Source organism: Prunus persica, chromosome G4 (assembly GCF_000346465.2).
Source record: "Prunus persica cultivar Lovell chromosome G4, Prunus_persica_NCBIv2, whole genome shotgun sequence".
Taxonomy (NCBI): domain Eukaryota; kingdom Viridiplantae; phylum Streptophyta; class Magnoliopsida; order Rosales; family Rosaceae; genus Prunus; species Prunus persica.
In genome coordinates, this window is record NC_034012.1 from 20,301,846 (window position 1) to 20,373,934 (window position 72,089).

The following is a 72,089-nucleotide window of genomic DNA, read 5'->3' on the forward strand; positions in this document are numbered from 1 at the left end:
AGGTAGTACGCACTAGAGTATACGGTATCGTTGATTTGGTACTTGATCTGGGGGGAATGACCTCGCAATACCTCGTCGAACACCGGGGATTGACCAAGGACATTGAGGTCATTCTGAGATCTGGCAACCCCAAAGAAGGCATGCCAAACCCAACAGTCGAATGAAGCTACGGCCTCCAAAATTATACTTTTTTGGCCCTTCCGATTCCCGTACTCTCATTGCCAAGCAGTAGGACAATTCTTCCACTGCCAATGCATGCAATCAATGCTTCCAATCATGCCTGGAAAACCTCGAGTCTCTGCTTTTTGTAGCAGCCTTTGCAGATCCCTCGGCGTGGGTCTGCGAAGGTGCTCCCTCATGTACAAATTTTCCACTGCATCACAGAATCTCACCAAGCACTCTAGGATAGTTGATTTTCCCATCCTTGCAATCTCATCCACCTGCTCTGCAGATGCCCCATAAGCAAGCATCCGCAAAGCAGCTGTAAGTTTTTGCTCCGGGATAAGACCCAAAACTCCAACAGCGTCATGCTTTTAAATGAAGTATGTGTCGTAATTACAAATATCATGCATGATTTTTTGAAACAAATGTGGATGCATTCTATATCTCTCTCGAAACTTATGACCAGGATATAACGAATTTGGGATAAAGTAATCCTCCAAGAGATTCTTACCCCGAGACTCCCTACGTCTGTCCACATTTGGGGCACGAGGACGACGGTGTTGCCTTGATTGATTAAGCATACACACCACTGCTGCAAGCATTTGTTCCTCTTCTTCATCGGTGTCCATATCTTCTTCAGCACGTCTATGCCGGATTTCTTACCTTTCTTTCTGTTGCCTCTCCAACACCCTCCTCAAGTTTGACATTGAGAGTAGAATGTGTTTTGTAAAATCTGGTAAATGAAGGAATAGATAAGAGATGGTGTGAGAGGTATGAGTTGATGGTGTAGTTTTATAGAGGGATTCAGAAGATAGAGATGACACGTGGCACAATTTTAGAGGGTGAAAATCTTATCTGAAATCTGAGATTATAATTTTAAAAAAAATATTTGAAAATCTTATCTGACAGAGATGACATGTGGCACAATTTTAGAGGGTGAAAATCTTATTTGAAATATGAGATTATAATTTTTTTTTTAAATATCTGAAAATCTTATCTGACATGGGACACGTGGCACAATTTTAGAGGGTGAAAATGTTATCTGAAATCTGAGATTATAATTTTTTTTAATGAATATCTGAAAATTTTATCTAGAATAAGACACGTGGCAACCGAGATTCTCATCCGAAAATCTTTTCAGAAAAATAAGGGACACGTGACAACCAAAAATCTTATTCGAAAATTTAATTACAAAAGATTATCAAAATTAATGATTTAAAGTATAAAAAAAATAGGAAATAAAGTACAATGAATAATATTTGCCTTAGACTTGTCCTAGACTTAGCCCTCATGGGTGGAACCACAAATGGCAAGGCTGCCACTATTCATGTGAATAGTGGCAGCCCTTGCTTGCCCTTGCCCTAGACTTAGCCCTTATGGGTGGAGTTGCTCTAAGGGGTGGGCTGGGTAGAGGAGAGAGAGAGAGGAAGAGTTTGCAAGTAGTGGCTTCGGAATTAGTGGCCAGACGGCGGCGTTCTAGCCGTCTAAAAATCGGCTAAAAAAATGGGGGGAAGGGCTCTCGCCGCACGGGAGGAGAGAGAGAGAGAGAGAAAATTCTGACTTTAAAACTGAACTTCAAAATATTTACGGTTATGCCACTGGGCTTCCATAGATCGTAACTTCTTTATTAAAACTCCGATTTGAGCCCACTACGTGTCTACGGACTCATCTCGATGTGCTCTACGCAACGGTACTACTAAAATCCCCAATTTCTTTCATGAACAAAAAGTCAATTTTTAAACCCATTAAAATATTCTCGAGATAAAATTTTATTTTTCTTGAATAATTTAATAATTAAATATTAATTTAGGATCATGTTATTACATAAATAATGGCATTAGATGTCAAATTACTGCATTTTGATTTTTGAGGAAAAAAAAAAGTTAAGTGGGCCATTCCCTGGTCACGCAGTATCGTTTGTAGGAGTTCGTCTGTGGTGCATCGGCTGTACCGGTACGCCGATCACATGCTAGTCACGTGGGCTTTTTTTTTAAAACAATTGAAACTGGTTGTTTTGGTTAACCAGTTAAAATGAGGAAAAAAAATCATGCTCCTTCAAAACCTAGGATGCGTACTCGATTTCGTCTATCTCCTCCTCCATCGCTTTGCACAGCCACAGCTCTATTTCGTTGAAGTCACAGCTGCACAGCTTTCTATAGCCTGAAGAAGCTCCCCCCACTTCGTCTTCTCCATCTGAGGAGCAGATTTCAGCCAAAACCCAGAAACCCACTTCGTCTTCTCCATCTGAGGAGCAGATTTCAGCCAAAACCCAGAAACCCACTTCGTCTTCTCCAGCTGCTTCCTCCATCTCGGTAAGTTCGTGTGTTGATTTTCGTTATGTGTAATTGATGGTTCTATTTAATTTATTCTTCTTTTGTGTGAATTTTGACCGGTGTGGCTGTAAATGAAATTTTGGGTTTTGCCATTTATTTGTTCCTTTTAAAATTTAATATGTGATTTACAATTTGGCTGTAAATGAGAATTTGGTAGATTATTGTGCAGTTGATTAAAGAATTTAGAAAATTAAAGTTATGTACTTAACGAACTGCTCTATTTTTGCTTTTCAGTAACTTGCTGCTCTAGGTAAACATCGATTTGTCTTCCCTTTTTGTGCCAAAAGATAGACAACTCCAATTTTATCGCATATATTTTTATGTTCTGTAATGATTGTTAGTAAGTAATCTCTATTAAGTCAGCCAACCAGCTTTCATTTTCTCTTTTTTGGTAATTAAATCAAGGATTTTGTTATCATGTTTATATGATGTGAGTGAGGTGATTTTTGGTGCTGTAAATTGCTAATCACTAGTGATTTTGAATTGTTGTTTCAGTTTTTTCACTGAACAATTCCAGAAATTAATTATTCAAATTTTGTATTTCTTTTCCCACTCTGCATTTCTGCTGGGTTGTTATAGTGCCTCTTGATCTGATTGTATATATAAATACCCATGAGGCCTCTGATTGTGTATGATTTAATTGTGGTGGGAACTTCACTTCACATAGGACTTGGCAAGCAAGTCGATGTTTCAGTAATTTGTTGGTTTTCTGAAGCCTGTATTGCAAGCATTAGTGCCTGGTATGAAGCACTCGTTTCAGTCTCTTAAGATATGCCATGTAGAAACCCGGAGATCATTTATGTACCCTTTATGTTGGTATGTGTTTGCTTGAATTCCAAATACTTGGAGGGTGTTGATATGTTTAAACTCAACTTTAAGAACTTGAAAGGGAAGATGGGGGTCTGTTGTGTGAACAAAAATTTATTAGGTAGTCAAAATATAAAGCTTCTGTTGGTCAGATTTTTGGTGTATTTGATTAGAGTCCTTCTGTACAGCCGAGCACGTGAATTTTTTTAAAATACAAGGGAAACCAGCTGACCTGGTCAACAAGTAAACGATTTCACGAGCTGCTGCTAAGGTGAACAGGTAAACGATTTCACATGCACACTCAGTTGACATTCTTCTTCCGCAAAGTGGTATGCTTCAACTTCAAACTGATAATCTTCATCATCTTCAAAGTCATTTTCTTCAACTCCTCTTCTGTAGAAAGTTTCTTCCTCCTTTCTGCAACCTCTCTCTCTCTTCTTTGACATCATTGTCAAAAACCACCTATTCTAGGGTTTGAATTTTGGGGAAAATTTTAGGGGTTAGCATTTTGGGTTGATAATAGGAATTGGAATTCAGTTTTTCCAGTCACTGGTGGGTTATTGGCACTCCTCTCGTCTGCAATCGAGCCCTTGTGAAAGCATTTGGTATTAGTTCCTTGTGAAGGTAAGTTAACATTGTTTTATGGTATTGTTAATTGAAATTCTGTGGTGATGACTTGGGGCAAGAGGGGAAGTAGGCTTCTCACATTCATGAGATGAAGTGGGTTTGTCATTTTGAAAGTGTCGTGAGGTGAAGTGGGTATCTCACATTCATGGTTGTAATGTTCATGCAATTGCATATCTCTATATGCAATTACTAATAGCCTGTATGCAAATCCAAGTCATTGAATGCAATTAGAGTATATAGTTTTGTTTTCAAATTATGCAAGTGAGGTGATTTCGTGGTAGGTAGGTAGGTTTGACTGTGTTTTTGAATAATTTGTTATAGGGAGTAAAGTGTTCCGAAAGTGTAATGTTAGGCTTCGTTAAGATTTGGATTGGGATTTGAAATGAGTAAGAATCTCGGCCCAATAGAGAAATGCATGTGTGGGTTGTGTGCATTATCTATGCAATGTTATAATCGAGGGCTGATGCACTTGCAAGTAGTATCGAGCAATTGCATATCAGTATATGCAATTACTAAGCAACTGTATGCAAATCCAGGTCGCCGTATTTTTTTAATTAAGCAATGTGATGTTGTGGTGTTTACGGGGTTTAGGGGGTATTAGGCTTTGGATTAGTATTCAAATTCTCGGCGCTAGAGACAATTGCATGATAGTGTTTTGTACTTGATTTGTGCAAGTTATGGAAGCTCAAAAAAGGGGATCAACAAAAGGAAAGCGCAAAGTCGACAGTAATGTGCAACAATCAAGAGTTGGCCGAGATGCATTTTTTAATTTCATGTAAGTTACACGTACATCTAAAAATCGGAAATGTAGTTGCTTAATATTATGATGGTTTTTTGATTAAAAATAAATGATTTACAAAAAAAAAAAAAAAGAAAAAAAAAGACATAAAATGGGGAAAGTGGCAAATGCAAAGTTGGACAATAAGGTGAGAGATGGCAATGGATTGGGTTAGTTTATTAATTATTTTATTAAAAAGGCTCTGTTAATGAGATTTTTTTTTCCAGGTACAAGAAGAGATTGCTAATAAATGGAGGAAATTAAACCTTAAAGAGAAGGCTACATATGGTTCTGCCTTGGAAGGTTCGAGTGGGCAAGTAAACGACTCAGTGAATGAGAAGGGTTTTATCACTAGATGCAGCCCGGACCGATTCCAAAAAACACGCGTCTAAAGGAAGTAAGGGAGTTTGTTCGAAGAGTCGTCGACGAACAACTTGGCAAGTTGGCCGAACATGGTCCCTTCATCCCTCATCATCCCATCGCAAGGAAGCCAATAACACACTCCCAAGCAAAGTAGAAAGTTTGACAGTAAGTCATAAGGGTTTACAGTTTACAAATTAGGTGTAATTGCATGTATATATCCCTATTTGCGCACAGTCAGGGTTCTTTTGTAATATAGCAAGTGCAATTGCATGACACGACCGTCGCACGTCATGTAATTCCATTATTCGCTTACAAATGGTTTTTTGGTTTTCTTCACGACATTGAAACATTTCACGACCAGATTGAACCGCCTAGTTTCATTTGTTTGCTATGGTACATGTCTTGTTTCAATATTCATCCACTATAATTCTATTTTATTTCTATTACTTTGTATTTAGATATAATTTAGATATAATAAATATAAGAATATATTGATTTTATACGAACATGACTCTCTCGTTTTCGATGCACTTCAGATTTTTTCTAAAGAACTAAAGAAAACAAATTACAAATATAAAAATCTAATTTTTTTTGTTTAGAATTTATAATTATATAGAATTTTCTTCTATATACTATATAATATAATACTATATAACATATAATAATATACTATATACCGGTACAGCCACTCACATGGGGGTGTTTTTAAAACAAGGGAAAACGGTTGTGTTGGTTAACAGGTTAAAAGCAAGGGGAAAAATTGACGCGCCTCCTTCACGACACTCCTTCCCCTTCTTCCTAATACCTCACCTATCTTCTCTCTAGTTCATTTTCTTTCTGTTTGGCTCAATTCTAACATAATATCATGACTGATTTCTCTTATTCACATGCTTGAATCTTGAGAACCCTCTTCTTAGAAATCCCAAATTTATTTGATTTCTTCTATTTCCCCAAATCTGATTCACCTTTGATTCATTAAACTTCAACTATTATTTATTATGGCTTGTACTAAATCTCCAATTGCTGCCCTTTTACTAAATCCAAATGGAGCAGATGCACACGAAGTTGCAGTCATGAGCTGATGAAAACTTCCTTCTCTTGCGAAATATGTGAAAAATGGAGAAGCTGGGATGGGTTTGATTGATTTTTGGGTTTAATTGATTTTTCATGTTCGGGTTTGATGGAGCTGTGTTGGATTCTTGATGTCTTGGTTTGATTGATTTTTGATACTTGTGTTTCTTTTAGACGGGAAGAGAGAGAGAGAGAGAGAGAGAGAGAGAGAGAGGGAGCTGAGGGAATAGGGGAGGGGGAGAGGTGTCGGGAAGGGAAGGATGGGATGGGTTAGCTATTTTTACGTTTTTGCATCATGGTACGTGCAATTGCATGGTCTTTTTACAATTATCCAATTATTATGAGTAATTACATGTAAGTTCATAGTATGTCTTGAAATTTTATATGCAATTATTTACAATGGATGTGCAATTGCACAACAATTCTAAGACATGCATTAACAACTGAAACATCAATAAAGGCGTAGTCTCTTTGAAATTCCTTCCACTATTTGGAAATTGCATGGTTGTCAATACAAATGCTAACGACACAAATTACGTTCAATTACACATTACTCATATCGCAATTGAATTTATAACTTACATCCTAAAGTCGAATAAGTATAAGAAATCGCTATTACACTTCGTAACTGAGACCCTAAAGCCTAATAAGCCTAATTTAAATTAATAAAAAAAAACCCCTTAAATATCAACATACCATCCATAAGTATCACTAATAATCCTATCGCTCAAAATAAGTGACCGATTAATTGGTTCCCATTTTTCTTGGCAAAAAAAACTGGTTCTCTTTTTTAATTGTTACATATACTATGTACTCATTAAAATATTATATTTGACTAAAAGAAATTAAAATATTATATAATAATGTATAGATACCCATAGAAAAGAATAATTAGACTATCTATATTATATTTAGACAAAAAAAAAATGGATATAACTAATGTAAGGTTTAACATTGCAATTGAGAGTCATACTGTAAATCTAAACTATTTACTCGAGACCTGAATCCAATTTCTTCACCTCACAGAGATAAGGCCAAGGATTACAATATCAACCATGTAAATAATATAGGGCCTCCAATTTACGGTTATTTCGGGGGATATATTATTATCGTCTTAGGTATCGGAAAAAAAAAGAAGAAGACAGATATAGGTATTGAAACACATAATTTTGGTATAAAACTTTCATAAATGTTATGTACATTATCAATGAATGTATTGAACAAATAAAACTCAAAATTTACTAATAATAAGATATACATATGATGAAATATAAGTGGTATGTAATGCGTGTTAATGAAAAGTTTGAAAATAAAATGTTGATTGGAATGAATAAACCATGCATAAATCCATAGTTTGTTTTAACATTGGATTACAATTTAGATAAGTGTCCATCTACATAAATGAAGAGCTCCAATGAGGTTCAAACAATGAGGAACAACCATCTAGATTCATACAATAGTCATACCAAGTTACATAACCCGAGCAGTTTGTAAGCCATGTTTGAACATGGTGCACATAGGTCTCTCTTGAGCTCTCTACTATCTTCCCATATATGAGATAGTTAAGATTAACCCAACTAGTAGAAAAGGGCGGCCCTGAAATAGTGCAAGTGGCGCCAATACACAGGGCCCCTGATTTTTGAGGACCCCCTAAATTTTTTTATTTTACATAATTTATATTAATATTATAACAACTGTATATATACTCCAACGTGCAACAAATTGACACAAAAATTTATTTAGTGGAGTTGGTTTCTAGTGCATATCCCTTGGTACAAGGCTTACATGAAAAATTTTAAGAACCACATTTTAAATAGTTTTAAAAAAGAAGCACCTGAAAAATATCAGGGGAAAGATCCAATTAAATTAACAATACTAATATCACACCCATACGCTTTTTCTTTAAAAAATAATAATAATAATTTCTTCGACTCAAAACAAAACAAAACAACATAAAAAATAAAAAATCATGTCTTCTTCTTTCTCATGAACTCTTATTTTTTTTCTTACCGAACACACCAACATTTAACTTTATCAAATGAACACAACGTACTCAACAAACGCAACCCTTGCGTTCGCGTGAAAAACAGTGTGTTTGTTTGAAAAAGAAGGTTAGTGGGGTCCATTTTCCTGAGGAACGGGCAACTTTACTCTACGAACGCACTCCTTGCATTCGCATGAATAAATATCCCGTTTGTTTGAAAAAGTAAGTTTCTTTGGCCCATTTTTCCGGGGAACAGGCAACTTTACTCAACGAACGCAACCCCAGCGTTCGCGTGAACAAATAGCCCGTTTGTTTGAAAAATTAAGTTAGTTGGACCCATTTTTCCGGGGAATGGGCAACTTTACTCAACAAACGCAACCTCTATAGCCCGTTTGTTTGAAAAATTAAGTTAGTTTGGCCTATTTTTTCGGGGAACGGGCAACTTTACTTAACAAACGCAACCCCTGCGTTCGCGTGAACAAATAGTCCGTTTGTTTGAAAAAGTAAGTTAGTTGGGCCCATTTTTTTAGGAAACGGACAACTTTACTCCACGAACGCAACCCATTGCGTTCGCGTGAACAAAAAGCCTGTTTTTTTGAAAAAGTAAGTTATTGGGCCAATTTTTCCGAAGAACGAGCAACTTTACTCAATGAACGCAATCCCTGCGTTTACATGAACAAATAGCCTGTTTGTTTAAAAAAGTAAATTAGTTTGGCCATTTTTTCAGGGAACGGGGAACTTTACTCAACGAACGCAACCCCTGCATTCGCGTGAACAAATAGCTTGTTTTCTTGAAAAAGTAGGTTAGTTGGGCCCATTTTTCCGGAGAACGGACAACTTTACTCAATGAATGCAACCCATTGCGTTCGCGTGAACAAATAGCCCGTTTGTTTGAAAAAGTAAGTTAGTTGGGCTCATTTTTCCGGGGAACGAGCAACTTTACTCAACGAACGTAACCTCTGCGTTTATGTGAACAAATAGCCCGTTTGTTTGAAAAAGTAAGTTAGTTTGGCCCATTTTTTCAAGGAACAGGCAACTTTACTCAACGAACGCAACTCCTGTGTTCGCATGAACAAATAGCCCGTTTGTTTGAAAAAGTAAGTTAGTTGGGCCCATTTTTCTAGGGAATGGACAACTTTACTCAACGAATGCAACCCCTGCGTTCGCATGAACAAATAGCCCGTTTGTTTGAAAAAGTAAGTTAGTTTGGCCCATTTTTTCGAGGAACGGGCAACTTTACTCAACGAACGCAACCCTTGCGTTTACGTGAACAAATAGCCCGTTTGTTTGAAAAAGTAAGTTAGTTGTGCCCATTTTTTGTGGAACATGCAAGTTTATTCAACAAACGCAACCCATGCGTTTACGTGAACAAATAATGCGTTTGTTTGAAAAAGTAAGTTAGTTTGGCCAATTTTTCCGGGGAACGGACAACTTTACTCAACGAACGCAAACCCAACGTTCGCGTGAACAAATAGCCCGTTTGTTTGAAAAAGTAAGTTAGTTGTGCCCATTTTTCGTGGAACATGCAAGTTTATTCAACAAACGCAACCCTTGCGTTTACGTGAACAAATAGCCCGTTTGTTTGAAAGTTTGGCCCATTTTTCCGGGGAATGGCCAACTTTACTCAACGAACGCAACCTCTGCGTTCGTGTGAACAAATAGCTCGTTTGTTTGAAAAAGTAAGTTAGTTGGGCCCATTTTTCCGGGAACGGACAACTTTACTCAACGAACGCAATCTCTTGCGTTCGTGTGAACAAATAGCCCGTTTGTTTGAGAAAGTAAGTTAGTTGGGGCCATTTTTCCGCAGAATGGGCAACTTTACTCAACGAACGCAACCCTTGTATTTGCGTGAACAAATAGCCCATTTGTTTGAAAAAGTAAGTTAGTTATGGCTATTTTTCCGGACAATGTGTATTACAACGTAATTTCGATAATTGGTCATTTTGTAATATAATATGTTCGCCTTATTGCCCATTACCATTTCTCATGCTCCGTATTTCGGTTAATTTCGACCTTCGATTTATAGTTCAAAAAACAGGTGTAATTATGCCTGTACAAAAGAGTATGATTCAATTTTCTGAACAATTAAGGGTTTGCGCACAGAAGGACTTGCATTGCAGCATTGTCATGCAATTGCATGTGCTAAAGGCAAATACCGACCCCCTGTGTGCAAACTGAACAAAGCTTAACAACGCTATGCTGATTAATGTATAGCGCAATGACAAACAAAACCAAGCACAGACTTTATTATGACCCTATGTCTATTATTCAATATTAGGGTTAATGACATTGTGTTGTACACAATTCGGGATCTACCCTCAAGTTATTTGTGGTACATAATGTGTAGTACAACGTAATTTCGATAATTGGTCGTTTTGTAATATAATATGTTCGCCTTATTGCCTATTACCGTTTCTCATGCTCCGTATTTTGGTTAATTTCGACCTTCGATTTATAGTTCAAAAAACATGTGTAATTATGCCTGTACAAAAGAGTCTGATTCATTTTTCCGAACAATTAGGGGTTTGCGCACAGAAGGACTTGCATTGCAGCATCGTCATGCAATTGCATGTGTTAAATGCAAATACGGACCCCCTGTGTGCAAAGTGAACAAATCTTAACAACGCTATGCGGATTAATGTATAGCGCAAAGACAAACAAAACCAAGCAAACACTTAGTTGCCCCTATGTCTCTTATTCAATATTAGGGTTAATGACATTGTCTTTTACACAATTCGGGATCTACCCTCAAGTCATTTGTGCTACATGACAATGTGTAGTACAACGTAATTTCGATAATTGGTTGTTTTGTAATATAATATGTTCGGCTTATTTGCATTACCGTTTCTCATGCTCCGTATTTTGGTTCATTTCGACCTTCGATTTATAGTTCAAAAAACAGGTGTAATTATGCTTGTACAAAAGAGTATGATTCAAATTTTCTAAACAATTAGGGGTTTGTGCACAAAAGGACTTGCATTGCATCATCGGCATGCAATTGCATGTGTTAAATGCAAATACCGACCCCCTGTGTGCAAACTGAACAAAGTTTAACAACGCTATGCTGGTTAATGAATGTATATACCAAAGAACAACAAAGCTTAACAACGGTATGCTGATTAATGCTGATTAATGAATGTATAATATTAATTGTTACATGTAAACCAAGTTCGAAAACTACAATTGTTTTGGGTTGAACCAGTGCATAGGGAATTAGGTTCCCCATTGTCGAATGAGAAACCATCGTCACTGTTGGGGGTAGAACCGGTTGGGTCTGCAGTAGAAAAACTATCAGAACCAGGCAAATTAACCACATAGTTCCCATGGCATTGAGAAACCGTTTGACTAGGATAACTGTAGCTAATGTCCGGGAACGGCCGGATATCAGAAGTATACTGATATCCTTCACTACCTGATGGGATATTCACACCTGCATGTCTACTTGGATGCAAATTTCTTTGAGAGCAATTACGCTTTGTATGTCCATATCCGTGACACAAATGACATTGTCGACGCTTGCGCATTCCACCCTGCCTTGCTTGAGTGCCTTTTGTCCTAACGATATTTGGATCTTTCACAATATTTGGAGGACATTGCTCACCAGTACCCAATTTCAGACTTGTCTGTTCTTCCTTTTGCCGTAAGCCTTCACAAATTCCCTCCCATCTACTAAACTCATTCGTCAACATGGCATAACCATCTGCACTCTTCGATGCATAAAAACAAACTTTGTTTGACATAGCACTTAAATGTCCATACCTCGCCATTTCTACAACTTCGTTGGTTGTGTCTTCGCCTTTGCCGATAAATTCCCTACATGTATCAGTTTGGCCATTCTTTGTCCATCTCTTCATTATGAGTGCGGGAGGAATTTCCGTAAGGTGCTCGCACTTCATTACATAAAATAGGTGGCAACACGGGATCCCTTCACTTTCATATTTCCGGCATCCACACTCTATCCGCATATTTTCCCCACCGTGGTAAATACAAGTCCAATTATTATGCGGTTCATCATATTTTGACAATACGTATACACGACCTCCAAAATTATGCATCACATTATCATGGGTGAGTGCTGAACAAGCTTCGATCTCATGACGTACCAATACAAAACACCTATGCGTGTAAATCAGAGAAGCTTGTTGCTCGAGTTTTGTCAATCCGGTTTTAAGGACCGGTGTTGAGTACTTTGCATTGAAACCTTCCTTCGCCGTGGTATTCCTAAGACGTAATATAGCCCTATCAATTGCTGGAATACATTCAAACAACTTCACGCCTTTCCTCAAGTAATCTTTCACATACTTGTTCATGGACTCCACGCGTTGAGTGGTGCACATACCACCGAAAAACTGTCCTCTCAGACATGATTCAGGCCATGCGTCTCTTTTTGCATACATCATTTCCAACCATTCTTTTTGTTTCGGAGTACTCGCTCTTTCCCTCAGAACCTCCCATTTCTTCTCAAACTCGTCCAATGCAAATGGTTCCCAAATACATGCCTGAAAATTTCTAAGCAATTCATCATCCTTCAAGTTATTTTGTGCATTCCTTGACACATGCCATGAGCACAACCGATGGTTAGACATGGGAAACACATCATCAATAGCTTTACGCATCGCCTCATCGCCATCCGTCAATATTGATATTGGCTTCTTATCTTTCATGGATGCCAAGAATGTTTCCAATAACCACTTGTAAGTTTCAAATGTCTCGTCCTGCAATAATGCGCAACCAAACATTACAGTAGAACGGTAGTTGTTCGAACCGACAAACAACACTAGGGGCTTGTCATAAACATTTGTTTTGTACGTGCTGTCAAATATGAGGACATCGCCATAGGCAATGTAATCCAAAAGTGAAGTGGAGTCCCTCCAAAACAAATTACGAAGCCTATTTTCCTCGTCAACACTGAACTTACAAAAGAATTCTGGATCCATTGCTCCTTTCGCTTTCAAGTAAGAGAGTGCAGCTTCTGTGTCACCGTCGAGCAAAATTTCCCTGCGTGATGCATCCAACTTATTGTACAGATCCTTTATTTGAAAACCAACATTTAAATACCCACCACATTGGTCGACCATATACTCATATGTTTGACATGTTCTAAACAATGCTCTTCGCATTCCCACTGCTTGTGCTAAATCAGAATTTCGAACGACACGATTACATCGGAGATATGGTGATTCAAGTGGAGTAACTAGTTGGTGATTGTGATGTGGTTCAAAATTCGTAACGACGTAAACATCACTTTTCTTCTCATAACCCACCCAAAAATGGGCAGAACAATTCTCTCTTGTAATTGGCTTCGGTGGTCAAATCCTATCTGATCGATCATTAAACTTCTCATTTCTCAAACCTTCTTTAGAACAACACCACCGTCTCCTGCATACTTTCCCTTCCGAATTTCGAACCAATTTGTCTTTTCTCACGCTAAATCCAATGCCCTTTGCATAACTCATATAATATTCTTCCGCTAATTCTATCGTTTTAAACTCTTTCCCCATAACATCTTCTTTCCTCGGTGCAATAATGTCAACACCATTATCATCACTACTTTCACTAAGCATATGTTCGACCGACATATGCCCACTCTCTGTTGCCGGTGCCCTGTGACTTGACCTTTCACAACCACCCAAATACCCTGAATCACTACAACCACCCTTTGATGTCTCTCCACCCTTGTACATCGGAGATATGGTGATTCAAGTGGAGTAACTAGTTGGTGATTGTGATGTGGTTCAAAATTCGTAACGACGTAAACATCACTTTTCTTCTCATAACCCACCCAAAAATGGGCAGAACAATTCTCTCTTGTAATTGGCTTCGGTGGTCAAATCCTATCTGATCGATCATTAAACTTCTCATTTCTCAAACCTTCTTTAGAACAACACCACCGTCTCCTGCATACTTTCCCTTCCGAATTTCGAACCAATTTGTCTTTTCTCACGCTAAATCCAATGCCCTTTGCATAACTCATATAATATTCTTCCGCTAATTCTATCGTTTTAAACTCTTTCCCCATAACATCTTCTTTCCTCGGTGCAATAATGTCAACACCATTATCATCACTACTTTCACTAAGCATATGTTCGACCGACATATGCCCACTCTCTGTTGCCGGTGCCCTGTGACTTGACCTTTCACAACCACCCAAATACCCTGAATCACTACAACCACCCTTTGATGTCTCTCCACCCCTGTCCATCTTACCAGACCTCTCCATGCCTGAGAAACATAATTTCAAACTGAAATTACATTATACTTTATGTGCTAACATACTTTCTCTTAAAAAAAACTCAAATGAATAATGTCATGCTATTGCACATACTAAGGTCAATAATTGCACCACGTATAACTGTTTCGCAACAAAAAACATGCAATTGCATCAACTCAGTACCCAAAATACAGAAAATAGGGTTCTTTGAAATCTTACTTGATGTTTCCATACTTTCAAAGCCTCCTCCTTTCACTTCCTTTTGCCACCACCTCAAATTTCGTCGTTAACACCCAAGGATCTTCAAAATCTTTACAACCACGTTATTATTACAAATCCATTCCCCTGCAACATTTTAATTATATATCAGACAATGCCAACAGCCCATACTAAATTACTTAAATCCCTCCAATTTGGTGACCATTTCATCATGGAGGTTGGACCCACCATCAATTTTGTATCTGCATATCAGTTTTGGGCAACTAGAGAGAAGAGTTGAGGACCTCAATTCTATTACCATTACCTTCTTACAGATGCGTTTTGCCCAAGCATAGACATGAGTTGCTAAGGATTGGATTTGGGCAAGCACAGAGAAGAGCTCCTGGAGGCGCTACGGATTGGATGGGCTTCATGTACAGTTTCCTCTGGTGCTGTGACTTCTGTAAGCCCCCCTTCACTTCAGATGAAAGGGCTAAAGCCCGACTCTCTACTGCTCCGAAAATTCAGTATTCACTGAGGTAGACAGGAAATGGGGTCTCACAGAGTCCTCTAGTTCCCTATGTTGTGTTCGATTTGGGAAACCAGATGGAGCGGACTCGGCGCGTCTTCTTCTCCTCCAAACCTGCCTTTCTCTTTCCTCACATGCCACTCACATGCTGAATCACAAAGGCTGAACAGGTCATTAAGTCATTGAATCTCAGCCATCCTTTTTTAACATAGAACCTCAACCGTTGGATAGCCGGCTGTACCGGTACAGCTGAGGCACCACAGAATTTTCCTCGTTGGTATACTGAAGAAATACAGAAAACAGAATCAATTATTACAATTCACAACAATCACATTTAATTCTTCAATCCTCCCTCGCAGCTATTTCACAAAATCAGTGATCACTTCATCCCCATTTCTTCGTCCACAAACAAACCACATACACACACTCTTACATTAAAAGGTGCATTATCTGATCTTGGGCTGAACTTCAACTTATCAGGTTTGCACTCAGAAGAATATTCTCCGTCATTCTCGTCGGCTTTTTTCTGCTACATCTTCAATGGACGCCGCAAAATTATTAAGTCTCTTAAGGACATGTATCATTTCCAAGTCGCTGAAGCAAGGCAAGCTCATCCACCAAAAGATGCTCACTCTGGGCTTACAGAACGACCCTGCCCTCTGCAAAAACCTCATAAACTTTTACTTCTCTTGCCATTTTTGTGACAGTGCAAAGCTTGTTTTCCAATCCATCGAAAACCCATCCAGTATTTCCTTGTGGAATGGCGTCATGACAGGTTTCACGAAGAACCACATGTTCGTTGAAGCTCTTGAGCTCTTTGAAAGTTTGCTGCGTTACCCTTATATTGGTCCTGATAGTTACACTTATCCAAGTGTTCTTAAGGCCTGTGGTGCATTGGGTCAAGTTGGTTTTGGGAAAATGATCCATAACCATTTGATAAAGACTGGTTTCGTATCAGATATTGTGGTTGCCAGCTCTCTTGTGTGCATGTATGCTAAATGCAACGTGTTTGACTGTGCTATACGGCTATTTGACGAAATGCCTGAGAGAGATGTGGCATGTTGGAATACTGTAATTTCTTGTTATTATCAAGATGGGCAAGCTCAAAAGGCAATGGAATTGTTTGAAAAGATGAGGAACTCTGGCTTTACTCCTAATTCAGTAACGCTGACAACTGTTATTTCATCATGTGCAAGACTTTTTGATTTGGAGAGAGGTATGAAGATTCACAAGGAGTTGATAAAAGATCAGTTGGTTTTGGATTCTTTTGTTACTTCAGCTCTTGTGGACATGTATGGAAAATGTGGATGTTTAGATATGGCTAAAGAGGTTTTTGAGCAAATCCCAATAAAGAATGTGGTTGCTTGGAATTCTATGATCGCAGCATACAGTGTAACTGGCGACAGTATATCTTGTATCCAATTTTTTAGAAGGATGAATCGTGAAGGAACGAGTCCCACTTTAACTACTTTTAGCAGCATATTGTTGGCCTGTTCAAGGTCAGCCCAACTGCTTCACGGAAAATTTATACATGCATTCATGATAAGAAACATTATAGAGGCTGATATCTACATTTACAGCTCACTTATTGATCTCTATTTCGTGTCTGGAAGTGTGTCATCAGCTAAAAATGTCTTTGAAAAGATGCCTAAGACAAATACAGTTTCCTGGAATGTTATGATTTCTGGATATGTGAAAGTGGGTGATTATTTTGGGGCTCTGGCCATATATGATGACATGAAAGAAGCTGGTGTAAGGCCAAATGCCATCACAGTAACTAGTATCTTATCGGCTTGTTCACAACTAGCAGCACTGGAAAAGGGTAAGGAGATTCACAGAACTGTAATTGATAGTGAGTTTGAAACCAATGAAATAATGATGGGGGCTCTTCTTGACATGTATGCTAAATGTGGTGCGGTGGATGAAGCACTTAATGTTTTTAATAGATTACCAAATAGAGATCCTGTTTCATGGACCTCCATGATCACTGCTTATGGATCTCATGGTCAAGCTTTAGAAGCTTTGAAGCTTTTTGGTGAAATGCAGCAATCCAATGCAAAACCTGATGGAGTTACTCTTCTTGCAGTTCTATCTGCTTGTAGCCATGTGGGGCTAGTTGATGAAGGTTGTCACTTTTTCAATCAAATGATCACCAACTATGGAATTAAACCTAGAATAGAACATTACTCTTGCTTGATAGATCTTCTTGGACGTGCTGGAAGATTGAATGAAGCTTACGAAATTCTCCAAAGAACTTCAGAAATTAGGGAGGATGTTGACTTGTTAAGCACACTATTTTCCGCATGTCGTTTGCACAGAAATCTAGATTTGGGTGTGAAAATTGCAAGATTGCTAATTGAGAAGAATCCCGATGATCATTCAACTTATATCATGTTATCAAATACTTATGCTTCTGTCAAAAAATGGGATGAGGTAAAGAAGGTGAGATTGAAGATGAAAGAATTGGGATTAAGGAAAAATCCGGGGTGTAGCTGGATTGAGATTAACAAGAAGATCCACCCCTTCTTTGTCGGAGACAAGTCCCACCCACAATCAGAAATGGTATGTGAATGTCTCACATTTCTTGCCAGTCACATGGAGAGAGATGAGCTGCTTTCAAACTGAGCAGCAGGCATGGGTTATACTATATAGAAGCATTTACTTGTATACTTCACTCACTGGAGAACAAACGGATGTGGTCAGAATCCCTCGTATAGGATCCGTAGAACTTTGTGTTCCTTCAGAGGGCAAGGAGATATGATATGGAACTTTGGTTCTTTGATTTATAGCAGATTTGGTTATGGGCTAATTCAAAGGTGGAGGTGACTTCTTTGCTAATGGCAGCAGTGCTGAAACAAGGATGTTATCCTTGGGGCTTAAGATGAAAGGCCAACCACTGTTTTCAAGTATAATCGGCACCTTGATGCAGATATGATAGAGGAAAATATAACACATCTTCTCCCGCTCTAATAGAAGTTGGAATCATCCGAGTACTGGACTGAAGGGAGAAAAGAAATTCACTCCTTTCTGGAATGCTGTGCAAGTTTTGTTATGTTAAATTCTTTGTAGGGCTGCACATATCGAAGGATTCCATGTAAATTTTTAACAATGCGTTACGTTATTTGAAGAATAAAGTGTTTTGATTATGCAACGGTTTCAAACAAAGAATTCTTGAATGATTAGAATCCGTTGTCGTCCAGCAGTTAGGATTACTGGCTTTCACCCAGAAGACCCAAGTTCGATCTCAACAACGAAGCTGTTTATTTCTTTCTTCAATTAATACGGTTTGTTTTTATTGTTCATTCTTATTTTAAGTTTTCTCAAGAACTTATTCATTTCTTAGGGTTATCAAGCTACATTGGAGTCCTCCTCTCTCCTAGAGTTAAACTCAGCATTGTTTCTAAAAATGCTCTAGTCTCTGTGAACTGTATTTTTATTTTATATATATATATATGTGACATTGGAGAAGGGAGGAATCGAACTTAAAACTACGGGTGTAAGGATAAATATTCGTAACTAACTACGGGTGTAAGGATAAATTTTCTTAACTACTTGAGCTCTAAGCCATTCTCTTCGAATTGAATTCTAGACGATGACGAAATGGACATGTATGCAGCGTTTAATAACGAGGGCTTAGACCTGCCAATTTAACAACGCAAAAGAAGAGTTCCTATCTTCCAAAAACAATAGAATTTATATACATAATGTTGGAAGTAATGAACAGAAATCCGTTGTCGTCCAGCGGTTAGGATATCTGGCTTTCACCCAGGAGACCCGGGTTCGATTCCCGGCAACGGAATTTTTGAACTTTTTTTTTTTTGCTTTTTTGGTTCGATTTCATTTTCAATTTCCAAATTTTCTCATAAATTAAATTAAAATTTTTTGGGTCAAAAAATAAATAAAATAAGGTTTGCAGTTAAAGTGTTTTAGATTTATCCAAATACAGCAGATACGACGCCAAGTCCAAGTTAAGGAAGGTCTGCTGCGTGCTGCGTGTGTGCTGGCCAAGCAACTTGAGCCCCACTCCCCGTCCTCCCTCCTCTCCTCTCCTCCAAATCAACCATAAATAAAACCCTAAACCCACTTTCTCTCTCCATATCACCATCATTCTTCAGTCAAAAGAAGCTTAAACGCATTCTCAAAAGGCTTGAGACACAGACAGATATGGCTAAGGAAAATAGCTGCTTGACACGCGTGGCAACCGGAGCTGCAATCGGTGGAGCCATCGGTGGTGCCGTCGGTAATTCTCTAAAATCCCTTTTCAAATTTTATTCGAAACCCTTGCTTTTGTTCTAGCGTTAGGGTTTAGGAACATGTACTGTTTCCTAATTTTTGTGTTTTTTTCTTTCTGTTTTGATCTGTTGCATATCTTGGTTTGTGGAATCGTGCTTTTTCTCTTTTACAAGTTTCTTTTTTGTTCATCTGGGCACTTGGGATTTTATTTTTAAGAATGTTTTTGGAACGTGTAAATGCTTGTTCTTATGTTTGTTTTGATGTGCCTGGGGAAATTAAAGCGATTTAGAAGCATTCTAGTTTTTATTGTAAATTGGTGTTTTTTCTGACCCTTGTTTTTGGGGGGTTTTCAGTCACTAGGTAAAGTTGTACTCTTAAAATATGCGCACATTCTTGTTGTATAGATATAGCTCAGTCTATTTTGTTATGTTCCCGTGTCGTCGTGATACATATGTATATGGTAGGTGGGCTCTTGTTAAAGCACTTTGTTGTTGTAATGTTTTATGTTGAGCTTGATACTTAATTAGAAGATGATATTTTCTGGCCACGATTATTTTTGCCTCTACTAAAATTCCTAGAGCTTTTCTGGCCATGATTCCATGAAAACTAGGATGGAAATCACTTAAGATAAATTAGTTAGCTAGCTCGAGAAAAAAGGGGTTAACATATGTTTGTTTTTTCTTGTATCACTAGTTCATGATTTGAAAGTCTAACCCTTGTCATTTGCATAATGTTATACAGTCATATTTTTATGTGTATGTACAGGTTCGGTGTATGGGACATATGAGGCTATAAGGTTTAAGGTACATTCTCGGATTTCATGCTGAACTTCCACTCAAGAGCTTGTAGTCATTATCATCTTTTGTCTTTTTTATTTATATATAAGAAGACCTAGATGAAGGATTTATGTTCTTTTTCTTAAGGTCTCAAAATTATTTTTGTTTTTTAGTTTGGTTCAAACAAATTGGATTCCTTGGTTGATCAATGTAAATTATTTAAGCTAGAGTCCATTTGGCATAGCTGCCACAAGTACACCTTTGCAAAGAGTCTCTTTTGGAAGAATAAATTTTTTTTATGCTTCTCCAATATTCTGCATCTTTTTCTTTGGCGAAAACATAAAAATCTTTAAGAGAACAGTCAAATAACAGAAAAAAGTTATCTAAAGTGCTTTCTCTGAAATGGTTTTAATGGTGCTCCAGAAGGTCTGCCGAAGTGACCTTAGAACGATTGTTCTCTCCAATATAATGGAGTTTAGTTAGAAAAAGTTTATTAATCCTTGAAGTATTTGTTAAATGTCTTCACAAGGTTTGGAAATTTCATGGTTTTGATTCTTCAAAAAATATTCTGTCAATAGTATCAGAAAACTTTTTCTTAAAAAAAAAAAAAAAAAAAAATGTATAAGAAAACTTTAACCCAAAGGGGTAGCTTAATTGGTAAAGTGTTGTATCTCTGGAAACAAAGGTGCTCTGTTTGACTCTCTTCAACCCCTTGGGGCCAACTTCCCTACTGATGCAGCAGGAATAGCTTGGTTAGAAAAGAACTATCCTAGGCCTCAGTTTGAAAGGGTATGTATCTTTTCTAACTAAGCTGTTACTGCTGGATCAACTGTAGTTGTAGTTCTCATAGCTCTATAATGATTGAGCTTATTGTACTATATATGCTTGGCCAAATGAGAAATTAGACATAAAAATCTTCTGGCTGATGCAGATGCCAGGGCTTCTGAAGATCAGACACGTTGGACAAACAACGCTTTCAAGTGCAGCTCTGTTCGGTCTTTTCTTAGGTGCTGGGAGCTTGATTCATTGTGGAAGGAATTAAGCTCTTTCCTGTATTAAGATGAACTGATTTTGTTCTGTTTACGAAGTTCTGCTTTTGAGCATGAAGTTAGATTCTACAGAGATGGTGTGTTGTAGTGATTAGTCGTTTCTTCAAAGTCAATATTTATGTTTTGTGGTTTATGCCTTTAATGTTATTTTGGAATTTTGACTGTAGCTTATCTTTTCTTCCAGTTGCTGCACACCATGATATGATCGTTTACTTCACATATTCTGTCTCTCAGCAATTATTATCTTTTTATTTTATTTTTAAGGTGATGCCAGTAATTCAATTGATGATTTCTTCTCCTGTTCTCACCTTGGGATGCACATAATTGTATTTTCTTGTCCATCACTTTGTAGGTTAGCTAGCTCATTGTATAAGATTCTTGACATCTCATTAGTCCTTTCTTTGTGAAAAAAGAAAGAAAAAGGATGAGTCACTTTTGGGTTAGCTGATTGTAGAAGTCTAGTGTATCTCGTTAGTACTTCCTTCTAGATTCACAAGCCATGAATATTTAGAGCAACTTGTACTCTACCAGTGAGACCCAAAAAGTTGTTCTACACGGTAGCAGCTTCAGTGTCTCTTTTATAGCTTAAAATTTGGTTCCAGGGGCGTCTTGTATTAGAAGTTGTCACTTCCTTGTAACCACAACTTTAATTAAGGGTTTATTATCACAAAACGTCCTTAAGGTTTACAAAACTATCAAATTGCATTTTTAATGTTTTTTTTTTTTTGTCATTCGTGGTCCTCAAGATTAGTATGTGTGATCACAAATGGTTCCTGCCGTTAGGTTCCGTTAAAAACTCTGTTAGTTTGCTGACATGACATATACATATATTACAAAACATTCGTGAGGTTCACACATCTTTCACAAATAGTCCCTACAAATTTTTTTAATTTTGTTTCACTTAAAATTCATAAAATTTTGGTTTTCATTTTAAAATTATTTATAAATGAAAAAACCATTTATAGAAAGATTTTAATCTTGATGACCATTTATGAACCCAAAACCCTTAGTTTTTTCATTTTTATATTTTATAAATTTTAAATTATTTTTTAAAAACTCAATTAGTTTGTTGATGTGGCATATATATGGAGCCAATATCTACAATAATATAGTGTTACATTTATTTAAAATATATAGTCCTGATCTCTTGGACTATAAGGGTCCAAGAGATTTGTGGTCACTCATCATTGGATGTAAATTCAACGGTTCACTCACTCTTGCACTCCTTTTAAAAAACTTTTTTGAACCATTGGATTAATATCCAACGGTGGGTGACCACAATCTCTTGGATTCCTGTGGTTCAAGAGATCGGGATTGTTAAAATATAATATATATTTTTAAATAATTTAAAATTCATAAAATTTTAAAAAGAAAACCAAAATTTTATGAATTTTAAATTAAAAAATTAAAAAATTTCATAGGCACCATTTGTGATAGGTGCGTAAACCTCAAGGATGTTTTGTGATATATGTATATGCCACGTCAGGAAACTAACGGAGTTTTTGACGGAACCTAACGACAAGGACCATTTGTGATCACACATACTAATCTTGAGGATCATGAATGACAAAAAAAAAAAAACATTAAGGATGCAATCTGATATTTTCGTAAATCTTAGGGACGTTTTGTGATAATAAGCCTTATTTAAGTTTGTATTGCAATATCAATGAGCAAGTTTTATCATTGATGTTTGCTGTATGTTATATTGGTATGCATCTTGCCAAGTTTAAACATGTTAATTAATTACAAATCATTCTTCAGATACATGCCTCAATATGAACATTATAAGAAGTTAATAGAAAATTAAAGGCCAAAAGTTACTTTTGGTCCCTATAGTTTAGCACTTCAATCACATTTGACTATGTAGTTTTAATTCTGTTAATTTCATCATTGTAGTTTTGTATTTGTAGCAATTCAAGAACAAGTTAATATTCTTGTCAATTTCTTTGACGGTGCAAAGGGCAATTTCGTCAACCCAAATACCCAATTTCATATTAGGGCTCAAAATTCAACCACTAATCCCAATTTTTGAAGAACCCTATACTCAAATGGCCAATTTCAAGCCTTAATATGAAATAAGGAGAGTTTACTACGAGCTTTTACATTCAAGGGTTTTAGGTTGACCAAATTGTCCCTTGCACTGTCAAAGAATTTGACATGAATATTAACTTCTTGCCCTTGACTTACTACAAATATGAAACTACATGGTCAAAATTGACGGAATTTAAACTACAGGGTCAAAAGTGGTTAAAGTGCCAAACTACAAGAACCAAAAGTGACTTTTAGGGCACTGGACTAAAAGGTCACTATTGTATTAATTTTTCATTTCACCCAAAAGTCTACCTGGACTTCATCCGACCATAACTTATATAGTAGTTTCGACCTTGTGTTGCACATTATATGCGATATAATCCCACAATGCTATTAAAGTTGGGGCTCAGATCAGGTGAGAATGGTAAAATGAGAACATTATATAAGAATTAATCCTAGCCATGCAAAGCCATCTGAACGACTGAGGAGAAAAAGCAAGCTTACAATACAAACGGGTACACTGCACTTTCCCCTTAGCTAACGTGTTCTGCCGTGCTTTTTCCAATCCTGCCCAATACCCCTACCTTTGAATTCATTTTTTTAAGACTCCCTCTTATTCATCTCAAAAAGATTATCCTCTCTCAATACAATCCCCTGTTTTCTTTGGTCAAAATCGATATGGTTCTCTCGAATTCCTTCTCTCTCTTTGATATTAAGGTTTGCATTTACTTAATGTTTAATTTTTTTTTAAGGATTTTAGGGCTTTGATTTTGTAGGTTTAGGATTTTAAGGCTTTGCTTTTTTGGGTAAGACTACTCTTTCTCGGTTCTAGTTGGGTTTCCAAAAATATAAATTGGCTTCAGTTGCTTTGTGACAACCCGATCCTAAATTAATAGTTAAATATTAAATTATTCAAGGAAAAGACAATTTTACCCCGGGAATATTGAAATGATTTAAGAGTTGACTTTTTATTCGGGGAGGTTAAATGATTAAAATAAGAGGAAGTAAATTTACATGAGAAAATAAAGTGAAATAAACAATAAAATAAAATGATTTGAATTAATTTAGGCTTTTGAAAATTAAAGATATTATTTAATATAAAAAGGGGCAAAAATGTCATTTTAAGTTTGGGAAGAAATTTGGAAACTTCGATTGTACCGTTGTGTAGAGCACAGCGAGATGAGTCCGTAGACACATAGTGGGCTCAGATCCGAGTTGTAACGAGAGAGATACGATCAAAATTCAAGTACGGGCAAAATCGTAATTGTGCCAAACTGGTTTTTAAAACCAAAATCTCTCTCTCTCCTCTCCCCCCCCCCCCCCTAAAAACAGCACCTTTAGTTTTCTGCCCGCCATCTCCTCCACCGGTCACCAAATTTAATGATTTTGGTACCAAAACGTCAAGCTCACTTCCCTCTTCCCGTCCCGACCAACCTCAGTCGCTGGAACCACCGGTGCTGGCCGGAAAATGCAAAAATCCAAACTGTTTTTGACAGATTTTCTCAAGCTTCGTTCGAACGATTTCGGGCACCAAATCTTGGGATCCAGGTATGCTTTTCCATCTATTCTTCGAGTTCTAGCTGATTGTTGGGTAGGATTTGATTGATTTGTATCATAGATAACCCGAAATACGAATTGAAATTTGGCCAGTTTTCAAATTGAGATTCCGGCCACTTCCGGTCATTTTTCGAGGTAGGTCCAATAACAAAAGTGGTTCCAAATAGGGTGTTATACCTAGGATAGGAGTTTGGGTTGGCGGTTTGGAGTATTTCCGGCTGCCGAAAATTGGTCAAGCCACCCATGCTCTCCCAGCGCGTGTGGCGGCGCGTGGGCTGCATAGTGAGGTCACTCTCAGTCCTAGAATGATCCTCGTGCTGTCACGAGCACGTAGGAATTCGCATATCTCAATTTGGATAACGTTTGAGCCCCGATCGAATTTCGCATATTGTGCGATTTCCGGGTTTCATATATTTAAACCGTTGGATCGTAGTTATTCTCGTATATGTCAATCTAGACAATTTCCGGATCGTGTAGGATTCAACGGATCGGGAATCGGAGTCCAGGATACTCCGAAAAGGCCAACCATAGGGCTAGGTTTACAATAACCGTCCGATCGTGCGATCGTGAGTAGTTCGACCATCCGATCGAGACCAAACTCTCGGGACATGTGTCCTAGGCATGTTAAGACCTCTAGGAACTCTCGGATTGGAATCTTGAGGTCGTGGACCTCACGGGGTCCCAGGTTGACTTTTTGGGACTTATCGCTTTTTGAGTCCCGAGGCACCTCTAGACCGTTCTAATCATTGGAAATGCTTACATAGACTTGAGAATGACTTCAAATACAATGCACGCACTTCTAGGAGCCCAGGTCCAGGACTTTGGATTAAATAATGAGGATGAGCTCCACAGGATATGGTTGAGCTTTTAGAAAGCTCATGTGCATGCGAGTGTTCACTTGGTTTAGTTGTAGTTCTAATTTCAAATTTTATGTGATTTCGAGATGAGTATTTAATTACCTGTTTATTTATCACTTGTTTATATATGTTCATATGGTTAATTGTGTGGTAAGAGTATAAATAAAATATTGGTACGCTAAGCAGAGATCGAGATAGTTAACAAACTAGCCAAGTATTTAGTATATATATATATATATTCAGTAGTTGAAAAGGATGAATCTTAGCTTTTGGCTTTTATCATATTGTGGTATATATATATGTATATGTATATATTTTAAGTTTAGTTGAGAACCAATTTATTAAAAGTTTATATAAATGACGAGTTACGGTTTTCAAACCCACCGCGAGGGTACTCCCCAGTTGCCTTGAGACAGTTTGTTATTTTGATGATGCCCCACAAGTTTCGGGGACGCCTGAACCATGTGGTGAGAGGATTGTGGCTCAGATTGAAGTGTTATCTCTGAGACCTGCAAGAAATGTGGCTCGAATGGACTTGGTGTCTCTGGGACCTACGAGGATTGCGACTCAGATTGAAGTGTTATCTCTGAGACCTGCGAGGAATGCGGCTCGGTTAACTTTATGGTTTCGAGACCTGCGAGAATGGAATTGACGGACTAACATTGGAATTGACGGATATATGGAATTTATGGCATATATGGAATTGACGGTATTAAAGGAATTGACGGATCAGAAATGGGGGTACGCCTAGGTGGAGAGAATTTAAGTCCTGAGATGCTTTTAAATTAAATTGAGAATTTTATACGGCTACCATTATTTTCTTAAGCGTCACATTTGTTTTACAAGTGTTAGATGGAAATATGCATATAGATTCTAATTAAGTTGTTGATATATATATATATTTATGAACCTTACGGGAGTTTCAATACAAGGATACAAGGGTCTTTGAAGCTTATAAATCTTTAACTTATTTTATTTTATTTTAGTACGTTTATTTATCTTTATCTTTTATTATTTTATATAGTATTAAATATCTTAAGTTTTTCTAGCATATTTTGCCCCACGAGTCTTAGAGTTATTCGGACCATGGGAGCGAGGATTGCGGACTAGGTTGACCAGATGTCTCCTGAGTCTAGCGAGGATCACAGGTCAAGACGTGTCACCATTGGTGTCACGAGGAATTGATGGTTATGGCTTTCCAAGCATGATTACTTGATATAAATGCTTTTATTTCTTCGTTTGATTATGTATTGCCATGTGAGAAATTCCAGGAAGCTTGAAACAGAAAGTTGAGATGAAATTTGAGAACTAAAGTGGTTTTGCAATTAGAGAACTATGTGTGGCTTGATCCCTCAGTAAGAGTATGTAGGCAGCCTATAGTTACAAGGTGCAGCCACGAGATAGAATGTTTGAGATTACCAACGCAGTATTGTTGTTCTAAAAGTTGAGATGAATTTTATGAGCAAATTGATTTATTTGATTTATTGCGACCTGAGACCAGAATATTATGATGCTTAATTTGTTTGGATATAATTGAATGCATGCTGAACGATTGAGTTATATAAATGTTTGATGACAGGTGGAAATTTTGGGAAATGAGTAAATTACAAGGAAAAATTTGCCGAATTTTCGGCAGAAGATAATCTTATTTTAAAAGTGGATTTTTAGTTAGAAGGGCCGTTTGGTCTTTGTGCCCGGCATTAGCCAGGTGTCGGACACTCACAGGGTTCGGCTCGGATTCCAAAGTGGAATTTGGGTCGGGTCCTGTCATGTATTGTGTTTTCTAGTGTCTAATTTGTTAGTGTGTAGGCATTATGATTTTGCTTGGGGTTGAATTTTTTAAAATTTCTGTTTCTTTACTATGCATTAGTTGAACTTTCATGCATTTTTCAAATGGTTAAACATGTTGAGCATAGTAACTCTATATAAAGGTTTGCTACTGTTTAAATAGTTTTTCCTTTTTCCAAAATTTGGCTTTTTTTTGCTATTGTTTGTGGTAATTTGTTGAAGTTCAGATTCACAGTTGTTGCTTCTTCCTAGTTAATCTGCATCATAGATCCCTCAAGATTTGTAGTTGCTGCTTTGCTTATTCTACTTCTTGCTTGTCTTTTCTTAAAATTCCAGGAACCTTTATCTGTTTGCTTGTCATCCTGCTTTGCCTATCTAGTGGTGTGAATGTAGGACATCATTTTAGTGATTTAATGGGGCTTGGAAAACAACTAATAAGTACCATTAGATGTACAATGCATGCGAGAAAATTGAAGATCTAAACTGTGAATATGAGATGATTTGGGATGCATAAGGATCAATGCATCTTGTCAAGAAAGCATTTGCATACCCTGTTTTTGTGCTACATTTGCATACCTTGTTTCTGTTTGTATGATGCTGTGTAAATATATATTGGATCCCACATCGGTTGGTAGGTATCAGTTATCTATCTTAATATGTTGAAAGTAGTGTTAGTAGGCATCAATTATGTATCTTAATGTGCTGCAAATAGTGTTGATGGGTATCAGTTTTGTATCTTAATGTGTTGAAAACAGTGTTAGTAAGTATCAATTATGTATCTTAATGTGTTGAAAATAGTGTAAGTATCAGTTCTGTATTTTAATGTGTTGGAAATACTGTTAGTAGGTATCAATTCTGTATATTAATGTGTTCAAAATAGTGTTAGTAAGCATCAGTTCTGTATCTTAATGTGTTGAAAATAGTGTTTGTAGGTATCAACTCTATATCTTAATATGTTGATAATATTGTGAGTACGTATCACTTATGCATCTTATTGTGTTCATAATATTGTGAGTGGGTATCACTTCTCTTTCTTATTTAAAAGGTGTCTGTTGCACGTATAAAAGGTATCGAATCCGGATATTGCATAATAGGTGCAATATCCGTTCGACTATCAAACGGTAACCAATTACAAATCCGAGCATACCACCATGCTCAGGACAATAAGGGAAATATTTTAGAACCTAATGGGCCGCCGCAAGTGGTCTATGTGCCACCACCCGCCGAAGGCAGCACGTGGGTAATTTTCGGGGACCGAAAAACTCCAAATCGCCGATCAATACCCATACCATTAGAATCAAACGACCTAGGGGATCAACTTTTGTTCTTGTACCACAACCAAAAACTGACTGGAACTAACCGGATTGAAGCTGAAATCGTCGGCATAATTGGGGGTTAGAAATCGATCTCTAAAACCTCAAAATTGACCCAAACCAAGCACATAGACAAGTAGAGCACGATGAGAGGATGAAGTTTCATACCTGGTTCGATGATTTTGGCTGCCGGAATCGTCGAAAATCGTACAAACACCACAGGCGACGAATGAGGGTTTTGGCTCGGTTTCAGTCCAAAATCGCAACCAATCTTGGAGTTTCAAAGGTGAAAATGGGTATGGACTTGTAGGAGGAAGAGACGAACGTTTTGTGGATTGTGGCGTCGCGGCCTTGACGGGACGGAGGAGATGACGCTGGCCAAAATGGTCGGTCTATTTTCGCGAAGGATAGAGAGAGAGAGAGAGAGAGAGAGAGAGAGAGAGAGAGAAGGTGTCCAGATTTTAAAAAAATCTAACTTTGCAAAATTTACGGTTGTGCCACTACACTTCCGTAGATTATAACTTCTTCATTGTAACTCCGAATTGAATCCACTACATGTCTACAAACTCGTGAGAGCGAGCTGTACTCAATGGTGCCACTCAATTCCCCAAATTCCTTTCAAAACAAAAAGTGACCAAAGTGCCCTGACTCTCGAGAGTAGAAACGTAATTGCGCAAATAAAATAAATTGGATAAGATGATTAAACCAGGTTGGGTTGTTACATACATGGTGTTGCATAAGGCCAATTCCTCGTGATTCCCTTCCGGAGGTGGCAAAATTCAGCTTGGAATGGGGATAAGAAGAAAAGTAAGTTCCCTTTGCCTGTTCTTTGTGAAATGTAAATGGTTGTATTATAATGAATTATTGAGTTATTAGTGAAACGGACTTGATAATAATAATGATTGACAAATGTAGTTCACATGTGCGCTTATGTGGAGAAGAAGGTATGGAAGCTTCGCATAACTTCTTTGTTCGATTCTTGACCAAGGACGGTTAGTTGGATGACTTGGTAAGCATTGCTAAGCATTATTTATTGATTTAATAATGGAAACAACCCTTTTATGTAGAACATTGACATGACCTTGCTTTTGCTATGGGAGTGGCACAACAGCTCTAGCAAGTGGGTGGGTTCTGACTGGACGATACTGGACACCACTTTCCAGGTTTGTATTATTTCATAATTATGCATGGTTATTTGGTAAATTTGGTATCCGTTATGATGCATAACTCGTGTGCCGCTATGCATAAATGTGTTGCCTTAAATTACAATCAAATGAACATGTATATTGGGAAAGGACGACAGGAAGCACAACAACGGTCTATTGGGAATGGTTAAGGGTGGAGTGGCTAAGTTGGCTAAACCTTAGTCGTCTATGAATCACGTTTTTATACCCTTCAACGTACAAAGGCAGAAGTACTGGATCTTGTTTTCGATTTAAAAAATTGTGAAATAAGGGCATACGATTTGAAAACTGATATGTGTAGAACCCAAGCCATCCAATGGGCAGTGCAACCAGTTGAAAAAATGTTGCCCAGCTTGTTAGAGGAAACGGGATATATTGGCAACGGTCTTATCCGAAAAAGTGAGTGGCCAGTTCATCAAGTAATGGATGCATCCCAACAAGTTGGTGGGCGAGTAATATTCCACCTAAACACATTCTCTTATTATATTCATTTGTTGTACAATGAATAACGGTTTTTCGCTTTGTTTCAGGGGCGACTGCGGGATATACGTCCTGAAATACTACGAGTTTCTGACCTCAAATGTTGACCTAGCCAAAATTTCCCACAACACCATGCTGTTATTTCAGTTGAAACTTGCTTTACAATTGTTGCAGGGATATTGCTAGCTGTGTTGGTGTAGTATAGACAATATGAAGTTGCAAAGTTTTTAACTGGTTGGGTGTAGTATAGACAATATGAACCTGCAAAATTTTAACTGGGTGGGTGTTTTGTAATTATATAGGTAAGATTTGTTGAACTGAAAGGGGTTTTCTATTATGTTCAAAGACAAGCTGTATGAAGCCGTGAGCACATATTGTTGATACTATGCTGAACCCTAAACCCTAAAGGTTGCATGAAAAAAAATATGTTGACATGAAACTATAGTCATTTTTCCAGAAAGGATACCATTTCAACTTTTACCTTAAATGGATAAAGGCAAACGCATAAACAAAGTGGAATAAATACGAATGTATCTTGTTTAGGGCAAACACGATTGTGAAGTTAAGATGCAGGCATATGAAATATTGAAAACTTAAGAGTACCATACATAGCTGACTGGGTTACAAATAATAAACTTTCACTACTGAATTCATATTTGTAGATTGCCGAACACTTCTTACTTTTTCATAATTGTCTGGGTTACAAAATTACAAAACATATACTTGAAAAGCCAAAGGATTTCCATAGAGCAAAACATTTATTACATTTTCATCAATTTAATTGCCAAATTCAAAAATGATAGAACTAACGATAGTACGAGGATATTTTTAATGTCCTTCATTATACGGATTACTTCAGTATATGCATTAAGTTCCTTCACATCCAGCTGGTTTTGAATGTGAGATTCAGTTGGCCTATTGGCTGCAGTCACCCATTCATAGCCACTAAACCTTGTAACTCCCTCAAAAAACATAATAAATTACATTTTTCTGTTTGGGATTACAATGTAAGAGTTCATTTTCTATTTGAACACTGCGAGTGGTCTGCTAACAACTAATTTCACACTCTAAAATCATTCTCACCCCATCAAGATAAAGAGAGAAGGAGCCGAATAGCAGAGAAGATCACCTTTTCATCTGGAGCAGTTTTCTTTGTCTTAAGCAATGCCCAATCTCGATTAGTGTTTTACATGTTAATGCTCGATCTCGATTAGTGCTGATTACATATAGCTTATTAGGTTTTACATACAAGAGTTTTGGGAAGATAATACTTACATATGTTGTGAAGCACTTTCAATATGGTTTGCCCAAATTCCTTTTGGATTTCAAAATTAGCATCACCATCTATAGCAGTGAAGGAAACATGCATCTAATGCTTAGGAAATGAACTTTACCCACAACCTATACAACAAAAACATTCTAAATGGCGGATTCATTTTGTTTATACTAGTTAAGGTAAACCTTTTTCATTTTAAACCAAGTATCTTAGCCTAGTCTCTTTGAACACAAATAGAAATAGGAAAAAGGGAATAGATCTTTACCCTTGATGACTTTTTCTTGATTTCTCAAGAATGAACACCTTGGTTGGAAAGACCTTTTGTTTCTCTTGATTTTGACTCCTTCACCTCAAGGCTCCAATATTGGAGTCCTCTACCTCACCACACCAAATGCTCCTAGAGATGAAGAGAAGGCAATCAAGAAGTATGGATGCTAGTCTACATCTTGATTGGATCAATTTTGTGGTTTATGGAAGATGAGATACAAAGATGATCACTCATCAATCAAAGTAGGAAACCAAAAACCCTAGCTAGGTTTTCTCCAATACTTCGCTTATATAAGACAACACAAAAAGCAATTGGGTGGGTATTTAGGGCTCCATTTGGTCCATGGGTCATGTCATCTTATGCCCCTTATCCTTTGGGCTATTTTGTCCCTTTCCTTTTAAATCATATTTAAAAGCCCAATCCAATATTTCTATATGTTAATATTAATTCCATAATTAATCTTTTAATTATAATTTAACTATTAAATTATAATTATAGTCTTACTTAATTGATCCGGTTGAACTATTTGACTTTGGTCAATTGCTCCGGTCAACATGTTGACTTTTGGTCGTTGACTTTGACATTTGTTTATCAACCATTGACTTGTGTCTCCTCATTTCATTTCTCCTCATTTGTACCTCTAATCACATTCTTTGAGTCAACTCTTCAGAGATGATATACGAATTAAATTCCAGAATTTAATTCTTCCAATTATAAAGGTTAATTGAAATCTTTTAGGACATCCACAAACCATGGTTGTCGCCTGCAGCAAGTCACGGTTATCTGAGCTAAGTAAGATGTTGTGAAAGAACCTATTCAAATTGGAATGATCGTGCAATTGAATCCTTCTATTATGTCAATACTCCTTATTCACATCATTAGATCATGGAATCCGATTGTCAATATCCTAATGTGAATCATTCCTTTTATATAATTATCCTGGTAAGATTTGAAGACTTCTTCTTTCAAGTCTTATCCACTACTCTGCGCAGAGATTTTACCAATCATATCTTGGAGTATTCTCTCTCCTTTACTGAGAGTAAAGATTCCTTGTTATACATTCATTTGTTTCCATGACTCTATTGAGAATCCTGATGAGCACCTTTAATCTATGCCTAATTCAGCATGACTGTATAGTGCCCTCAAAGATTAACAACATAGCCACAAAACTTCTATGATGCCTCAGGTCTAAGGATTAGTTTGCACCATTGCAATTTATGAGTTTAGCTTGACATGTGAGTAAAGACTTCCATGTTGTAACTCATGTGTTGCATTGCGCTCAGTGTACTTGTTCTTCTACAAGCACCTACACACATATCGATGTGTCTCCACACTTAATGACTTGAGACCTTACCATTCCCTACATATAGAGACGATACTGTGTGTACTGGTCTTTGCAGAATATTGACGCCCAATCAATTTCCTATGACCAAGAACATATTCAGAATTTAGGGATGATGAAACGTCTCCATGTATGCAATCTCATTACTAGCTCTCATATCCACTTGTGTATTCCTTGGACTATGGTTGTTCTACATATTGAAAGATAATATAGGATCATTTAATGTATAAAACAACCTTTCTTTCCCATTGATAACATAATATGTGTTTGATCAAAGTTACCATAACCCTAAGTATTACATAATTAGTTGGCTTTAAGGGCATATTTCTAACATGTTAGTACTTCATCACCCGTGGCGTTGAATTTTTCGGCTTATGATAAAGCAGTCTGAGCGTAGAACATGGTTTGGATGGGCCACACGTGGCGTTGGATTTTCCGGTGTGTGCTCACTTGGATACTGGTTACCTTACCACACATAGCGTTGGATTTTCAGGCGTGTGGTAAGGGATCCATACACTTTTGGGTACTGTTGGTTTACTACGCGTGGCGTTGGACTCTCTGGCATGTAGTAAAGTAACAGGGAGGGAGAAAATGCTATTTATACTATATTGGGAAAAGACTAATGTTTAAAAGAATTAACTTGTTGGTAGTACAGAAAATAATTGTATATTATCTGGTTCGTGATTATGGATTGCAGAACTACGTGTGGCTTGATCCCTCAGTAAGGATATGTAGGTAGCCTAGGGTCTCACCCCGGTGCAGCCGCGAGATAAACTATATTTTTGGAACTTTAATATGGTCAGTGGGATCAAATCCTATTTATTAGATTAGTTGAGTTTGGTGAAAATGTGTTGGTGGTAGTGACGGGGTTGAAACCCGTTTTAGATTGATGAATGATTGTAGATTGAGTCTTCACAACTATTTATGACTGTGCCTGGATGGTAGACTGTGCTTGCTGAAGTTTGGGAATTTTTTTAAAACTATGATCTTATTATCATTACAGGTGGAAATAATTTGGCAAATGTCCGTTTTTCAGGGGGAGACTCTGCTGAAATTTCTGCAAAAAGTCTCGACCCTCTTTTCCTTTGTTTTCGGAGAAGAGAATAATGTTAGTAAGTGGGTCCGGCATCTGGTGGATGTCCTATCAACTTGGTATCAGAGCCACAAGATTTCCTCTCACTACACTTACACACGACTAGTTCCACTTGAAGAAATGGTCAACACTGAAGTAGTAGCCATACCAGTCCTCAGATACAACTACTTGCCTCGCAACCACTAGTGCAAAGGATCGAACCATTATTATTGTTGTATCGGCTTAATGCAACCATGACAACCAATCAAAGCCAACCTCCACACAAACCATTTCTCTATCATGATCCCCTCAAGTTCTCGAGTGAATCACGATACCAACCACACTTACTACACACTTTCACCACCAATCAAATTCTCAAGACTCAGTTGAGAGACTCAATAGTCTTACTTCCTTCTAACTAAACACGTGCACTCCACTAACCTGTACTCAGTCATATGGATCTTTGTCCCAATAAATTGTCGATCTCAACCCAAACAGTTCCTTTGCTAACAGTGATGTACTTGTCATCATCTAATTAGCGACCTCCACTACCCTCCTTTGGTTAAACTCACATTTGAAATCCACTTCTCGACACTCAAATATAGAAACTCCCTTTTTCACAAATCCCCTTTCCAAAACTCTTACCCAAATCCTTTCTAAACCATTCAAATTTTCAAGTATGCATCAATAAATAATTAAATAAACAAAACCCCTTTTGATACCATTAAATAAACCCAAATTTCGCTATCTTGATTTCCAACCAATAAAAACTTATCAAAACATATTCTCAAAGTAAAACCGAATAAAAACCCACAAATAAAATCCTTACTATATAATTTATCGATAAGCTCACATAAATACCACTTATAAATCCTCCCAAAACATATTGTAAAATTAAATCATATAAAAGCATTTTAGTGTCAACCTCAAGTAGTAAACCACGAATAAAGTAAATACAATCCATTTCAACCAAAACTGAATGCTTAGAAAGTAATTACCACAAACAATTCATTAACTTAACTCATCCATGAAAAATCCTTAAGAATCGTTCTCAAACTAAATTTGAATATGCAGGAAATACTATTTAGAAAAATGGAAATCATAAATTATCCATTCTGTAAAACAAAACAATTAATAGCCACATCAAGAATTTCTTAAAACTATTTAGAAAACAAATGTCCACTCACTCACGGTCCAAAACACAATTAACTCTCCGCGGTTTCGTCCGGAGTGATTCTTTGTGCCTGAAAACATATAAAGAGAATACGAAGATTAACTTGGTAATTGAACCCAACTCCGAACTTTAAAGATCAAAGTCTAGTTCCTGGGACTCAATAGTGTTTTCCAAAGGATAAGATGGTCTCGAAAAACCCCAGGTCAACTATACAATCAAACCTCCCATATTGGTCAACCTGGCCTGAGGGGCCCACGACCTCCGATCTCCAATCCTAAAGTTCCTGTAGGTCCAACAAATTTTCCTAAACATGTCCCGTGAGTTTGGTCTCGATCGAGCTGTCGGATCCCTCTTGATTGCATGATCGGACGGCGATCGGTTCGCCTAACCCTAAATAATTTACTCAGAGTATTCGGGAATTTGATTCTCGATCAACAAGTTTGTACAGGATCATAGAGGTACGTGGAATAACATATTGGAAATGAAACCGATTGAACGGTCTGAACCTATCAAACCTGGATATCGCATAATAGGCGCAATATCCATTAGATAGTCAAACGGTAGCCAAACACTAATCCGAGCATACCATTGTGCTTGGGACGACGTGGGAGTATTTTCGAACTCAACGGAATGCCACATAGTGGCCCATGGGTTTGATCCGGACATTCCTATAGGTTCACAATTCTACTTAACTTTGGAAGAATTCAACAATCCACAAAACCTCAAGAATTTAACCCCTAAAGTAGATTTCTAGAAATCAAGCATCTTAAATATTTACCTCACTCCTTTGAATTGGTCTGAAATCCTCAATTCACCTCCCAAGGAGAACAACCGCCAAAACAACACTTGGAAACAAAGAAGCATGTTTCAGTTTGTACCACTTCCGATAGGTCTAAACTTTCTGGATGACTACGAATTTTGGATATGTTGTAGATGACAGAATTCTCAACAACTTTCGTTAAGGAACCTTTCTCATCTGAGAAAAGTGACATGTAAGACAGAATCCGAGCCTACATTAACATATTAGACAAGGATGAACATGTTACACTTAGACTCTTGTTGAGATGGCTATACTTCTTGGATGAAGCTCCAATTTTGAAAGATTATAGCTAAGACACAGATGAATAACGTTGATGAAGGGTAATTTTCCATTAGAGCAGAGGAAGGCTACATGCAAGAGTGAATAATTTCACACTAGTGTGGAACCAGCAAACAGGAAGTAAGAGAACACTAATCTCACATTGAACGTGATTTAAGGTAGATAGACATCTCCAATTGCCTTGAAATTTGGATATGTTGTAGCACTCGACCTCATCAACAACTTTCGTGAAGGAATAGAGGTGAAAAATTGCAATATAAATGCGCATGCAAAGACAAATCCGTGCATAACACAGAGTACTCGACAGAGATGAGCTGTTCGTACTCCAACTGGGGTTTGAGGTGATTATATTTCTCCGATCAGGTTACTTTTCGGATATGTCCTACTAGAGAGGCAGATGAACAAGTCTAAAGAAGGAATATTTCATTTTGAGCTCAGGAAGTTGATGCTTTGGACCTGTGAACAAGTCTGTATGGTTTTGATGAGGTTCTGACGGGTTTTGGAATTATGATGAGTTTGTGGGACTTTATGTGGGGGAATGAAGAGAATATTTGTGGGACTTGAACTGACCAGACTTGGGACTCATCAAGTACAGGTGTGGGAAGGTCTGACTTGGGGTATTTTTAATATTTCACTTCTCCTAAATTACGATTGTGCCACTACACTTCCGTACATCACAACTTCCTCGTTAAAACTCCGATTTGAGCCTATACGTGTCTACGAACTCGTGAGAGCGAGCACTACGCAATGGAGCAACTCTAACTCCCAAAAATAGTTCCAAACAAAAAGTAACCAAAGCGCCCCTACCCCAAAGGGCAAAATTGTAATTTCACAAATAGAAATAAATTGATTAAAACGATTAAATTAGGTCGGAATATTATAGGTTCGGGGTTCCTTTGAATAATGGGAAATTGGATTTTGAGAATATTATCTTTTATTATATATATATTAGTTTATGAAAGTGGATTTTGGATCTTGGCGATGGCACGCCATCTCATGTACCCCCCTTGGATGCTGATTATGGAATTGATGGATACTTGAAAACTGTAGTTATGGTTTGGATAAGTCGGAACCTGGAAACCCTTGGTGGGGTGTTACCGTAGACCCTTACCGGGGTAGTCTACGGGCTTAGGACTTGTCACAGGCGCACAAGTATTGAGGATTCTGATGTGCGTGCTGGTGAGCCCAGTCCCCTAGTTGGACGGCTCGTCCCTGGCCATATGGTTGTTGAGGATTCCTCCGTATGGTTCAGCCAAACGATCCCCTGTTGGATTTTTTTTCCCTCGTATATGATGTGTACTATCATATGTACCTCTCCTTGGATACTAACACTTGTAAACAGTTGACATGGATACCTGGATACGATCAGAACCTGGGCACTCTTGATGGGGTGTTTTGTAGACCCTTAGCTGGGTAGTCTATGCTCGTAGGACTTATCACCGGCGCACGAGTATTGAGGATTCTTCGGTGGGTGCTAGTCAGCCCAGTTCCTCGGTTGGACGGCTTGTCCCTGGCCACATGGTTGTTGAGGATTCCTCCTTGTGATCTTGTAACACCCCGACTCCAAATTTCTCCCTTGTTTAAATTATTTAAGTGAAATTACAAATTTACCCATGAGGTAGGGATATTTTGGTTATTTTCTTACCCGGAAAGAGTTTGGGGTAGTGACTAGTATTTTTGGGAAGGTCGTACTGAGATGAGTCCGTAGACACGCAGTGGGCTCGAAACGGAGTTATAACGACAGAGATATGGTCAAAAGAAACTCAATGGCACAATCGTAATTATTTTGAAATGAGATTTTTATAAAAATAAATCAGATTTTTTTTTTCTCTCTCTCTCTCTCTCCCCTCTCTCTCACGTGCACAGCAGCAGCCCGCCACATTTTGGCCGGCCGTTCTCTCATCTGGCCATCGATGATGACGGGGCCGGTACCGAAATGACCGGGGCATCATGTAATAACCCAAAACAAAATATCTAAAAAGTAAGGATAATATCTTCTAGTAAAAAGACTATTTTGCCCTCGCATTATTTAATAGGGGGAAAATTGACTTTTTGATCGAGAAAGAATTTGGCAATTCCGCTTATGCCGTTGCGTAGAGCACGGCGAAACGAGTTCATAGACACGGAGTAGACCCGAATCGGAGCTGTAACAAAGAAGATATGGTCTAAATACCGCGAAGGGCAAAACGGTAATTTGGAAAAAAGTCAGATTTTTATCCCTTCTCTCTCCTCTCCCCCGTCAGTTTTCTCTCTCTCTCCTCTCTCCCTCTCCCGTCGCACCCAGCTGTGCGATGCTTCGACGTCTAGGCGACGGTCCGGCCACCACAGGCCGAGCTGATCTCCGCCGTGGGCACCGTCGGCTCCACCTCCCTCTCGGCGTCACGACTTGACCATCATCCACCCTTGGGTCGCCCGGAGTTGATCGGAAAGTCATGATTTCCGACGGATGTTCACCCGAGTTCACCCGATCTTCCAGCTCGAATTTCTCCTTCGTTTCTCCACCAAATCAATCGAGTAAGGTATGGTTTCTCAGCTATTTTTCGTGTTCTAGCTGATGGATGTATGGGTTTCGATCGATTTTAGCTCTAAAGCGATCAATTTTCGACTTGAAATCTGGCCGAAACTTCGGCCGCCGAGATCTACTGTTTATGGTCACTTTTTGGGGTATGTCCAAGAACAAAACTGACTCCAAATGGGGTTTTTTTACCCAGGATAGGAGTTTGGAGTCTTAGTTCCGAGATTTTTCTGCCACCCGGTATCGCTTTAGACACCCGATTCTGCCCGCGCGTGCTGGGGCGCGTGGGCGAGGGTGGTGAAGTAATTCTGTGCAGTTTTGTGATCCTCGTGTCGTCACGAGCGCGTAGGATTTCGCGGATCTCGATTCGGAGTCCGTTTGAGCCCCGAACGGATTTTCCATATCGTGCGATCCGTGGGTGCAGTGTCGTCAAATCGTCGGATCACGCTGAATTTTGGATATGTCGGTCTACATGATTTCAGGATCGTGTAGGATTCGACGGATTGCGAATCGGAGTCCCGGATACTCCGAAATCGCGAACCCTGGGGCTAGGGTTTAGATTTTAAGCGATAACGCGATTTTGGCTAATCCGACCATCCGTTTCGGACCAAACTCGCAGAACATGGTTCCTTCTCTGTAAGGAACCTTCAGAGGAGCCCAGATTGGCCATCGGAGACCGCAAACCCACGGGGTCCCGGATCAGCCGATCTGGATGTTTATCGCTTAGTAAGGCTTCGGGTCTTTTAAGGCCGTTCTAACTGTCTAAAAAGCTAATGTCGGCATAAGAGTACTTTAAAATGAGTGCACGTATTTCTAGAAGCCGGGGGCAGGGTGTTTAATTTAATTCTTTTTATTCAGCAGTTTATTGATTTATTATTCATGGATAATCAGGCACCAGAGGTTCAGTCGACCTGCAGGAGGGACCTTCGAGGGGTCCAATTAGCTCGGACCATCAGTGAGTGGACTTTCTTTCATAAATGATTTTATATGCATGATATCATAAATGAATTATATAAATGAGATTACTTAAGTGATTTTTATAATGATTTTATACAAATAAGCTTTTACAAATCAGTTTATATGGGTTAATGTCATTATTTGATATGGAAGAAGTTTTATGAACTATTCATTTCGAACGTGATTTGTGCTGTACAATACTTTGATTTACGTGTTGTTCAGTTACTGAAGCTCAGTAATATAAAAAGCAGAGTTTGAGAACTTTATCAGAGGAGATAGCAGTTAAAGTTCAGTTTCACAAAAAGGCAGTGAGTTATTAGATTTTTCTAAAAATAGTTTATTTTAGAACCACCATGTACCCACCCTTTACTTGGTGATTACCCAGAGTTGGACCGATGTCTACGGACATCCAGTCCAATTTCAGTTTATGTCAGTGCACTTGACTTTGCCTCACGAGTTACGGGGACGCTCGGACCGTGAGTGCCAGGATTTGCGGCTCGGCAGACTTGGTGTCCCGAGACCTGCCAGGATTGCGGCTCGGCTGACTCTGTGTCCCCGAGACCTGCCAGGATTGCGGATCAGGCTGACTACGGTCCCCTGCATCCTGCCAGAGCGACTCGAGCTGACTTGGTGTCATCGAGGAATCTGCCGGCAGATCAGGCTGATCATAGTCCCCTGATTTCGCCAGTTTGCGGCTCGGGTAGACTGCGTGGCGCCCGAGACCTGCCAGGGGAATTGACGGATATGACAGGGGTACAAATAGGCCGTAGAAGTGCGTAGGATCCACCACCGGGCCATCCCTAGCTTCCGCGCCACCAAGTGAGGTAGAGTTTTGTGGAAAAGTTCTTGAAACTCTGTGAACTTTAGAAAATGCTCTGATATATAGTTTTAATGGAAAACTGGAGTTGGTGAATACTTGGTTATTCTATTATGGCAGTTGGTGTGGATTTTTTGATTGTTTAACAGGTGGAAAAATTTGGGTTCGGTCAAAATACAGGGGAGGCTCTGCCGAAATTTCGGCAGAAGTCTAAGGGAGAATTTAAAAAGAATTTGAAACAAGAAGGGTAAAAAGGTCCTTTTGTGCCCGACATTCGCCAGGTGTCGGACACGCACAGGACTTGGCTCGAATTCCAAAGTGGAAATTGGGTCGGGTCCTGTCAATTTGGTATCAGAGCATAGGTTTTACTTCCTGTAGACTTCGCACTCTGTGCATTCTTGTTTCCTTCTCAAGTTGGGCCCAAATGGTGGTGGTATCCGTAGGGAACTTAGACAGCTACCCCGACGTAAGGGGATGAGATTCCCAAGTTGGACAGGAACTGCATCGGTGTCTGAACCGGTAGAGTAATCGGTTGTTAGAGGCTCGTCAGGAGCCGTATTTTACTGTACTTAGTAGACAGGGAGATCCAAACATCCAGTAGACCTTGGAGTTATTAGCTCAGGCCTTAGTCAGCCAGAGATCCATCCGTGAGACAGGTAAATCCAGTAAAAAGGAGTGAGAGTTATAAATTGGGATAATGGTGGTATCTAGTAGTAAAAAGAGGATTAAATTGAAGGAATAGAGTAGATCGTGGAAGTTCTGGTTACTCCACAGAAGAGTAGAGTATTGATGGAATTTGGTTAAGAAACGATACTGGAATCCTTTGACTCGTATGAGACAAGCATTTTTAGAGCCGAATGTGATAGTCAGTTTTGTCTACAAGTATGCAAAAGGTGTGGAGGCGGAAATTTTTGCAGCCAAATAGGGGTAATGATTGGACCCGAAAATGAGAAAAAAAAAAAGAAAAAAAAAGAAAAGAAAGTTTCACGTATGGTGTTCTACCAATAGAGATTGGGAAGTAAGAGATAGTACCTAGTTGCGATAAGGTTAAAAGCCTCCATCCGAGATATTGTGATCAGTTAGTAGTTAGTTAACTTTGGAACCATGGTGATGTCTGCCCCAGCCAGATGATGGGCCACCATGGGGTGCACTTTATGCGCAGTATTGGGATATAGGTAATACTAATCAGGAAGAATTTAAGAGAGGTAACTACAGTGGTGATTACGGTTTCCAATCACCGAATGGCCGCAAGTATAGAGGCTGTCAACCTGAATTTAGTTTCAGTAAAGATACCAGCCAGAATAGTAGTATTGGAAATCGTTCTGGGGCCGGTGTAGCTAGAAGTAATGAAAGACAGCTGTTGCTAGGCTCTAACAGGAGAAGTTGCCTTAATGTGTCAGGTATGGCAGGTATCGTTCCGGGCCCTGCTAGTGAGGTACAGCTGGAGGATATTATTTTCAAAAAGGGTTGTCGCTGTTTCTTCAGCATAAAAAGATTATTACTGCAGCGAAACAAGTAAGCAAGGTTAATCACAGGAAACACCACAGTCTATGGAGGCTCTGTTTCGTGGTGGGCCCAGATCAGTGTGGCTAGTTGAGGAAGCAGTCAGCTGAAGGGATGTAGTAACAGTTTTAAACCTGTAGATAGACAGTATAACCTGCCTCAGTAGGAAACATAAGCCTTATTTATTGCAGTTACAGATTGAATTTCCCTTCGGCATGGTTGACTGGAGGTCATCTTAGGGTTGAATTGATTTGATTAGATACCGTGTCGCAGAGTTACCTTCCATTGGGGAATTGGGTTTATTCTTGAGTTCACTCCAGGAATGGAGCTTATTTCTTGGGTGAAGTACAAAAATGACACCAATAAGTTGAAGGAGTTAAAGACTCAATGGTAGGAATTGATAGCGAAGAGGGCCATTCAGCTTAGTGTTGTTCTTTATTGAGGTGTTCTAGTGTTATTTAAGGAAGGGGATATCATCATGAAGTTATGCACGGACTCAAGGTAGCTGGATAAGATTACAGCACGGAACTAGGCGTCTATGGTTTCACAGTAAGGAATTGTTTAATAAGCTAAGGAGTGCTAAGAGATTTTCTAACAAGTGACTTGAGGCTTAAATAGCTCCAGTAACGAGTTAGAAAGGAGTCTGTACTTAAAACAGCGTGTTGAATGAGGTATGGGGACTCTGAGTTCCTGGTCATACTACAAAGAATTAAGGGATGTGCCAGTAGTATTTTGGACCTCCGTGAGCAGAATGTTTGGGTGGTGTTGAGATCGCCTCATGATCGCGTAGCTAGATAACCTTTGAGTGTATTCGTAGAAACAGAAGGCACATGTGAAGTATTTAGACATTGGGTGGCGAACTCTAAGAAGGCAGTAACTTTATGCCAGGCTTAGCAAAAGTGCATGTTGAAGGAACAAAGTGAGTTTCTTGGGACACATGATTTCAGATAAAAGTATTTTGTTAATCCTCAAAGATTGAAGCAGTAGCAAATTTGGACCAGTCAGTGCTACTGAGATACAGAGTTTTCTAGGTAAGTCGATTCTTACTGTCGCCCTGTAGAAAGGTTATCCACCATGGCGACACTGTTCATCCTTTAGAAAAGAAAGAAGTTAAATTGGTGTGGTCAGATCAGTGTGAAGAGGATGATGTTAAACTTAAGAACAGGCCAACCACTACTTCGATTTCAGCACTGCAGGAGGTTAGGGAGAACTTGGTATGCTACAGTATTATTTGTCGTAAGAACTGAGGTTTGTGTAGATGCAGTATGGTAGAGTGAGTGCTTATGTATCTCAACAACGGAAGAAGTATAAATCGAAGCATTCTATTTATGATTTGGAACAGGCCACAGTAAGTCTGGCTTAGTAAGGTTGGTGGCCGTCTTTTATGAAGAATTATGCAAGATCCTTACAGATCATAAGAGGTTACCAAATTTCTTTATACAAGAAGAAGAAAACTTGAGACGGAGAAAATGGTCAGAGGATATAGATACACTCAGTATGGAATTCTCAGGAAGAAGTGGCTTATCTCCGAAGGAGATGGATTATCAGTGATAGTAAGACAAAAAGTTGAGTTGGATACGAATAATCAGAAAGCACTGTTAATGACTTGTCAAGGAAAATCAGTACTAATGAACTCGAATATTTGCAGGTTAATTTCAGGATCCTGATTTGATTCCTACGAGTAAAAGGTTGAATTATATGACATGAAAAGCAAAGGTTCAAAATAGAGATCTTACAAGGAGCTTCTTATGATGAAAGGAACAATAGAACTTAGCAGCAAGGAATAGCCCCGCGACAAGAATCAACAAGGTTCTTGCAATCACTTTCGAGTTCTGAAAGGAAGCAAGAGGAGCTTACGATGGATTTTGTGTTCAGCCTCCTTGAACATAGAGGAAGCAGGGTGGGGTGTAGGAAATTACGGATCGATTCAGTAAGTCTGTATATGTTCCGCAGGTGAGAACCGAGTATAGTCTGAACAAACTGGTAAGAATTTTCATAGATAAAGTCTTACGACGCTATGGAATACCAGTCCCTACGGTTTAGATCAAGAAATCCAGGCTATGTTCCAGTCGGACTCAGCTAAAAGAAGCTTTTGGGCCTTGATTATAGTTTAATACCGCAATTCACTCTAGACAGATGACCATCTTAAGAAAATGACTCAAATTGTGGAAAGGTTATTGAGATATAATCTACTACAGTTTCAGAATGATTTGAGTGAAAAGATGCTGGTTTGGGAGTATGCCTTAAGTGACAGTTGTTGGATTTCCTCGGATTACAAATCTAAAATTTGCTATTGGTATCTATAACTGAGATGTTTCCAATAGATGCCTTACACGAGGCATAGTATGGATCACCCAAGTATGAAGATGGAATGTTAAGCAAGGTTCATTGAAATCTGAAAGTATTGTAGGAAATAAAGAACCTGTTTGGATTAAGCAGAAAAAGACTCAAGTAACCCAGGATTGGCAAGAAATTATGCAGATACTAGAAGAAGGATCTTCAATTAAGTATTTTCGATATTTATCGCCTGAGGAAGGTGAAATGAGATTTAAGGAAGCAAGGGAGCCAAATCCTAGATGTATCGGACCCAATGAGAATATAGAATGTGTGGGAAACAAGCGGTTCAGATTGAAATAGAAAGTGTCCAGCTTTTAGTAACACATGCTGTGTAATAACTTAAGTTGCAGATATAGGTGCAGTCCTTCCCCCTCTTTAAACGACAAGGAGGTAAATTTCGAGGACGAAATTTTTATAAGGGGGGTAGATTGTAATAACCCAAAACAAAATATCTAAAAAGTAAGGATAATATCTTCTAGTAAAAAGACTATTTTGCCCTCGCATTATTTAATAGGGGGAAAATTGACTTTTTGATCGAGAAAGAATTTGGCAATTCCGCTTATGCCGTTGCGTAGAGCACGGCGAAACGAGTTCATAGACACGGAGTAGACCCGAATCGGAGCTGTAACAAAGAAGATATGGTCTAAATACCGCGAAGGGCAAAACGGTAATTTGGAAAAAAGTCAGATTTTTATCCCTTCTCTCTCCTCTCCCCCGTCAGTTTTCTCTCTCTCTCCTCTCTCCCTCTCCCGTCGCACCCAGCTGTGCGATGCTTCGACGTCTAGGCGACGGTCCGGCCACCACAGGCCGAGCTGATCTCCGCCGTGGGCACCGTCGGCTCCACCTCCCTCTCGGCGTCACGACTTGACCATCATCCACCCTTGGGTCGCCCGGAGTTGATCGGAAAGTCATGATTTCCGACGGATGTTCACCCGAGTTCACCCGATCTTCCAGCTCGAATTTCTCCTTCGTTTCTCCACCAAATCAATCGAGTAAGGTATGGTTTCTCAGCTATTTTTCGTGTTCTAGCTGATGGATGTATGGGTTTCGATCGATTTTAGCTCTAAAGCGATCAATTTTCGACTTGAAATCTGGCCGAAACTTCGGCCGCCGAGATCTACTGTTTATGGTCACTTTTTGGGGTATGTCCAAGAACAAAACTGACTCCAAATGGGGTTTTTTACCCAGGATAGGAGTTTGGAGTCTTAGTTCCGAGATTTTTCTGCCACCCGGTATCGCTTTAGACACCCGATTCTGCCCGCGCGTGCTGGGGCGCGTGGGCGAGGGTGGTGAAGTAATTCTGTGCAGTTTTGTGATCCTCGTGTCGTCACGAGCGCGTAGGATTTCGCGGATCTCGATTCGGAGTCCGTTTGAGCCCCGAACGGATTTTCCATATCGTGCGATCCGTGGGTGCAGTGTCGTCAAATCGTCGGATCACGCTGAATTTTGGATATGTCGGTCTACATGATTTCAGGATCGTGTAGGATTCGACGGATTGCGAATCGGAGTCCCGGATACTCCGAAATCGCGAACCCTGGGGCTAGGGTTTAGATTTTAAGCGATAACGCGATTTTGGCTAATCCGACCATCCGTTTCGGACCAAACTCGCAGAACATGGTTCCTTCTCTGTAAGGAACCTTCAGAGGAGCCCAGATTGGCCATCGGAGACCGCAAACCCACGGGGTCCCGGATCAGCCGATCTGGATGTTTATCGCTTAGTAAGGCTTCGGGTCTTTTAAGGCCGTTCTAACTGTCTAAAAAGCTAATGTCGGCATAAGAGTACTTTAAAATGAGTGCACGTATTTCTAGAAGCCGGGGGCAGGGTGTTTAATTTAATTCTTTTTATTCAGCAGTTTATTGATTTATTATTCATGGATAATCAGGCACCAGAGGTTCAGTCGACCTGCAGGAGGGACCTTCGAGGGGTCCAATTAGCTCGGACCATCAGTGAGTGGACTTTCTTTCATAAATGATTTTATATGCATGAGTTATATCATAAATGAATTATATAAATGAGATTACTTAAGTGATTTTTATAATGATTTTATACAAATAAGCTTTTACAAATCAGTTTATATGGGTTAATGTCATTATTTGATATGGAAGAAGTTTTATGAACTATTCATTTCGAACGTGATTTGTGCTGTACAATACTTTGATTTACGTGTTGTTCAGTTACTGAAGCTCAGTAATATAAAAAGCAGAGTTTGAGAACTTTATCAGAGGAGATAGCAGTTAAAGTTCAGTTTCACAAAAAGGCAGTGAGTTATTAGATTTTTCTAAAAATAGTTTATTTTAGAACCACCATGTACCCACCCTTTACTTGGTGATTACCCAGAGTTGGACCGATGTCTACGGACATCCAGTCCAATTTCAGTTTATGTCAGTGCACTTGACTTTGCCTCACGAGTTACGGGGACGCTCGGACCGTGAGTGCCAGGATTTGCGGCTCGGCAGACTTGGTGTCCCGAGACCTGCCAGGATTGCGGCTCGGCTGACTCTGTGTCCCCGAGACCTGCCAGGATTGCGGATCAGGCTGACTACGGTCCCCTGCATCCTGCCAGAGCGACTCGAGCTGACTTGGTGTCATCGAGGAATCTGCCGGCAGATCAGGCTGATCATAGTCCCCTGATTTCGCCAGTTTGCGGCTCGGGTAGACTGCGTGGCGCCCGAGACCTGCCAGGGGAATTGACGGATATGACAGGGGTACAAATAGGCCGTAGAAGTGCGTAGGATCCACCACCGGGCCATCCCTAGCTTCCGCGCCACCAAGTGAGGTAGAGTTTTGTGGAAAAGTTCTTGAAACTCTGTGAACTTTAGAAAATGCTCTGATATATAGTTTTAATGGAAAACTGGAGTTGGTGAATACTTGGTTATTCTATTATGGCAGTTGGTGTGGATTTTTTGATTGTTTAACAGGTGGAAAAATTTGGGTTCGGTCAAAATACAGGGGAGGCTCTGCCGAAATTTCGGCAGAAGTCTAAGGGAGAATTTAAAAAGAATTTGAAACAAGAAGGGTAAAAAGGTCCTTTTGTGCCCGACATTCGCCAGGTGTCGGACACGCACAGGACTTGGCTCGAATTCCAAAGTGGAAATTGGGTCGGGTCCTGTCACATCATCCTCTTCCAACCCCAGCCAGGTACCAAAATGACCGAGGTTACTAGGTGCAGCCACAGACTAAATGTTAGTCATGTTGTTTTATGGAGAATGGTTCGGACCTTGTTGTTGGTCCTAAAATTTGGGTGAAAATGTGATTGTGTTAGGAGGTTAAAACCTCGTATGTTGAAATTGGAAAGGTTAAAGATGCATGTTGAAACTCAGTAGTCATAATTTATATTTGAATTTATCATTTGCCTTGTTTATGGCATGAATTGATTTGTTAGCATGTTTGGTAGTTTGTTGAGAATTAATGGAAGGCCGAAAGCCGTTTATGTGAATTGCATGAAATTATATTGTGTGTGCTGCCTGTTGGAATATTAAATGTATTTTTATGCAAGTTGAAATTTTGGGAAATGTCCTATTTATAGGGGAGACTCTACCGAAATTTCGACAGAAAGTCTCGGTCTTTAGTATGTGGGCCCGGCATCGGGGTGTTATCGAGAATTCCACAGGATTCGTCCCGAGTTTTGAGAAATTCGGGACGGGTCCTTTCAATTGGTATCAGAGTTCTAGGTTCAATTTCCTGTGGACCCTGCACCTTGTGTGCATCCTTAAGTCTTGGTATCATAATGGGTTCCATCTCGGAATGGCACATTTGCGACGTTGGGGATGTCACAAAAGTCAAATTTTTTTCACAAAGGAAAATACGGAAGAGAAATTCTGTTGGATGAATTACATGGGAGGGACGGAGTTGTGAGTTCGACCAAAGGAGGGTCGTGACAAACTAAAAATTGAGAAGTAGTGGTGATGGTAATTCCAACCCTTGGTAGTTGGTATAGATATGCAACTATGAAGATCAATTAATTTGATGTTGTCAGAGAATTGTCATTCCTAAATGAAGACATCATTGCTTCTGCAAGAGAGAAGAAGGAAGCAGAAGTAGAGTTGGAGCTTTACGACAGACAGACGTTGTCTCAGAAGTTCCAGAAGATTGTGAACAGGAACCGGAGGTTTTGCATAGGGTAACACCTATACCTATGGTACAATTGGATGTTCCTATGATAAAGTTGTTCGCTAAGTTCACATAGACGGGAGGATAGGGAGTTGATTAACTTGCTTTTAAGGATCCTCCATTGCCTGAACATGTTGCTAATTTTCGACTGTGTGCCTAGAGCAACGAGTTGAAGATACTAAGAGCACAACCTTTCTATGGGAAGAGTAACTTCCTGATGTTGGATCATGGGATCCATGACCTGAAAGACGGCGTTAGAATAATCGAAATCACAAGTGTGGAAAAGATTAAGATAGCCTTAATTCTCTTACAGAAAGAGGCTCGTGTGTGGTGGGAATACTGTGGTCAAATCCAAGGATGAGACCCAGATGGATTGGGTAATCCTACCTGTGGAGATGGAGAGAGTGCTTTGGGGTCTCATCTCATGTGAGCACGTCTGAGTAGAAATCTTTCATTAGAATCAGAAATGGGTCATGGTAGAGAGAGAAAGATGATGATTACAATTCGGTAAAGATGATCCTTTCTGACATTCCTCTCGAAGAATCGTGTGGGCAATGTCGCTTATCGATTCTAAAGAAAAAAGGAAAATATCAAGAAGTCAAAGAACGTTGATTTCTTTTAGTGGGAGAGCTCGAAGAGAATCAAATCACAAATGGAAGCGTTTAGCTGTCAGAGAAGGAGACTTCTCTTTCTCTGTTTGCTAAGATAGAGCGATTGACTTGGTTGCCAACAGGGTTGTGGAGGAAGAACTTGGGAACCGGAGTAGTAGATATGAGCCCAGTGCTCATAACCCTTCGAGTGACAGGTATGAAATTTCGAGGATGAAATTTTTATAGGGGGGTAGATTGTAACACCCCGACTCCAAATTTCTCCCTTGTTTAAATTATTTAAGTGAAATTACAAATTTACCCCTGAGGTAGGGGTATTTTGGTCATTTTCTTACCCAAAAAGAGTTTGGGGTAGTGACTGGTATTTTTGGGAAGGTCGTACTGAGATGAGTCTGTAGACACGCGGTGGGCTCGAATCGGAGTTGTAACGAGAGAGATATGGTCAAAAGAAACTCAGTGGCACAATTGTAATTATTTCGAAATGAGATTTTTATATAAAAAAATCAGATTTCTCTCTCTCTCTCTCTCTCTCTCTCTCTCTCTCTCTCTCTCTCTCTCTCTCTCTCCTCTCTCTCGCGTGCGTAGCGGCAGCCGGCCACATTTTGGCCGGCCGTTCTCTCATCCGGCCACCGATGATGACGGGGCCGGTGCCAAAATGACCGGGGCGTCATCCTCTTCCAACCCCAACCAGGTCCCACTGTGGTTTCGCCGGAAAATGGAGAAGAAGCGGCCGGTGTCGTCTGTACTTCTCCGCTGTCAATCTCCCTCCTCCGGCCACCGATTCCAACGAGTGAGGTATTGTTTCTCACATACTTTTCATGCTCTAGCTGCCTGTTGGGTAGGATTCGATCGATTCTTAGCGTAGGTAATTCGATTTACGAATTGAAATTCAGCCGGTTTTGGGATCGCGATTCCGGCAGTTTTTTGGGTAGGTCCAAGAACAAAAGTAGCTCCAAATAGGGTGTTATACCTAGGGTAGGAGTTTGGAGCCGTGGTTTTGAGATTTTCCGGCGATGCGTAATCGCTTTGGGCAACCAGCGCTGCCGAAGTGTGTGGCAGCTCGTGGGTGAGGGTAGTGAAGTTTCACTGTGTCTCGATGAGATCCTTAGGTTGTCACGAGTGCGTAGGATTTCGCGGATCTCAATTCGGACATCGTTTGACTATCGAACGGACACCGCCTATTGTGCATTATCCGGGTTCGATAGATTGGGACCGTTGGATGGTCTCAAATTTAATATATGTTAATCTAGGTATTTCTAGGATCGTGTAGGATTTCACGGATTGTGAATCGGAGCCCCGGATGTTCCGATTTAATAATTTAAAGTTTATGTTTTATAATAACTGTCAGATCGTGCTATCGTGAGCGATCTGACCGTTCGATCTGGACCAAACTTGCAGGACGAGTGTCCTATACCTTGTAGAACCCATAGGAACTTTCGGATCAGAATTTGGAGGTCGTGGGCCCCGTGGGCCCGTTTGACCAGGGTTAGGGTAGTTTGACTCTTGGTTGATTGTGAGTCTTCCGGAGTAGTCTCACCTTCCCAGGGGGATTATTAGGTGCTACACTATTGTTGAGGTTTACACAATATTAGAATTAAATTATATATTTATATATGTTTGTAAAGGTATAAAAAGAGTCTAGAATGTCAGTTTGAGGTGCTATACGCACTACCTTAGGCACCTCCCCGGATTTTTCGTTACACTACAAGTACCACCCTGTGAAAGTTAGGTCCCACATGGGGTAGGTTATCCGGCGTGCGGACAGGCCCCATACGTGGCGTTGGTTGTACCGGCGTATGGGGAGATTATGTGATATTATGTTGAGGTCGCACGTGGCGTAGGTTATCAGGCGTGTCGACAGACCCCATACGTGGCGTTGGTTGTACCGGCGTATGGGGAGATATTGTGATATGATGTTCAGGTCTCGTGTGGCATAGGTTATCCGGCATTGAGATAGGCCACATACGTGTCGTTGGTTGTACCGGCGTATAGGGAGATTATGTGATATTATGTTGAGGTCGCATGTGGCATAGGTTATCCGGCGTGTCGACAGACCCCATACGTGGCGTTGGTTGTACCGGCGTATGGGGAGATATTTTGATATGATGTTCAGGTCTCGCGTGGCGTAGGTTATCCGGCGTTGAGACAGGCCCCATACGTGGCATTGGTAGTACCGGCGTATGGGGAGATTATGTGATAATATGGTGAGGTCGCACGTGGCGTAGGTTATCCGGCGTGTTGACAGACCCCATACGTGGCGTTGGTGGTACCGGTGTATGGGGAGATTATGTGAAATACAGAGAAATGAATAAAGGTATTGCCTATGTGTGGAATTGGATTTTAGGAAGAACTACGTGTGGCTTGATCCCTCAGTGAGGGTACGTAGGCAGCCTGAGGTTACTAGGTGCAGCCACAGACTAAATGTTAGTCATGTTGTTTTATGGAGAATGGTTCGGACCTTGTTGTTGGTCCTAAAATTTGGGTGAAAATGTGATTGTGTTAGGAGGTTAAAACCTCGTATGTTGAAATTGGAAAGGTTAAAAGATGCATGTTGAAACTCAGTAGTCATAATTTATATTTGAATTTATCGTTTGCCTTGTTGAAGGCATGAATTGATTTGTTAGCATGTTTGGTAGTTTGTTGAGAATTAATGGAAGGCCGAAAGCCGTTTATGTGAATTGCATGAAATTATATTGTGCGTGCTGCCTATTGGAATATTAAATGTGTTTTTATGCAGGTTGAAATTTTGGGAAATGTCCAATTTATAGGGGAGACTCTGCCGAAATTTTGGCAGAAAGTCTCGGTCTTTAGTATGTGGGCCCGGCATCGGGGTGTTATCGAGAATTCAGCAGGATTCGTCCCGAGTTTTGGGAAATTCGGGGCGGGTCCTTTCAAATCTAGTCAAACGATCCCCGAAATGAATTGTTTTCCCTTGGTACATGATGATGGTATGAGGTATGTGCATATATATATATACACACACATACATACATATTAAATACATATATGTGGATTCGTTTTCGGGTTGAGCTTCTTGGACTTGTGCTTCGTGAGTACTCTGCACAAGTATGAATGACTAGTTTGGAAAGTGTTGTTCTGCAACGTACGCCATGGATAGGGTGTGGTTGCAGGAAAGAATTGATAAAAGGAAAGGAACTTATAAAGTGTTCAGTGGTTGCCTTGTCAATAAATGAATCTAAATTTAATCGTTGGCATTACTTTAAATAATCGTATATTATCTGAATCGTGATGGGTGATTGAAGAACTATGTTTGGCTTGATCCCTCAGTGAGGGTACGTAGGTAGCTTGGTGCTTAACCTAGGTGCAGCCACAAAATAAATGGTTGAGTTATGCTTTGAAATTTTGTGACTATTTTCAAGTAAGAAACAAATTCATAGATTAGGTTGACTTTGTCTTGGTAAGGTTGAATTTGAGGTTATAGGCCTATCTGGTAAATCATGTGTGTTAGCATTGTGCATGCTTAAGTTTGGAAATATTAAACTGTGATATTTACAGTTGAAAATAAATTGGTAAATGTCCGTTTTTCAGGGGAGACTCTACCAAAATTTCGGTAGAAGTCTTGCCCCCTTGTCTTAGTTGTACGGGCAAATGAGTAAATTCAATAAGTGGGCCCGGCGTTGTTTGGATGCCGGACGGGTAACAGGGTTCGACACTGATTCTAAAGAGGAATTTGGGTCGGATCCTATCAACTTGGTATCAAAGGGTTAAGTTCAATTTCCTGTGGACTCCGCCCTTATGTGCACCCTTAGGAAATATATCTAAATTACAATAGGAAGTAAATCTCTATTACAATAGGGCTAAATAATAATTGATAAGTAACCAAAATTCTAATGAAATAAGAACTCGCCAACAAATATGACTATAGGGTTTAGGGTTTTCAGACTATATGATCACAACAAACTTGCATGTTTCCTTGTTAGACATCATAAGAGATGATTTAATAACCTTTTTCTTTTGTAACTTTAGATGATTGATGAAGTGGTTTTCATTTTCCAGATTCTCCATGAACTTTTATCTCTTATATTTATTTCTTTGGTGGGAAGATGACATATTAGTAACTCTATTGCTCTGATATTCGTCAAGGTCATCCTGAATGGCAAGTTTGTCTTCTTGAAATTTCAATCTTTAAATTAGTGAAGAAAAAAAAGAAGAAGTTACACTAAGTTGGTAACCTTGGTGTTCCAGTTGGGAACCTTGCACGACTAGATTGAGCCATGCAAAACGAATATTTATGTCGAGATGAGGATATACTGGGAACCTTGCACGACTGATGTATTATATGCTAAAATATGAAAACTATGAGAGAATATTTGTTTGTGGGAATTTTCTATGTATTCTTTTCCTTGTAGGAGGTCATATTTATAATACAACGAAACCTGAATGGGCAAGTAAATAATAAATCCTAAATCTATTTACAGTAGGAAATCAGGAATTAAAGTAAATCAATTACAATTATAATAGGAATTCTTAGTGTGTAAGGAAAGTAAATCAATATCCACAAGTCACACCAACACTCCCCCTCACGTTGGTGCATAGATGTCGCCAATGCTCAACTGATCCAATGAATTGTGGAATGCTTTACTGGAAATTGCCTTTGTCAAAATATCCGCCAATTGATCCTCAGATTTTACAAAAGGAAACTGAAACACTTTAGCCTCAAGCTTCTGTTTGATGAAGTGTCGATCCACCTCAACATGTTTAGTACGATCATGCTGAACCGGATTCTGTGCAATGGCTATAGCAGCCTTGCTGTCACAAAATAGATTCATTGTGGATGTAGGTTTATACCGAAGTTCAGTAAGCAACTTTCTTAACCAAAGAAGTTCACAAATCCCTTTAGTCATGCCTCTGAACTCGGCTTCTACACTGGATAAAGTTACTACATTCTGTTTCTTGCTCCTCCATGTCACCAAATTACCTCCTACGAATGTGAAGTAACCCGATGTGGATTTTCTATCTGTTACATTACCTACCCAATCTGCATCTGAATAACCATCAATATTTAGATGACCATGCTTTGAGAACATAAGTCCTTTTCCAGGTGCATACTTCAAATATCTAAGTATCCGAAGATCTGCATTCATGTGGTCTTCACTTGGAGAGTGCATAAATTGACTGACAACGCTCACTGCATAAGCAATGTCTGGTTGAGTATGTGACAAATATATCAATCTTCCCACTAACCTTTGGTATCTTTCTTTGTTAGTTGGAACTTGATCCGGATATTGTCCAAGATGATGATTCTGAACAATAGGAGTGTTCGCAGGTTTGCAATCTAGCATTCCTGTGTTTGTCAACAAGTCCAAGACATATTTCCTTTGAGAGAGAAATATGCCTTGCTGCGATCGAGCCACCTCAATTCCCAAGAAATACTTGAGTCCACCTAGATCCTTCATCTCAAACTCAGTAGCCAAATAGTCTTGTAGCAGTGATATTTCATGTTTATCATTCCCAGTAATAATCATATCATCAACATAGATTATTAATGATGTTACCTTCCCTTTCCGATGTTTCAAGAACATAATATGATCTGAGTTGCACTGTTTGAAACCATTGTTCTTCATTGCCATGGAGAACCGTCCAAACCATGCACGTGGTGACTGTTTCAATCCATACAATGCTTTTCGTAACCTGCAAACTGTTCCAGTCTAAGTAGTATTATATCCAGGAGGAATGTCCATGTACACCTCCTCCGTGAGTTCTCCATGTAGAAAAGCATTCTTTACATCAAACTGGTGTAGTGGCCAATCCTAATTAGTTGCAAGGGACAATAAGACTATGACGGTGTTTAACTTTGCAACTGGAGCAAAGATTTCTTCATAGTCTATACCATAGGTTTCTGTGTACCATTTTGCCACAAGTCTTGCCTTGTATCGCTCGATAGATCCATCTGTATTGTGTTTTATAGTAAACACCCATCTACATCCGATAGTCTTTTTTCCTCGTGGTATAGTCTCCAATGTCCAAGTCTGATTTTTCTCAAGAGCTTTCATCTCCTCTTTTATAGCTCGGACCCACTTAGGATCTTTCAATGCTTCAGAGACCTTGGTTGGAATATGGATAGCAGACAGCTGATGCACAAAAGCCTTGAGTGGTTCAGATAGCTTCTCAGTGGATACATGATTTGCAATTGGATACTTGGATGTCATACCAATATCAGGTGAATAACGGTTTGGTGGCTTCCCACGATTTTTCCTGAAAGGTAATTGATATCCAATAGTTTTATCCTCTAAATGCACAAGTCTAGTAGGAGTAGTAACCTCAAGGATATTCTCAGGAGATTGGTCTGTTGGTACTGTTGAGTTAGAGGAGGGGTCTTCATCTTAGTGTTCTGTACTGTATTGTCTGTAGGTGTGAGACTCGGATCAGAAATATCTTCGCATGGATCAAGTGGGTCAGGCAATTGATCGCTATGAATGGGCGATTGATCGCTTTTCAGCATAAAGTAATCTCGTGCTCCAGACTCGGGATGATCGATCATTTCTGTACATAGGAGAATTTCTTCGTTTTCCAAGTTGCTCCAATTCTGCTCTTCACTTCGTATCTCCCCCTGAAGGGTAGAATTGGACGATGGGTCATGGAAGAACAGCTCAGATTCCAGAAAGGTCACATCCAAAGTGACATAGGTACGTCGGGTAGGAGGGTGATAACAGCAGTAGCCTTTCTGATGAGTGGCATAACCCACAAAAACACAACGAAGCGCACATGGATCAAGTTTGCCACGATGATTTTTGTGGAGATAAACGAAACCCACACATCCAAAGATTCGGGGTGGGAGTACCAAAATAGAGGGCAGAGGTCTGTGTTGCGCAAGCACCTGTAAGGGAGTTTTAAAGGTCAATATACCAGAAGGCATGCGGTTGATCAGGTGAACTGCAGTGACAATAGCATCATCCCAGTGATGGCGAGGAACATGAGCGCTAATCAGAAGTGCTCGAGCGGTTTCAAGAAGATGTCGATTCTTTCGTTCAGTAACACCATTTTGTTGTGGTGTCTGAGGACAAGTCGTCTCATGGATAATTCCATGTTGTTGGAAGCAAGTCTGAAAGTCATGATTGACAAATTCTCCACCATTGTCTGAGCGAAGAATCTGGATTTGAGCATTAAACTGAGTTTTCATCTGTTTGTGGAATGACTGAAAACGGGAAAACACTTCATTTTTATTCTTCAGCAAATAAAGCCATATCATCCATATACAATCATCTATGAATGTGACAAACCATCGAACACCAGAGGGAGCAGTGATAGGTTAAGGTCCCCAGACATCATAGTGAATTAACGTAAATGGAGTAGTACACTTGTTCGTACTCAACGGGTAGGGCACATGGTGACTCTTGGCCAAAATACAAGTATCACATGTGAAGTCGGAGTCCTTGAAACCTGAGAATAAATCTGGTATAAGATGCTTCATATAACTAAAAGATGAATGTCCCAATCGACGGTGCCACAACCAGATTTGCTTTTGTTTACTATTAAAGGGATGCGTCACATTGTTAGCCACACGGGGACTGAAGTCATCGACATAATATAGCCCCTCTCTCTTAGTACTACGACCAAGAATCTCCTTAGTGTGACTATCATGAAGCAAACAAAAACTCAGGTAAATGAGTACACAACAATTCAATTGTTCAGTAAGCTGACTAACTGACAACAATTTATTAGATAAAGATGGAACAAGTAAAGTATTAGACAGTGAGAGAGAGGATGAGAGTGCAACAGTGCCAGCCCCTGTCACAGGATAAGTAACTCCATTGGCATTTGCAATACAAGTTCGTCGAGGTTGTGTAGTATTCAGAAAATCATCAGGATCAAACATCATATGATCAGTTGCATCGGAATCAATTATCCAGCTCCCGGAATCAGTCTTATCGGAAATGTGGAATCCATAACCAGTACCATTACTGGTCGTATTACGTTGTCCTCGATCTGTAAGAGTAGCCCACCAATCGGGGTAGCCATGCAATTTAAAACAAGTCTCACGAGTATGTCTCAGATCACCACAATATGCGCAATCTGGTCCATGTGTCGGGGTTGTTAGTCGAGAAGTCATAATCTGTGCAGCGGAAGATGCATAGGATACAGGTTTAGTAGGAATTTGGATCGGGATCTGAGCCTGAGTCGGGGCCAGAGTCGGAGTCGAAGTCGAAGTCGAGATTGGGGTCTGAATCAGAGACAAATTCGGGGTCGGGGTCGTCGTCGTCATAGTCAGGGTCGGGGTCGTTTAAAAATAGGATCCTGATTCCGGATCGGGTTCGGGGTCATCAAAATAGGATCCTGATTAAGGATCAGATTCGGGGCCAAAGTCTGCATTTGTAGGAGCTGAACCATCTGGGCACTCAACTCGGCTATGGTTGGTTGAGAATGAGAGAAGGAGTCGGTGGTGCTACCTCCATGAGGGTTGAAAAAATCATCAACCTCCATAGCGGTGGCAGGGGTTTGAAACTAGAGTCAGCAATTCCAAGATCGTCGCTCTGATACCATGCTAAAATATGATAACTATGAGAGAATATTTGTTTGTGGGAATTTTCTGTGTATTCTTCTCCTTGTAGGAGGTCATATTTATAATACAACGAAACCTGAATGGGCAAGTAAATAATAAATCCTAAATCTATTTGCAGTAGGAAATCAGGAATTAAAGTAAATCAATTACAATTATAATAGGAATTCTTGGTGTGTAAGGAAAGTAAGTCAATATCCACAAGTCACACCAACACTATATGACCTGTGACCGTGTTAAATTTTTTCATGATTTACCGTTAGTGATTTGAGGAGTTTGGTAGTATGTATTGGAGTCATCCTTGCTGCTGATGCGCTACAGTTACATCTGTTATAACTTATGTGCTTATATTAGATGAAAGAAACATGTAACACTTATCTTTTCTGTTATTGGACAAGTAATTTTAGTGCAACTGTGACGTTTCTGGTTTATGTTGGAATATTGCATAAGCTCTTTTAAAGTAAGGAAGAAATTTAAGATGTTATCTGAACTGTAATTTCTTTGGATATTGCCACAATATTGTTAATCAAGAGAAAAAGTGCAAACTTATTATTATTATTTCGAATTTTGCACTTTGTAAGATTTTATTTTCGGAATGCTGATCTGCATGTAGCTAGCAAATGAATCTGCTTCAGTTATTATGTGTAATGAATGATGTAAGACCTTTGCTCTTCCTTTTATTTATGAATTTGGTCAGTGAGTCAGTGCTTCTGGCAGTGGCTTTCCTCCCACAAATGAACTAAATAGAAGCAGTGATCTCTCTGGCTGTGTGTATATGGAGCTGTATGACCTGCTCCTCTTATGGTGGCGAACGATAGAACATCACCGTATACTTGTATCCATCCAGCAACCTGAGAAGTTAAGAACGAAATGAACAATGGTTAAGAAGGGAAGGCAAGAAGCGGAGTCCTTTCAAATCTGGTTAGGTTCACAAACCTGTTTTTCTTCAAACCAGACTCTGTAAGGCACAGTCGTATTCAGTTCCAAGACCTCTGCCAATCCATCCACCCCTGTCCGTGTCCCAGTTAGTGGGATAACAGAATCTTGATCTCCACCGTAGAAATTCAAGATACAATTTTTAGAATTTGTAAAAGCCTTTACGACGTCGTGGATGACGAAGAGTTTTTGTGTGGCAATGAGTATAATGCAGACATACAAAACATGGTTACCTGTAAACCAAAATCCTGATTCCAGACCAGGAAAGGTAACCCAAAACAGGAATCATTGATATTTCCCGGCTTTGCTGATGATACCTGACGACACGGTTGTAAAGAGAATGATCGAAGTAAGAAAACAGCGGCAGGCAGTGTAATATTACAAGGTGAAAGCACAAACAAACCAACAGAAAAGACTAGAGGTGTGTTTCCCTCTTTTCGGCCGGGTAGGCTGATTGAAGGAGTTTTTGGTCCTTCTTCTTTTAGATTGCATTCGCGTGCCACCACCAAGCCACTGATTGGCTTGAATGGAAAAAGTTGGATTGTTGTGTTCGCGCTTCTGACTTCTAACCAGCCGATTGATCGGCCAAGCAAGAAACCTCCTCTTAGCCTAGGTTCTTTCACTTCCTCGGGATCGAGGATGGTTAGGTTTCGTAGGGGTGTTTTAGTATTTTTGAGATTTTTAATGATAATAATGCAAATTAAATTAAAATATGCGATTAAACTTAAAGACGAGAATTAAAGTACGATAAAGTAAATCAAAGCGATAGATAAACTTAAATTAAACGAAGAACGAAATAAGAACGATATAAATGATAAAGGCAATAAAATAAAGCAATTTGAAATTAAATTAAGCTTAAAGAAAATTCAATAACAATTAACAATAAAGCGATAAAATTGAATCTTAAAACAACGTAATGGAAAATACAAGAAATTAAACTTACACTAACGAAAATGAAGAACTGATCTAGTCTACTTGCGTGGAAAATAAAAACCTAGTCTATGGATGGAAAATTGAAAGACAAAAAATAGGTTTTTGTGTCTGATGTTGGGTCCCTTGCTCTTTGTCTAATGTAGTTTATATAGGGCCATTCGTCAGCCCATGGGCTGGCCATTAAATGGCCAAAGATCAACTTTGTTCAAAATCTTTCCTTATGTGGCTTCCTAAATTCGTGGAATTGATTCGAGTGAGATCATCGGATTGCAAATCTGATCAATTGATTCTCTCCTACTTAGGGACGTTCCAGATTGACATCACTCTCTTTGATTGCTTTCCTTGGATGGATCTCGTCATGTGCATGAAAACATCCGGAGGTTTTGGGCCTACTTCCACGGGTCGGGCTTGGACCTCCGAGGACTTGGACTTAACATTTGGTGAGACGTTGTGGGTTCTGGGGTCTCTAATTTTGATTGAACATAATCCACCGATGTTTGGTGACTTGGAATTCCAATGAGTCCATCCAAAAAAGTTGGCTAAGGTCTACATGACTTCTTAGTTTTCAATATATATATATATATATATATATATGACAAAATAATTATACGTTAAGATGCCAATATTGTCATATATAAATATATTTAGATAGACAAAGGGAGTTCGTAGGCCACTTAGTTGGCCTTCCATTTTTTTCCCCAACCTCCCAAGTCATAGGCCTTTAATTCACTATATTGTCACATACATATACAAAGTATAATATGCAACATATATATTGCTCACAGCCTTTTAATACCGATGCCAATTTGAACCAAGTTTGAGAATACCAAGGTAAACCCACATGGGTTCTCTCATGTCCAAACCATCTCTTCAGCCGGAAAATTCAACAATGGGCGTGGTGTATCCATGCGCCTAAAATATCAGCCATTAGATGAGTAAGTGGAGATGAGGGTTAAATCCACACCATTGAAAGCTGGTAACCTGCTAAAAGGGCTTGTGTAGGTAAAAGTGAATAAAATAAAAATTAAACAGAAAAAGAAAAAGAAAACAAGAAAAGAAAAAAAGAAAGACAGAAAGACAGAAAGGAATAGAAGATCGTGAACTGCTGTTGAGGCAATCCCACCAACGGCACTTTCTCTTTCATCTCTCCCTCTCTTCCCCTACATGTGAATCGCTTGATTCTGGAGATGAAATTGAGAAGATGTTAAATCTTGGTGGCTGGGTATTTTGCGTGGTTCACAAAAAACCAGTGGAAACAAGTTGCTGTTGCGGAAACGTATTGAGTTGCCATTGCAAAGGTCAAATTAATAGCTTTATAGTAGTTTATCCTTGTCCACACTTGAGTTCCCAAAGACCAGCAATATAACATTTTGCTATATTGATCTGCTCAAAGAAAACCAGCTATTTCTATGGGTAATTTCTATGGATAATTTTGCCTCTATGAAATCAAGTAATTATGTTATGAAAAAGAAAACCAGAAAAACTAAGCAGAAATTAATGTAGCCCAGGAAGCAACTAAGCAGAAGTAAATGGGTTTTTGATTTGCTGAAAAGAAAACCATTGTAATTTGAGTTATTTCACAGACAAGAAACACAATATGATCAATGTCAATATCTTTCTCTTCTTTAATGTTGGGCATATTGTTAATGTTGAAAAGTTTGTGACTCATTCGAAAAACATTAGATAGAATTTCTTAATTGTATTGCAAATGCCATGATATTTGTAGCCTTGCATTTTGATAATGGAAATGTAAGAGGTACTTCAATATATCATTTTGAATCCAATTACCAATTAGTTAGTCCTATTTTGCAACTATTGTATCCATATTGCCATGTTATTGGTAGCTTCTTACATTTTGAGAACATATGTGATTTGTCAATGCAATTGACAAACAGTTACTTCTAATTGCATTATAGTCTTGCAATTGCCATTATATGTGCACAATTATGAAATGTAGACTAAGCAAAAATTAATGCAGCCCAGGAAGCAACTAAGCATAAGTAAATGAGTTTTTGATTTGCTGAAAAGAAAACCATTGTAATTTGAGTTATTTCACAAACAAGAAACACAATATGATCAATGTCAATATCTTTCTCTTCCTTAATGTTGGGCATATTGTTAATGTTGAAAAGTTTGTGACTCATTCGAAAAACATTAGATAGAATTTCTTAATTGTATATTGCAAATGCCATGATAATTGTAGCCTTGCATTTTGGTAATGGAAATGTAAGAGGTACTTCAATATGTCATTTTGAATCCAATTACCAATTAGTTAGTCCTATTTTGCAACTATTATATCCATATTGTCATGTTATTGGTAGCCTCTTACATTTTGAGAACTTATGTGATTTGTCAATGCAATTGACAAACAGTTACTTCTAATTGCATTATAGTCTTGCAATTGACAAACAGAATAGTCTCTTTGCATTCTTGTCGCGCAATTGCCATTATATTTTCACAATTATGAAATGTAGAATCTTTCAGTAAGGACTAATCCTTCATAATTTAATTGTATGTTTATAATTCTACTAAATGCAATTGATGTGTATCCATTTATTTTCATATTAATTATGCCATGAAAGACATGTTGCCTATTTTCAGGAAATGGATGCAGAAGCAAGTAAAACGAATGGTATTCAGGGCCAAAACTCTGTCCCTAATAGTGAAGGTTATTTTGCAGAGGCTGAGTCACTCGAAGAAACTGAAAATGTCCCATCTTTACAGATTTTGGACAGTAGAACAAAAGAAAGTACTGAGAAAAGGTTATTCAAGTTAATTATGTTGTAGGTTTGTTCTTTTTTTGTTTACAATGATGAATTTGTAATTGTTTTCATAATAGCAGTAATCATTATCTTTGCACAATTATAAAACATAGAATCTCTTACTAATGATAAATCCATAATTAATTGTATGTTCAAAAGGTTGTAATTCATGTGCAAAAAAACTTAGTAGAATGCATAAAAACATTGCTTAATAGTGAGTGATGGGTTAAATGGGTTGCTCCAGGTTGAAAAAAATAAAAGAAAAGAAAAGAAAAGAGAAATCTGAAAAGAAAGAAGGCTTTCCTACGACTTCTATCTCTTCCTCTTCTTGGCACTTCTATCTCTTTCTCTTCTTGACACTTCTATCTCATGCCACTCCACATGATAGCACAGAGCTTCTTGGTTCTATTGTTGTCTCTCTTTGTGGTAGATGTTAAGTGTTAGTTTATGTAATTTATTTGATGCTACAGACTTATTATAAAATGATGTCAAATATGATCGTGTATTGTTCTATATCAATGGGTTCAATGAGTTAATCCAAAGGAAGTGACCATAAGATGGAAAGACACTAATAAATTGGCTCACCTAAGATGAAAATGTAATAATGTAATTGACAAACAGTTAGTTGGAAATTGCAAATGAATAATCCAATTGACAAACAGTTCGTTGTAAATTGCAAACCGTGCAGTTATCAAGTGTCCCTATGTTCTTCATTTTTGGCTTGGTTTTCCACATGATTTCACTTCCCATTCCAAATATTTTTGTAACCTGAAAGTGAATATATTTTTTACGATCAAAAAACTCAATATTGTATGTTGTAAATGCGATTTTAACATGTTACTCTGTTGGACATTTGTGTTCCATTATATTGTAAAATCAATCCTTATTCGTGTAATATCGTAATTTACAAACATACGGACATCTAGTACAATATTAAGGTCAAGTGGAACATTCGGAAGGTAAATCGGGTCCTTATACGTGTAAATACCGATGTTTACAATATTAAGGTCTCATATTACTCTATGTTGGACATCTGTGTTCCATAAGATTGTAAAACCCATCCTTAATTTTGTAATATTGTAATTTACAAAGATAAAGACATCTAGTACAATATTAAGGTAACTTGGAACATTAGGAAAGTAAATTAGGTCCTTATACTTGTAAACACAAATGTTTACAATATTCAGGTCTCGTATTACTCTATGTTGGATAACTTTGTTTCATAAGATTGTAAAACCCATCCTTAATTTTGTAATATTGTAATTTACAAAGATAAAGACATCTAGTACAATACTAAGGTAACTTAGGACATTAGGAAAGTAAATTGGTTCCTTATACTTGTAAACACAAATGTTTACAATATTAAGGTCACGTTTTACTCTGTTTTCGACATTTATGTTCCATAACATTATAAAATGCATCCTTGACTTTGTAATATCGTCATTTACAAAGCCAAGTACCTCTAATACAATATGAAGGTAATTAGGGACATTAGGAAAGTAAATGGGGTCCTTATACAAGTAAACACTAATGTTTACAATATTAAGGTCTCGTTTTACTCTGTTTTCGACATTTATGTTCCATAACATTATAAAATGCATCCTTGACCTTGTAATATCGTCATTTACAAAAACAAGGACCTCTAATACAATATGAAGGTAACTAGGGACATTAGGAAAGTAAATTGGGTCCATATACTTGTAAACACAAATGTTTACAATATTAAAGTCTCCTATTACTCTGTTTTCAACATTTATGTTCCATAACATTGTAAAATTGATCCTTAATCTTGTAATATCGTCATTTACAAAAACAAGGACCTCTAGTACAATATGAAGGTAACAAGGGACATTAGGAAAGTAAATTGGGTCCTTATACTTGTAAACACAAATGTTTACAATATTAAGGTCTCGTATATTCTGTTTTCGATATTTATGTTCCATAACATTGTAAAATCGATCCTTAATCTTGTAATATCATCATTTACAAAAACAAGGACCTCTAATACAATATGAAGGTAACTAGGGACATTACGAAAGTAAATTAGGTCCTTATACTTGTAAACACAAATGTTTACAATATTAAGGTCTCCTATTACTCTGTTTTCGACATTTATGTTCCATAACATTGTAAAATCGATCCTTAATCTTGTAATATCGTCATTTACAAAAACAAGGACCTCTAGTACAATATGAAGATAACTAGGGACATTAGGAAAGTAAATTGGGTCCTTATACTTGTAAACACAAATGTTTACAATATTAAGGTCTCGGATTACGCTTTTTTAGATATTTATGTTCCATATATATGTAAAATCCATACTTAATCTTGTAATATCGCAATTTACAAAGATATGAGGAACCTTTGTATAAGAATAAGGTAAGCATGTACCTATTATGGACATAGGCATTCTCCTTGTACTTAAAATGCAATTGCATATTGGCATGCAATTGGTTGCTTCCTGGTTGTCAATTACATAGTCTCTGTTTGTCAATGACTGAAATCGCCATAATATTGATAATAATAACTAGAAGTAGTTACTTAAAATAAAAGTTCGTAAATGATTAAACTAATATTTTCTATTTGTTACTTATTTATGTCGATCCGTATGACCTAATACTTTCTATTTGTTATAACTTGTATTTATTTTACCCTTAATTAATTCAATTATTTTTTAGGGGAAATAAACTTGTCCAAATGTATGGTACAATTGAAATGTTATAACTTGTCCAAATGTATGGTACAATTCAAATGTTATAAAAACTCGTAAATAATTAAACTAATATTTTATATTTGGACTTGGACAAGAAGTCCTTATTAAACTCATAAAGCCACTTGGAAAAACCCACACGCCAGCTTGCACTCCAATGTCTCAACATCCATCATGCCAACTTGCAATCTCGTGTAAATTTCCTTATTTTGCTACAAAATGTTCAAATTCAAAATAATAAAACTTGGGTATCTTTATATAAATCCAAATAATTTTAACAAAAAAATAGTTTTAAGAAAAAAAAAAAGCTTAACATGTGATAACTATAATACTTTGTAACTTTATTTATGTTTGTCGATTATAGCTTGTAATTGCGCAATTGGATTGTAAATGAGATTGTTTGGCTTGTCAATTGCAAGACACAAATGCAAATGACACTTCCTGTTTGTCAATTGAATTTACAAATCACATACTGTATTGACATTCTCAAATTTGAAAATCATTTGTGCATTTCTTCATTATTGAAAAGTGAGACATGACTTAGCATATAAAAATTATATTTTTGTAGCATGAGAGCGTAGAGAATGTCAGATCACAAGGAGTTCGTAGGAATTTTCGGTATAATTTTTTTTTGAATTTTTGAATTTATTTATTATGATTTTTAGAAGTTAAAGGTTACAAGGTTTTAGACGAAGGTTACAATGTTTTATTATGATTTTTATTTATTATGATAGAGGTTACAAGGTTTTAGATATTATGTTACCATAATGTCGTAAACAAGATCCCAAAAATTGTAAGTTACAAGATTGTAATTGCACGATTGGAATGCACATGAGACTGCTTTGTTTTTTAATTACAAGACATAAATGGAAATGACACTACCTATGTCAATTGCATTGGCAAATCATATATTGTATTTCACACAAATTAAAAAAAAACTAAATGCCAAATACAAGAAGGAAAAAAAAACCTGAACTACAATCAAGATCTGAAGGCTAAAAACAACAGTAGAAATAGAAAAAAAAATTGAACTACATTCTACTAAACTCCCATCTTCAATTCAACCCATGCCTTACGTCACCAAGCTCATATAAAATTCCTTTATTTTGTTACAACACAGCCAAGTCATGTTGGCAATTGACAAATAGGCACTTTGTAATTGCCATTCTAATTTGCGAAAGCCAATCGTCTGAATAGTAATTGCCAAACGACCTCTGTCATTTCATTTTTCTTCTCTTCCATGCTTTCAGTACCTAAAAGTAAAAACAATAGAATTTTTAGTGCTTTTAACCATTCTAATGCATTTATGAAAAACTAAAAATAATGTCGACAATCAAGTAAACACATCCTATTCCTAATAAACAATTCAAGAAATCGTATTCTTCCCAGGAATTTGTGTATTTCTTATGTAGCCAACTTGACACGACATACTCAAACTACCATTCACAATAAAACACACACCACCAACTCATGAGCCACAAAAGATATGAATCGCCGAATTTTTCTGCCTCTGTGACTCCTTGTACTGTCAAATGTTTCAAGAAAAAAATACAATGAGAAGAAAACAAAGAAGGGAATCACAGTATAATTTCACACAAAAATTTGTAGCATTATATATGTATCTTGCTAGTGAAGTCCTCACCTTCACGAGTTGAGTAAAATGATATCAGTAAAATGAAAATAGCTACTCCCGCTGCAAAAGAAGAGGAAATAAATTATATAGCGATATTTTACTATACATTGAACGAACCAGAAAGCAAATCAAAACACTTGTGATGATCAGCGACCATCGGACAAGGGAAACACAAAGTGCATATTCATCTTCACGTCTCTGTGTTCCCAAACAACTAGCAAGGATAGGACCTCCAACTTTGGGTGATAGAAAAAGTCACACCAAGACACAATCAGCCATGAGCCAATAGCAATTACTAGCATGCTGACTTAATTCTTCAAATATCTACGCAACTAAGCCTACTAGAGTGAATCAAATCTTTGTGTATTTCCAGTTCATCACGAAACAACATTGTATCAACATGTTACTTTTTTCACTTTTTTCACAGCAACGTCATTCGTATGCAATTGTATTTAAAGAAATGTTAGAAAACCCACCAAGGACATCCATACCAAAGTTTGAATTGTTCACTGAAAAATCAGAACTAATTTAGATTATAAACTAAAGATATTACTCTACAATTCAGACTAAATTATCTCAAGCACAAAAATAATCCATTATAAGAAGTCATGGATCTAATGGGTTGTAATGTACACCAATTTGCTCCATTGTCATGGAGGACAATAAATGTCTCAATCCTATCTCAAGTTCTAGATCATTATTTTAACATTAAGATCTCAAGTAAACAGACTACACAAAATTTCAAGTTATCAAACACAGAATACACACAGTTTACAAAACAGAAACCTGCAATATCTCTTCAAGGCTGAAATGGATGCTCCATCATCTAGCATCTTCCTTCAAGAACCCAATGTTTGAACAATATGCAGTCTGAAGGCCATCAATTTAAAGTCCCGTATCATTATCAAGAATGAACAACTCACAGGCTTCCAACCCTCAAATTCAAATAATAAAAAAAGTAAGAAAGTAGCAACGATCTATCTGAGAAGGAGAAAGGGGAGAGGTGGGAGAGAGAACAATTCGAAAGAAACAAAAAAATCGAATTATAAATTGAAAAAATTACCAAATCCTATATAAATCCAAAATATTACTCAAAAAAAAAAAAAAAAAAAAGGACTTGCGACTCAATACCCAAATCATTAAACCTAAATTAAAATAGGACATATAAATCATTTCGCTAGAAAGCCTAGACCATAATTCAAAGTTGAAATACTTTCTGCTATGATGCGAATCATTTAAATCGCACAGTTAGAAAGAGAGGGAAAACCAAGAGTTCTTACCTGCCATGGAGAGGTTGAGATAAAGCCAGCCACAGAGATCCAGATGAGAGTGAGACAAAGGAATCATAACTGTGAAAACCTAAAAAACCAAAATAAAGAAACCAACGATGAAGCAGCAACAGCGAGTAAAATACCCAGACCAAAAGCCCTAGAAAGGAGAACGAAATGAAGAAGAAGAAGAAGGAGCATGACTTACCTGAGAGGAGAGGAGATGTGGTCGCCGACATCGTCTCGTCGTTACAGGAGGAGGAGAGGAGCTGTTGTGGAAGGAAACGAACTCAAAGAGAGAGAAATGAGAAATCCAACCCTAAGTCGATTTGAAATGTCTCTGACTGAGAGAGCAAGTGACAGAAGAGTGGGAGCTTTTCTGTTTCTGAAAAAAATCTCAAATGAGATGAGGAATTAGGGTTGAGAGGGAGAGATGCTATAGCGTAAAAAGGCCCAAGAGAAAACCTATTACCTTGACCTGTTATAGCAGGTTCTCTTCTATTTTCTTTACAAATCAATTTCATAAAGGACAAATGGTGCACCCATGCGCCAGGTGCACTGTAGAAGGTGCCCTCTTCAACCAACTCACTGACATGAAAAGCCACGGCCTTGACTTCGTTCCAGCCAACTACTTGGCCATCTTCACAATCATCATTAAAACAAAACCATTCCTTCAGCTAGGTTCAATACCTCCTTTTTTGTTTATATTAATATTATATATATATATATTATAAACAGTACATGGTTTTGATCCTAGGAGATGGCATGATATGGTTTATGTATACTGCTGACCCGAAAAGTTATATATATTATTATATACATATATATATATATATATATGAATTGTACAATAGCTATAGACCAACACTAGTCTGCATAAAGTTGGCATTCAGTAGCCAACTTTTCAACCAAGGATCAACGTGGGCCAATCTTGGACTTATATTTCTTCAAAAGTGTTATAAAGAAGTGAAGTCCACATAGATAAAGCTAGAGGGTATTAGTCAAAAGATAGAGATAAAGCTAGAGAGTATTAGTCAAAAGATGGAATAATGATGTTGGGGAGAAATCATTATGTCTCCCTTAAAAGCCATTTGCTTTGCCTATAAATAGGCATTATATTTGCTTGTAAACACACACGAATGAGAGAAGAGAATAGATTGAGAGTCAGAGAGAAGAGAAATAGTGAAGTCTATCTAAGGAAAAATTGTGTCAGTGTAAACACCATAAAGAGAAATATAATTCCACTCCCAATATTACAGTGGTACTTCTCATACTCTGATTATTCTAGTTTTATAACACGTTATCAGCACGATAGTCTTCCCTTTTTATTTATGAATTTTTTCCAACTCAACAATATGTGGTTATTTCTCTGTCTCCTCTCTGTCATATGTCTACTCTCACTTTATTACTACGACGACGCAAACTTTCTTTTTTGTGTTCTCACAATTTTTATGTTGTTTCATCCATACTTGTTTAATTTACTTCTTTGTAACGTAATTTGGAATGGCGCCCCATCCTATTATTTTATGGTGGTGTAATTTTTTACCCATCGCGTTGTAACACAAATTATTATAATAAAATGATGGTGTGATCTTAAAACCCATCTATTATATCTTGAATAGTGGCGCAGTTATATTGCCCACAATATATGATATATTATGCACTTCATATATATTAGGTGGTGGTCTTTATCCCCACATTTATTTTATTTATGGTATGGAGTAGGTTTATTACCCATACGGCAATATTTATTTAAAGGTGTGGCGCGGGTTTATCGTCCACACAGCTGCCTTTACTTTTATTTAAAAAGTATGGAGCAGAATTAGTGCCCATACAAGCACATTTACTTTTATTTAAAATATGATGTGGAATTAACCCTCATACTTTATGAATTTACTTTACCGCACATTTACTTTTATTTAAAGTATGACATGGAATTAACCCTCATACTTTATAAATTTACTTTACCGCATATTTACTTTTATTTAAAGTATGGTGCGGAATTAACGTTCATACAGCAAGCAATTTACTTTATGAATTTACTTTACCGCACATTTAATTTTATTTAAGATATGGTGCGGGTTTATCGTCCATACCAACAAATTCATAGCACTCTATTTTTATCATCAATTAATATACCTGAATAATGAGGGCCTGAAATTCCTATTAATAAGTGGCTTAATGTCCCAGATCCCGAACCTAAAGTTTTGGATGGCAAATTTGGCAAAACTAGAGTTTGCTGCCTTGGACCTTTCCGGGGACAATTATTTATCATGGGTCCTGGATGCCAAAATCCATCTACGAGCCAATGGCCTCGGACAAACAATTGTAGATGAGAATGATGCTTTGCCTAAAGAGAATGCGAAGGCCATGATCTTTCTTCGCCGCCAAATCCATGAAGCACTGAAGAGGGAATATGTGGTGGTTGATGAACCATTGGTTCTATGGAAAGCTCTAGGTGAAAGATACGATCACCAGAGGATGGTGACTCTCCCAAGAGCTAGATACGAATGGACTCACTTGAGATTTCAAGATTTCAAGTCAGTGTCCGAGTATAACTCTGCTATGCACAAAATTACCTCATTAATGAGGCTATGTGGTGAAAATATATCTGAGGAGGATATGCTCGAAAAAACTCTGAGCACTTTTCATGCTTCAAATGTCCTGAGCTCTTATTAAAGAATCACCAATCTCGCCCAACGGGCTCATCACCACTTCCTGAAATAAATGCTGCATCTCAGGAAGTGAATGCCACTTATTAAAGAATCACCAATCTCGCCCAACGGCTCATCAACCACTCTGAAATAAAATGCTGCATTTCAGGAAGTGAATGCCACTTCATCTCGTGGCAGTATCCACAAACGTGGGCGAGGGGGCAAGCGTGGCTGCTGGCAAGGAAGCAGAAAAGATCGTGGTGCTCATTCAGATGGTTTAGGTCCAAGGAGCAGTTCATCCACGAATGGCAAAAATTCATCCCGTAATAAGGGAAAGGCACAGACGAGCCATGTGCCTAGAAATGTTGAAAGCACTTGTCACAGATGTGGTGCAAAGGGACATTGGGTGCGCTCATGTCGTACGCCCAAGCATTTGGCGGATCTCTATCGAGCTTCACTTAAGAACAGGAAAATGGAGATAAATTACATTGATCATGCTCCGCCAGCCACAGATGGCTCATCAGAAATATTGCGTCAGCTAAACAAGACGCATCTGGATGTTTATGATTTTGTTACTGAAAGAGGGAATGAAACTTATGGGTCCGAATTAGATTAAATTTCTTAATGTACTATTTGTATTAGCTGAAGTGTTGTTTAATTTTCATTTCAATCCAATAAAAGTGGCAATGTTTTCTTCTTTATTGATTCAGCTTATTTTACTTATTTAAAGGCATGGATGTAAATTATGGATGCCCTCAAAACAAAGGCTATGGCAAAGATATTTGTCTCGCAGACAACGCGACTACTCATACGATCCTTCAAGATCGGAAGTATTTCTCAAAATTAATGTTTACAAAAGCAAAGGTAACAACCATATCAGGTCCTGCAGATTTGATTTAAGGCTCAGGAATAGCCCAAATTATGTTACCAAATGGAACAATACTGTCCATTCCAGATGCTTTGTATTCATCTAACTCCAGAAGGAATCTGTTGAGTTTCAAAGATATACGTTTGAATGGCTACCATGTTGAAACAAAGAAAGAGGAAAACATGGAATATCTTTGCATTACCTCCAGTGATACCCAAAAGCGTATACTGGAGAAGCTTTGTGCGCTCTCATCAGGGTTGTATTATACAACCATACGGACAATTGAGGCACATAGTGTCATGGACCAAGAGTCCATTGACTCAAATGCTTTTAAGCTTTGGCATGACAGGTTGGGTCATCCTGGATCCACCATGATGCGCAGGATCATCACCAACTC

At 38.4% G+C, this 72,089-nt stretch overlaps 3 protein-coding genes, 3 long non-coding RNA genes and 1 other non-coding gene across 12 annotated transcripts; 5 read left to right on the top strand and 2 right to left on the bottom strand.

Annotated features, from left to right (window-relative positions):
* Positions 11,272-14,345, bottom strand: LOC18780952 (protein FAR1-RELATED SEQUENCE 5). Its single transcript, XM_020562397.1, has 3 exons — positions 14,031-14,345; positions 13,513-13,800; positions 11,272-13,155 (listed from the first exon to the last, which is right to left on the bottom strand). The coding sequence occupies exons 1-3, from the start codon at positions 14,343-14,345 to the stop codon at positions 11,272-11,274; spliced, it is 2,487 nt and encodes an 828-aa protein (XP_020417986.1).
* Positions 15,351-18,209, top strand: LOC18780322 (pentatricopeptide repeat-containing protein At5g27110). The gene has a single exon (XM_020562613.1). It carries the CDS (start codon positions 15,604-15,606, stop codon positions 17,686-17,688), a length of 2,085 nt encoding a protein of 694 aa, XP_020418202.1. The 5' UTR covers positions 15,351-15,603; the 3' UTR covers positions 17,689-18,209.
* TRNAE-UUC lies at positions 18,791-18,862 on the top strand. The gene has a single exon. It is a non-coding gene; the product is annotated as a tRNA-Glu (tRNA).
* Positions 18,908-21,377, top strand: LOC18779214. 2 transcript variants are annotated; one of them, XM_007212272.2, is made up of 3 exons: positions 18,908-19,303; positions 20,062-20,099; positions 21,004-21,377. In XM_007212272.2, exons 1-3 carry the CDS (start codon positions 19,228-19,230, stop codon positions 21,112-21,114), a joined length of 225 nt encoding a protein of 74 aa, XP_007212334.1. In that variant the 5' UTR covers positions 18,908-19,227; the 3' UTR covers positions 21,115-21,377. The 2 variants fall into 2 exon arrangements, with proteins under 2 accessions (XP_007212334.1, XP_020418698.1); XM_020563109.1 differs by having other exon boundaries at positions 18,987-19,303; positions 20,038-20,099.
* LOC109948955 lies at positions 38,954-41,015 on the top strand. Its single transcript, XR_002271433.1, has 3 exons — positions 38,954-39,081; positions 39,969-40,032; positions 40,798-41,015. It is a non-coding gene; the product is annotated as an uncharacterized LOC109948955 (long non-coding RNA).
* Positions 45,561-47,625, top strand: LOC109948954. Its single transcript, XR_002271432.1, has 3 exons — positions 45,561-45,688; positions 46,575-46,638; positions 47,408-47,625. It is a non-coding gene; the product is annotated as an uncharacterized LOC109948954 (long non-coding RNA).
* Positions 66,133-68,682, bottom strand: LOC109949020. 5 transcript variants are annotated; one of them, XR_002271515.1, is made up of 6 exons: positions 68,379-68,682; positions 68,183-68,261; positions 67,689-67,883; positions 66,912-66,962; positions 66,731-66,794; positions 66,133-66,522 (listed from the first exon to the last, which is right to left on the bottom strand). It is a non-coding gene; the product is annotated as an uncharacterized LOC109949020 (long non-coding RNA). The 5 variants fall into 5 exon arrangements; XR_002271518.1 differs by having other exon boundaries at positions 67,689-67,837; positions 68,183-68,251; positions 68,379-68,681; XR_002271516.1 differs by having other exon boundaries at positions 67,689-67,828; positions 68,379-68,680.

Excerpts from the sequence above, each read along its gene's own strand:
- LOC18779214 (XM_020563109.1), top strand. The coding sequence starts at position 19,228 with ATGGCTAAGGAAAATAGCTGCTTGACACGCGTGGCAACCGGAGCTGCA. Across the intron at positions 19,304-20,037 it reads AGCCATCGGTGGTGCCGTCG|TCATATTTTTATGTGTATGT; the intron begins GTAATTCTCTAA and ends AATGTTATACAG. Across the intron at positions 20,100-21,003 it reads ATGAGGCTATAAGGTTTAAG|ATGCCAGGGCTTCTGAAGAT; the intron begins GTACATTCTCGG and ends TGGCTGATGCAG.
- LOC18780322 (XM_020562613.1), top strand. The coding sequence starts at position 15,604 with ATGGACGCCGCAAAATTATTAAGTCTCTTAAGGACATGTATCATTTCC.
- LOC18780952 (XM_020562397.1), bottom strand. The coding sequence starts at position 14,345 with ATGGAGAGGTCTGGTAAGATGGACAGGGGTGGAGAGACATCAAAGGGT. Across the intron at positions 13,801-14,030 it reads TTCGAAATTCGGAAGGGAAA|GGTGGAGAGACATCAAAGGG; the intron begins GTATGCAGGAGA and ends CCGATGTACAAG. Across the intron at positions 13,156-13,512 it reads TTCGAAATTCGGAAGGGAAA|GATCTGTACAATAAGTTGGA; the intron begins GTATGCAGGAGA and ends TTTCAAATAAAG.